Source organism: Alosa pseudoharengus, unplaced genomic scaffold, assembly GCF_046254945.1.
Source record: "Alosa pseudoharengus isolate Yale_2024_CS ecotype anadromous, Long Island Sound unplaced genomic scaffold, YU_APseudo_1.1 YU_APseudo_1.1_scf_3, whole genome shotgun sequence".
Classification (NCBI taxonomy): domain Eukaryota; kingdom Metazoa; phylum Chordata; class Actinopteri; order Clupeiformes; family Clupeidae; genus Alosa; species Alosa pseudoharengus.
In genome coordinates this window covers 12,883,967-12,956,055 of record NW_027468718.1, presented here as the reverse complement: position 1 = coordinate 12,956,055, position 72,089 = coordinate 12,883,967, and the positions used below count along the sequence as shown (strand labels likewise).

The window sequence follows — 72,089 nt, the reverse complement described above, 5'->3', positions numbered from 1 at the left end:
TGCTAAAAATGATTAGCTAAGTTAGCTAAGTCACATGGTTAGCATAGTTAGCATGCTAGCATAGTTAGCATGCTAACATGTTAGCATGCTAGTTAGCATAGTTAGCAAAACTGCTAAAAATGATTAGCTAGATTAGCTAAGTCACATGGTTAACATAGTTAGCATGTTAGCATTGCTAACTACTAAAAATGCATTAGCTAAGTTAACTAAGTTAAGTATTGTCCACCTATTTAACCGTTCAATCATTCCAACTTTATTAAACCTTATCTTCCAAGCAAATCATTTAACCATATAAACTATCCACCTATTTAACTGTTCAGTCACTCCAACTATATTAAACCTCATCTACCTAGCAACCAATATAGTTTGTTTTTACTCTGTATGATATTTTACATCATATTTTTTGCATTTTCATGCACTGTATTTCCTTCAGGAAATGCTTTTCTAGTTATTATTATTATTATTCTTCTTCTAACGCACTTAATGCAGCTTCAACCGTTTAACGTAGAAACTTCATTCAAACTATGTTACGTAGGTCTTACTTAGGACATGTGAGCTTTGTATTTTTCAACTTTGTAACTTTTATACTTTTTAAACTATTAATTAAAAACGAATCAAAATTTCCCCATTGACTTAACATTATGATTATGACATCACAATACGGCCGTTAAGCAATTAGAATCCTACGGCAGGTGTTCGGGCCACCTGTTTCAACTGCCAGTCTCAGGCTTTAAGCATACAAACTGGCCCTATTAAGACTACACATCCTGTCCAACTGCTTCCTCTGCCAAAAACCGTTTCAAAATAAAAGTCCTCACTACAATATTTCACTGTTAAACAATTTAACCCTTTAAACTACTGAACTTTTTAACTGTTCAGCCATTGTAACTGTTACTTGTCATCAACTATGACTCCTACCCACTGTAGCTAGTTAGCATGGTTAGCATAGTTAGCATGCTAGCATGCTAGCATGTTAGCATGCTAACATGTTAGCATGCTAGTTAGCATTTTTTACAAAACTGCTAAAAATGATTAGCTAAGTTAGCTAAGTCACATGGTTAGCATAGTTAGCATGCTAGCATGTTAGCATGCTAGTTAGCATTTTTTACAAAACTGCTAAAAATGATTAGCTAAGTTAGCTAAGTCACATGGTTAGCATAGTTAGCATGCTAGCATGTTAGCATGCTAGTTAGCATTTTTTACAAAACTGCTAAAAATGATTAGCTAAGTTAGCTAAGTCACATGGTTAGCATAGTTAGCATGCTAGCATGTTAGCATGCTAGTTAGCATTTTTTACAAAACTGCTAAAAATGATTAGCTAAGTTAGCTAAGTCACATGGTTAGCATAGTTAGCATGTTAACATGTTAACATGCTAGTTAGCATAGTTAGCAAAACTGCTAAAAATGATTAGCTAGATTAGCTAAGTCACATGGTTAACATAGTTAGCATGTTAGCATTGCTAACTACTAAAAATGCATTAGCTAAGTTAACTAAGTTAAGTATTGTCCACCTATTTAACCGTTCAATCATTCCAACTATATTAAACCTTATCTTCCAAGCAAATCATTTAACCATATAAACTATCCACCTATTTAACTGTTCAGTCACTCCAACTATATTAAACCTCATCTACCTAGCAACCAATATAGTTTGTATTTACTCTGTATGATATTTTACATCATATTTTTTGCATTTTCATGCACTGTATTTCCTTCAGGAAATGCTTTTCTAGTTATTATTATTCTTCTTCTAACGCACTTAATGCAGCTTCAACCGTTTAACGTAGAAACTTCATTCAAACTATGTGACGTAGGTCTTAATTAGGACATGTGAGCTTTGTATTTTTCAACTTTGTAACTTTTATACTTTTTAAACTATTAATTAAAAACTAATCAAAATTTCCCCATTGACTTAACATTATGATTATGACATCACAATACGGCCGTTAAGCAATTAGAATCCTATGGCAGGTGTTCGGGCCACCTGTTTCAACTGCCAGTCTCAGGCTTTAAGCATACAAACTGGCCCTATTAAGACTACACATCCTGTCCAACTGCTTCCTCTGCCAAAAACCGTTTCAAAATAAAAGTCCTCACTACAATATTTCACTGTTAAACAATTTAACCCTTTAAACTACTGAACTTTTTAACTGTTCAGCCATTGTAACTGTTACTTGTCATCAACTATGACTCCTACCCACTGTAGCTAGTTAGCATGGTTAGCATAGTTAGCATGCTAGCATGCTAGCATGTTAGCATGCTAGTTAGCATTTTTTACAAAACTGCTAAAAATGATTAGCTAAGTTAGCTAAGTCACATGGTTAGCATAGTTAGCATGCTAACATGTTAGCATGCTAGTTAGCATTTTTTACAAAACTGCTAAAAATGATTAGCTAAGTTAGCTAAGTCACATGGTTAGCATAGTTAGCATGCTAGCATGTTAGCATGCTAGTTAGCATTTTTTTACAAAACTGCTAAAAATGATTAGCTAAGTTAGCTAAGTCACATGGTTAGCATAGTTAGCATGCTAGCATGTTAGCATGCTAGTTAGCATTTTTTACAAAACTGCTAAAAATGATTAGCTAAGTTAGCTAAGTCACATGGTTAGCATAGTTAGCATGCTAGTTAGCATTTTTAACAAAACTGCTAAAAATGATTAGCTAAGTTAGCTAAGTCACATGGTTAGCATAGTTAGCATGTTAGCATGCTAGTTAGCATAGTTAGCAAAACTGCTAAAAATGATTAGCTAGATTAGCTAAGTCACATGGTTAACATAGTTAACATGTTAGCATTGCTAACTACTAAAAATGCATTAGCTAAGTTAACTAAGTTAAGTATTGTCCACCTATTTAACCGTTCAATCATTCCAACTATATTAAACCTTATCTTCCAAGCAAATCATTTAACCATATAAACTATCCACCTATTTAACTGTTCAGTCACTCCAACTATATTAAACCTCATCTACCTAGCAACCAATATAGTTTGTTTTTACTCTGTATGATATTTTACATCATATTTTTTGCATTTTCATGCACTGTATTTCCTTCAGGAAATGCTTTTCTAGTTCTTATTCTTCTTCTTCTTCTAACGCGCTTAATACAGCTTCAACCGTTTAACGTAGAAACTTCATTCAAACTGCGTTGCGTAGGTCTTACTTATGACATGGGTGCTATGTATTTTTCATCTTTGTAACTTTTATACTTTTTAAACTATTAATTAAAAACTAATCAAATTTTCCCCATTGACTTAACATTATGATTATGACATCACAATACGGCCGTTAAGCAATTAGAATCCTATGGCAGGTGTTCGGGCCACCTGTTTCAACTGCCAGTCTCAGGCTTTAAGCATATAAACTGGCCCTATTAAGACTACACATCCTGTTCAACTGCTTCCTCTGCCAAAAACTGTTTCAAAATAAAAGTCCTCACTACAATATTTCACTGTTAAACAATTTAACCCTTTAAACTACTGAACTTTTTAACTGTTCAGCCATTGTTACTGTTACTTGTCATCAACTATGACTCCTACCCACTGTAGCTAGTTAGCATGGTTAGCATAGCTAGCATGCTAGCATGTTAGCATGCTAGCATGTTAGCATGCTAACATGTTAGCATGCTAGTTAGCATTTTTAGCAAAACTGCTAAAAATGATTAGCTAAGTTAGCTAAGTCACATGGTTAGCATAGTTAGCATGCTAGCATGTTAGCATGCTAGTTAGCATTTTTTACAAAACTGCTAAAAATGATTAGCTAAGTTAGCTAAGTCACATGGTTAGCATAGTTAACATGCTAGCATGTTAGCATGCTAGTTAGCATTTTTTGCAAAACTGCTAAAAATCATTAACTAAGTTAGCTAAGTCACATGGTTAGCATAGTTAGCATGCTAACATGTTAGCATGCTAGTTAGCATTACTGTTAAAAATTATTAGCAAAGTTAGCTAAGTCACATGGTTAACATAATTAGCATGTTAGCATGCTAATTAGCATAGTTATCATAACTAATAAAAATTATTAGCTAGGTTAGGTAAGTCATATGGTTAGCATAGTTAACATTTTAATATTGTTAGCATGCTAGTTAGCATAGTTACTTGGTTACCATTATTATCTTTAACATAGTTAGCATAACTACTAGCAAACATTGGAGCCATTCCAACTGTTAGTTATCGTCAACTATCTGCCTAAATAATTTAACCATTTCAATTATCAACCTATTTAACTGTTCAGTCATTCCAACTATAGTAAACCTTATCTACCAAGCAAATAATTTAACTATATAAACTATCCACCTATTTAACTGTTTAGTCATTCCAACTATATTAAACCTCATCTACCTAGCAACCAATATAGTTTGTTTTTACTCTGTATGATATTTTACATCATATTTTTTGCATTTTCATGCACTGTATTTCCTTCAGGAAATGCTTTTCTAGTTATTATTCTTCTTCTAACGCAGTTAATGCAGCTTCAACCGTTTAACGTAGAAACTTCATTCAAACTATGTTGCGTAGGTCTTACTTAGGACATGGGGGCTTTGTATATTTCATCTTTGTAACTTTTATACTTTTTAAACTATTAATAAAAAACTATTCAAAATTTCCCCATAGACTTAACATGGGCTGATGACATCACAATGGACTAATTAACTTGATTTGCACCTGTATCATCTTCCAGCTGCTCATCTAGGCCCCATCAAAGAATCAGTTCAACTGATTGCACCTGTATCAACTGCTTTCTACTGAACTAGACCAACTCTTTCTGTGTCTCTCCATTCTACAAGGATATAAGACACATTTCATCCAACTTTCTATCCATTCATCCTCTTCAAACCATTCACTCATCCACCCATTAAACTATCCATCAACATCCATTAAACAATCTGCCTATCAACATCCATTCAACTTTCTGTCTATCAACATCCATTACACTATCTACATTTAACTTTTAAACTATATACTCTGTCTCAGGCTTTAAGCATACAATATGGCTCTATTAAGACTGCTGTTAAGCAATTAGAATCCTAGGCCAGGTGGCCAGGCCACCTGCACCCTATCAGTTTCTCAGGCTAACCTTTTAAACTATCCAGCTATTTGACTGTTCAGTCAGTCCAACTATATTAAACCTCATCTACCTAGTTCAGACATTCCAACTATATTAAACCTCATCTACCTAGCAAATAATTTAACCTTTTACACTATCCACCTATTTAACCGTTCAGTCATTCCAACTATATTAAACCTCATCTACCTAGTTCAGTCATTCCTATATTAAACCTCATCTACCTAGTTCAGTCATTCCAACTATATTAAACCTCATCTACCTAGCAAATAATTTAACCATTTGAATCCTATGGCAGGTGTTCGGGCCAGCTGCATCAACTGCCAGTCTCAGGCTTTAAGCATACAAACTGGCCCTATTAAGACTACACATCCTGTTCAACTGCTTCCTCTGCCAAAAACTGTTTCAAAATAAAAGTCCTCACCACAATATTTCACTGTTAAACAATTTAACCCTTTAAACTACTGAACTTTTTAACTGTTCAGCCATTGTAACTGTTACTTGTCATCAACTATGACTCCTACCCACTGTAGCTAGTTAGCTAAGTTAGCTAAGTCACATGGTTAGCATAGTTAGCATGCTAGCATGTTATCATGTTAGTTAGCATTTTTAGCAAAACTGCTAAAAATGATTAGCTAAGTTCGCTAAGTCACATGGTTAGCATAGTTAGCATGCTAACATGTTAGCATGCTAGTTAGCATTTTTAGCAAAACTGCTAAAAATGATCAGCTAAGTTCGCTAAGTCACATGGTTAGCATAGTTAGCATGCTAACATGCTAGTTAGCATAGTTAGCATAACTACTAAAAATTAAGTCACATGGTTAGCATAATTAACATTTTAACATTGCTAGCGTGCTAGTTAGCATAGTAACTTGGTTAACATTATTATCTTTGATAACATAGTTAGGATAACTGCTAGCAAACATTAGAGCCATTCCAACTGTCAGTTATCGTCAACTATCTACCTAAATGATTTAACCATTTAAACTATCCACCTATTTAACTGTTCAGTCATTCCAACTATATTAAACCTCATCTACTTAGCAACCAGTATAGTTTGTTTTTACTCTGTATGATATTTTACATCATATTTTTTGCATTTTCATGCACTGTATTTCCTTCAGGAAATGCTTTTCTAGTTATTCTTCTTCTTCTAACGCAGTTAATGCAGCTTCAACCGTTTAACGTAGAAACTTCATTCAAACTGCGTTGCGTAGGTCTTACTTATGACATGTGGGCTTTGTATTTTTCATCTTTGTAACTTTTATACTTTTTAAACTATTAATTAAAAACTACTCAAAATTTCCCCATAGACTTAACATGGGCTGATGACATCACAATGGACTAATTAACTTGATTTGCACCTGGTATCATCTTCCAGCTGCTCATCTAGGCCCCATCAAAGAATCAGTTCAACTGATTGCACCTGTATCAACTGCTTTCTACTGAACTAGACCAACTCTCTCTGTCTCTCCATTCTACAAGGATATAAGACACATTTCATCCAACTTTCTATCCATTCATCCTCTTCAAACCATTCACTCATCCACCCATTAAACTATTCATCAACATCCATTAAACAATCTGCCTATCAACATCCATTCAACTTTCTGTCTATCAACATCCATTACACTATCTACATTTAACTTTTAAACTATATACTCTGTCTGAGGCTTTAAGCATACAATAAATATGGCTCTATTAAGACTGCCGTTAAGCAATTAGAATCCTAGGCCAGGTGGCCAGGCCACCAGCATCAACTGCCAGTCTCAGGCTTTAAGCATACAAACTGGCCCTATTAAGACTACACATCCTGTTCAACTGCTTCCTCTGCCAAAAACTGTTTCAAAATAAAAGTCCTCACTACAATATTTCACTGTTAAACAATTTAACCCTTTAAACTACTGAACTTTTTAACTGTTCAGCCATTGTAACTGTTACTTGTCATCAACTATGACTCCTCCCCACTGTAGCTAGTTAGCATGGTTAGCATAGTTTAGCATACTAGCATGTTAGCATGCTAACATGTTAGCATGCTAATTAGGGTAGGGCAGACACAGTTCTCTGTGAATATCTTGAGAACTGTAGGGACTAGGATGACCATTTTTTTCCGTATGTTTGCTTCCAGGGGTCATGTTAACCCATTTCATGTACACACATGTGCACAAACAGATACACACACACACACATACATTCACAGTAATCATACGTATGACACATACTCACACAGTAGACATATGTACGCTTGCACAGGCACATACGCAGGCATACACACAAGCGCACGCACACGCACGCACACGCGCACACACACACACACAACATAAACATGAACATGCACACATGCACACAATTCAAGAATTTCTCAGAATTATGAACAGGCAAGATGGAGGTGGGGTTGTATAAAATGAATTTTACATGTGAAATCTATGAACTAATCATGTTTTGGTACTTGTTGTCTAGCAGATATCAGTGAGAATTGAGTACGTGTGGATAATGCAATTTAGTGAGACAGTTAGAATCATATAGGCCTTTCAGCGTGATTTATTTTTGTGGAAAAAATGAGCTGGACTGGGCGGCGGTCATATTTTGTACCGCTCTGCGGTACATCTAGTTTCAACCATAACTGCATAGCAAAACTTATCATCCATCAGCCATCCATCAGCACCAAAGTTTGTTGACCAATTTTCAAAACCGCACCCGCCCACCATCCGTTGGTTGTTTTAATGTAGGCTATATGGGTGATGCAGCGCTGCTGACGTGAGGCTAGAAAGCCCTTGCCTGTTCTAGAAAGACTGATCTAATGCAGCAAATATATTAAAAGGCTAAAGTCGTACTATTCCCAGAATATCAGCAGCAAACTCAGTCTCTGTCGCGCAAAACAGTCTCCAAATAAAACACACATCGGCCTGTTGCCTATTCTGCCATGCAGCTTGTGACAATATATCGTCCAAAATGCTTGATTGCATTGCATTCTCCACATTTTTAGCTACATTTTCATGTACCACATCAGCATTTTTGTTCAGTGAATATTTTGTAAATTGCTTTAATAATTTAATAATTGCGTTAATAATATTACCACGCTAGGTCGAAGTACTCCCAAGTGCTATTGCGCCACACATTGTAGTTTTCCTGTTTATTCGCTTGGAAAATCGCCACGTTTCATGTTGTGTGACCTACACATTTTTATCAACTACTCGTGCAACTGTATTTAAGTAGGGAAAACGTGGAGGTGTTTGATTACTACTATGTTCCTCTCTCTACGGCCACGGCAGAGCCCGCTAGCATAGCAACATGCTAACACATTTGCGCCGCGCGACAGAGCGTTTGAGTGCACCTACCAGCGCGGGAGAGGTATGACTCAACTCGTGAAAGTTAAGGTAAGAACATATATTACTACTGATTTTGGGTGGCGTGTTCCTTTAAGACCAACATACATAAAAAAGGTGGACCTCCTAGATCATACATGGGCAACATACGGCCCGCGGGCCACATCCGGCCCGTGGGCTTTCCCTGACCGGCCCGCGTAGGTCCGTGAAAAAACAATAGTCAAGCATAGAGCATAGAGATAGAGATAATGCACAAAAAATCAATATCGTTGCTTTTATTTTGAAAGCGACTGCTAATTGTACGCCCATACATTTGTGCGTGGATGCATAGGCTACTCGTAAACACCCTCACTGATGTGCTGGTGAATATAATTTATGCTTCTGCGTCGACACAATGCAGCTGCCTTCACGTCGGCTTAAACCTTTCAAAGTTTTGTGTCTCTTATGTCTGCGTGGCTCACCACCGCAAAGGTTGTTAGAACGAACTCCTATACTAGGCCTACTGCTCGTTGGCGATACGAAGTGTTCATTTCAAAACGTTACTGGCAGATAGACCGTCATTGTAACCAAAATATGTCTGAGTTTATTCGCAAAGCTTATGTTAGCGAACTGGTATGATGCTATACCCACAGGTTGCTTGAAGCAGCCTGCGCAACACACAGGGCGAGTTGACCAATCACAGTTTTGTGCATAAGGTTAAAACAAAAACAAAGCCTACATTTTCGAAATAGTTTTATTTGTGCATGTTGATTAACTAATGACAGCCTACTATTGTCTGCTCCACATTTTCATAGTCTAATTCGGCATAGAGTTAATTTAATGATGGTAATGATTTAATGATGAAATATTGCTGATGAAATGGTGGCACAGGCCTGGTTGTACTGACTCCTTTACATTAGGCCTAGCCTAATTATATAGATATTGTAGTACTTTTTAATATCAGTCTTTGAAAACTGAAAAAAAATGTCAAATTTTTTTTTTCGAGAATGAGGATTAAATACTGGACATAGATTAAATATTGCTGTTTTTCCTTTGTCTCCCTCACATTTTCATCTGTTCTTACGAGTAGTAAACAAAACCATATAATTTACTTAATGTTATACAAGAACAAAATAGAATTGAACAGAATTGAGTTCAGACTTGAGTTTGGTATTTTGGGTCCGGCCCTCCTCAACAGTCCCAGTTTGTCATGTGGCCCCTTGGGGAAATTAGTTGCCCACCCCTGTCCTAGATCCTATGGTTCTCGAGATATTCACAGAAAACTGTCTCCGGCCACCTACAGGCCAGTTGGTGTATAGTAACATAAATTAATTTATTGTGTGGCCCCCCATGAACGGAATTCCACGAAACTTGGCGTGCATACAGAGGGTGTCATAATGATCCTACACTTCCAATTTCGTGCAGTTTTGACTATGTTAGGTCACAGATACCTGCGATTACAACACCTCATTTTTACTTTTTTGTGTTTAACTAGGTGCCGCTATACATGAAATGAGTGGTTATGGAATGGGTTGACATGGCCCCTTGAGATCAACATACAAAAAAAAATGGTCCTCCTAAACCCTACGGTTCTCGAGATATTCACAGAAAACTGTGTCTGCCCTACCCTCCTTTCGGGGGGTCCAGTCCAGCGGGGGGGGGGGGCTACAGATCAAAACGAAAAACGATGGTTCCATGCTATCCATGTGGGGTTACATGCCCAACAAGTTTCGTGTACCCCGGTCTTTCAGTGTCCCGGGAATCCTTGACGGAAATTTGGGCATGCGAAAAAGAAAAAAAAAATCTGACTAAACCTATATGACCGCCGCTTCGCTGCGCGGCGGTCATAATAACGGAGCGATCACTGATCTGAACCTAACTGATGTATTTACTAGTGTAATACACCGGGCCACTAGAGGCGCACTCCACATAAGCATGAATATGTTACAATGTTGACACTAATAAAGATACGTTTATTAAGTAGGCTAACAAATGAAAAGTGTTTTCAGCTGAAATAGCATGAAGGCTATATGTGGACCGCCTGGACCTTTGAGCAAAACATCAGCAGACAGAGAAGCCCTCAGTGTAGCAATGCAGACTGCTCGGGGGAACCTGCTTATCCAACTGTGGGTCGCCAGTCGAACTGACAGGCTTATCATAAATTCGCATTTATTTCAATTTGGCTATAGGCTACGATTAAAGTTCCTATGATTAAACAACTCGCAATATGCTATCGACACTAGTTAACCACAATTTGTAGGCCTATTGGTCATGTTAAGCGTTACTTGCAATGTGAAAAATTATGTTTAAAGACAAGTCTTTAAACATAATTTTCTACTGTCTTAGATTTTAGACAAATAGACAAAATGCACCAAAAACAAAACCTCCGGAGAGGTAGCTACACATTTGTTGTTGCATGATAAAGCAATGAACGTTTGGCGTTTGACATCACGTTTGATGGATCGATCCACCGGTTGGTAGGAAGGTATAGCGAGGGAATGATGCCAACAACCTTCCTTCCTACCAACTGGTGGAGCCATCAAACGTGATGTCAAACGCCTACCAGCATGTTCATAGCTTGTCACTAATAACGACACAAATAGACTAATGAATGTTCATTTAATGAAGTTTCAACATTGTACAGTTTTCCTACATGTATTCATGTTCCAACACAAGCCTACATGTATCCATCATGTTCCAACAGAATAAGTACATGTTGCACCAATTCTGGGCACATGTTGGATACGTGTAGGTTCATGTAGGTATGTAGGCTGCTTATAAAAAGGCAATTATTCTGATACATGTAAGTAAGGCGGGTGGTATATGACGTTCGGTTGATCGATCAGTTGGTTGATCAGATGGACGGTCGGAAGGTTTTAGGCACGATTCCCGCGCCATATGCTTCAAACCATTAACTACAATTCCATTTGAACCACTGCTCCGAAGGTTGCAAAAATCACGTGACATATGACGTCCGAAGCAGAAACAGCTTCATTCTCTGAATTAATCACCTGAGTGGTTCCAGTGCCACAGCCTCGCGAACCGATCGTGCTACTGCAATTTGGCACGGCCTCGTTTCTAGTCTGAATTATAGCACGCTCAAAGCATAAACACTTTAGGATAATGCACAACATTGCGTTTGGTTCGTAGCCTCTACTGTGACAAGCATAGTTTGTTCGCAGAGATGGATTACTGCACGGGCCTACTGGGACCAGGCCCAGGGGCCCAAGGGGTCAGGGGGCCCTGAAGCCCAAGCCTTTGCATGGAATCACTGCCTCAATATCAACAAATTAGGATGTAGGCTATGAATCTGATTGAATTAAAGTATTGGCCATCCCCAAAATGCACCAGAATACAGGAAATCACATCAAACAAATTTTAAAAAATAATTAATTAATTAATACAACAAATTAAAAAAAATAATACATCTGGGCCCAGGGGCCCGAAAGTTCATAATCCGTCCATGTTTGTTCGTATTGATTTATTTTTATTACAATGTAAGAGAGACGTGGGAAAACTTCATTCTGATGGCTCCTGATCAATCTTTATTTGTAAAAAGAATGATATCCCATTCTTATTCATGTGCACTACGTATGTGTGGGGGTGGGGTGGTTAGGTGCGTGCACTAGATTTATTTCACTAGTAAAGCTTCCTGTCCACTATCTAGCCGGGATAATTTAGATGCAGTCTTGGCTTTTCACCAGGAGAGGTCGCTGTTACTGAAGCTTTAAGTAATGAACCCATTTTTGAATCAACTGTTCAAAGTGGTTCAGTGCTAGCCTAGAAATCTAGACCCTAGCGGCAGCAAATTACATTTGCTTCCAGGGCTAGTCTAGCAACTATGGCAAGCCATTTTAACATTTAACCGCTAGACTGGATATGTATTGCAGATATCTGTAATTCAGTTTTGCCTAGTCAAAACAAACATTTTAGATATCCGCAACTGAATTCTTCCTATCCATAATTGTCATTTCAGATATCCACAAATACATTCTTCCTAGGACAAATGACACCACATTTGCCATTCATTTCTATGGGGTTTATCATTACGGATATCTACAATTCAGTTGCAGATATCCACTATGTGTATTACGGATATCTACTGTATCTGCAATTGAATTGTAGATATCTGTAATTCCAGTTAGAGATATCTACAATTTGATTCTGACAAGTCATAAAGATATCTTTAATTCACCTCAATTCAAGATATCTACAGCTCCGTTTCAGATATCTTGCATTAACTTTTGACAAAAAGACATTGTATGACATTGTAGATATCTGTAACAGGAATTATAGCCAAAATGACGTTGTAGATATCTCAAACTGGATTGTAGATATCTATTATCAAGTTATAGATATGAATGAGTTGAATGAGTTTTGATTAGAGATATCTGAAATTGGAGATATCTATAACTTTCATTCTGCTTAGTCAAAATGTAATTATGGATCTCTTGAATTACAGTAAAGTTTTGACTAAGCGAAATGACGTTAGAGATATCTGTATTGCTATGCAAATTAGGCCCGCATCCCACTTTAGACGGGAGCAGAGCGTGTTGTTCAAATCATCAAATCACATAGCACCTGTTAACTGTTAACTTGTAATTAGCACTAATTAGCACCATGTGAGAGCAGCCAGAGGGCAAAGGAGTTTTTTTTAATGCTGCAGCCCATGCAAGACAGGAGCTGGCAGCAAGAATTGATGATTCAATGTTGCTTTGATTTTTTCGATTACAGCCAACACCATTATGAATGGAGTTTCCTGTAGATGGTGCTAGTGCATTTAGTAGGCCTACTAATCTATGTAGGCTACGAAACAGAGATCAAGCCAGTTATGTGAGAGTCTAATAAACCACACGGTGTCCCTGAGTTTTAGTTATTTTAGATGTCAACAAGACGTTACAGCCATGACTGCTTCTTCTTCTTCCATTCATATAAATAAGGAAATAAGCCCACTTCTTCTTCGATTATGTTGGGGAGGGGAAATTAGCCTACGGATCTAAAGAGCAACGTCTTGCACAATAATTTGCACTAGTCATAATGACGTTTGAGATATCTTCAACTTTCATTCTACCTAGTCAAAACTGAATTAAAGATATCTGCAATTGTCATTTAAGATGTGTGACGAGTTGAATGTTGTTTTCAATGATGTGATGACAGATATCTGTAATTCAGTTTTGCCTATATCTCTATCTGACGTTTCGACTAGTCACAATTACGTTACAGATATCTTGAATGACAATTCCAACTATCAAAAATGTAATTGCGACTAGTCAGAAAGACGTTGTCGATATCTACAATGTTAATTCCGGATAGTCAAACTTAGCGGTTAAATGTTAAAATGGCTTGCCATGAGCAACTCTCCGTTGGCTTGTGAGCTCGAAAAATTAAACTTCTATCAGGCCAATCAAATCGTGTCGTTAGGCGGGCTTAACATAATGATTGATGGCAGAATTGCAACGGTTTGACTTGAATTCCCTGCTACTTGAAAACAAAGAATATGGATGTTGCTGTTGGCGAACAGTGTGACACGAATTAAGCTTTTTTTAAGTTGGCAAAAGTTTAAACCAGCCCACTAGCTCCGCTGGAAAACGCATGGGACTCATAGCGCTGTCCTATTGCGTGCAGAAGGAATTTAAAAGACAACCGATTATCCCGCCCCTCGGACTGAGCACTGCGAACTGTGAGTGCCCAGACCCTACATTTTATGTGGGTCTGGCTCGTCAGGCTAGTTCAGTGCTTCACCAAAGCTTCATTTGCCCATCACTAGCAGAAACCGTCACTCCCGTCGCGTTTACTGTAGAAAGACAAGTGGGTTAGCAAGGTTCTCTGGGTGCAGCCCATGTGTTTTGTCCATCCTCTCTTCCTGTCCTAACCCCTCCTTCTAATTATTGTTGCGATGGAAACGAGGAAGGAACGATAGGGGAGTGAATGAATGAGAGACTGATATGAAAAATGAGGTGTCCTCTGTCTATTTAGTGGAGAACTTTCACTCTCAGGAAACTTCCAGTTTCTGAACTGGTTGGAGTTCCAGTTCTGGGTCCACGTGAGGTCGCTCGCGGGCAGAATAAATGGAGGTCTATGAGCTGTAGCCTACCCCTCAAAATCTACTTTTCTCAGGATATAATTTTTTGTTTAGTAATTTGAATGTTGTATTCAAAAGGGGATGCAAAGACAATATACACTGCTGAGTATGTATTTTTTAATTTGTTCTATAAAGCCTTTCAAAAATGTCAATGATGTCATTAATTAGCAGTATACTAGCTTGTTATGGGCAACAACAACCCAAGCTGTAAGAAATCGAAAGGACATACACAGCATGATGTGAGCTTCAGGGTACCCAGATTATAAACTACCAGTCAAAAGTTTGGGGGCACTTAGAAATTATTTAAGCACATTGGGCCTAATGTAATCCGAAAACTGCTGCCCTTAAAAATCAATGCAACGATCTCAGCTGTGGGGTATATAGGCCTACGAATCTCGATTAGTGGGTTAGCGAGTAGTGGTAGATTTTATCGTTCGTTCTCATGACACAGTTCGCGAAGATGATTCGTTCTGAATCGTTCGTTCGTTCGTTCAGTCGCATTTCCGGTACAACGTAGTTCAGCGGTGAATCATGGAATGCGGGTTCTCAGCTCCTCGTTTGTGCAAACGGTCAACACAACACTGATTGTAGTGGCAAATATATAGCTGCAACTTCATGATTATGTGTACTTTTAGACAAAGCAGCAGTAGCTAATGTGTTCATTTACCTTGACATTAAATTGACATATTGAAGGTAAATTTAGAGTAGACTATGGCTAGATAGCTTATTTCTTTTTTTAAAATGTGTTCATTCATAAAGGAACAAAGACCCAGTAGACTATGCCAACAAACATGTTTAAAGGGACACCAGGCAAGCCTGATGCTTTTTCTCTACGAAACTCCCCCTCGCTCGGTCTGAGGCTCTTTTCCTTTTCTTTGCGTCTTCTGTCAAGGGTTTTCGCTGCTTCTTCACCGGCTCTGCCATTATACACATGTTTGCAACAATCTCTAGCGTTTGGTTAGCCTGCCTCTGTGCTGTAAACTGATCCTGCTTCGGTTGTGGGTAGGATACACCAAACTTGCAAGTGGGATATTCTTCCTACAGGCAGTAGGGGCGGGCAAGAGAGCCTTCATTCGCCCCTGAATGAGTCATTTAACCATATACCGACTTACGAAGATGATTAATTAACACGAAAACGCATTTACCATTAGACAGAAATTTAAATGTAAATGGCAATGTTAAAATGTAAAATGGAATTGTTAATGTAAACCATTATCATTATTTTTTATTGTATGCTCTCCCACTAGTCTCACTAGCCTATTTGGGTTTTTTTTTCATGGAAACGGTTGCTATGCTTTCACGCCCCTCATTGGCTAATTCGATGAGAACGTTTTAGAAACATTACAGACAACAGCATACGATTGGTTTGGCTTTTGCCTTAGGAAGCTGGGCCATAGGCATTCACAGCAGCACTAGGTCAGTGCGTGATTCAGCGACGAACGAAAGAACGAACAAGAACTGGAAAGGCATCAGTTCAGGTCGTTCATTTTAAGGACCCGTTCGAACGAACTGACTGTTCGCGGCCGACCCACCTCTATAGACCTCTGAAGTTTGCCTAAAAAAAAGGTGCCATCTTTGACATCCGGTATCTGCCGATTTTTCCTATGGGAAAAGTAAGTCCCTAAGTCACTAAGTCCCGCCCCCATTCATTTCATTGGCCCATGCTAGGCTAGCTACTTAAGCCAAAAAAGTTTGAAATTGACCGCAGCCATCTTTACGAAAATGGCGTTTCATGGGTGTTCGTTTCCGGCACCAGATAGAATTAGCCTATTGAATTCCATGTTACAGACGGAGACAATGTAAGGTACAACGGTATGTCGTTGATGAAGATTGGACATTCCCTCAGAGGAAAAGAAGTTGTTCGGGAACGCGCTTCACTTCACCTCGTTATAAGCTCAAATTTATTTCATTGGTTGGGATAACATTTTGGGAATGTTGGTAGAAGTTTGCCCTGTCTCTGAAGTTCTAGGTTATTTCATGTGATGTTCATATGTGATAATAAACAATGCGATTCAATATTAAGTCACTACACACATATTGATTCAAATGCTATATTTGAACAGGTTATAGGCCTATTACGCAAGCTATTCAACGGAAATTACTATAATTAAGCAGACATGGGATGTAAGAAACTTGTGGATAGCTGGGATTTTTGCTGCACCCAGAGTGAATTTGCAGCTTGTTAAACCTAGGCTACATTTGCAGGCAGACGAAATGAAGCCAGCACAAGTCAAACTTAGAAGCGCACATCCCTTGGGTATTGTGGTTCGAGCAGGCAAAGAGTCTGCAACTGTTGTTGGATATTTGGCTTTTGCCTCGACTGGCAGCCTGGCCATTTAAATCAAATGCATAGTCTAATCATGTCAGTGTTGCAAGAAAGCAAACTAAATAAGTCATTGACATTTGTTTAGTTTTAAATCACTTGGGGAGACATACAGTAGGTTACATGATCCAGACGTTGCGTTGTCATGGACTACAGCTAGGAACTACAGCCTATGCGTTATAAAATAGTTTTCATACACAAAGCAATGAGTAGGCTAATAATTGGATATAGGTCATTGCTATGCATCTGCTAAAATGTATGGTCATAGTCAGTTACCTTGTCAACCCACACATAAGGCAAATAATAGCCTAATATGACATAGACATTACAACACAATAGACAATACAACATTTACATTTTTCTTTTATTTACCACAAAGTCCGGTATAATACAGACTAAACCATGTAGGCATTAAGTCAAGTATCAGTAGCTTAATCCGAGTAGTTAGTTGTTTTATTTGTCGTCTTCCAGAAATGCAAACCAACATTGACGCGCGAGGACGCTCGTGCCCAACACTAAACTCGTGCATGAGCTGTCATCTACCAATCAGCATGTGCAAACTGGTGCCGGAAGTTGCAACCATCTAACGCCATATTTAAAAAAAAAAAAAAGTGGCTGAATCCTGACCCCCTGCCGAAACCGTTGCAACTCTGCCATCAATCATTATGTTAAGCCCGCCTACCCACTCTATACACGATGTGATTGGCCTTATCGAAGTTTCATTTTTCCAGCTCGCAGGCCAACAGAGAGTTGCTAGACTACCCTGGTAGCAAATTACATTTGCTGCCGCTAGGATGCGTCTAGATTTTTATGCTAGTGTAATGGACATTTAGTGACCCCAACATTTGACCTGTAGTGTATGTACTCGTTCATTCAACTTTAGACCTATAATCTATATTGAACTTGCAGAAACTACAATAAAATCATCCCCTCTGGGGCTCTCTACGCAATGGTAGCACAACCGCACACCACTATCTGAAATAGGGGAGGAGTTGCACCACTTTCTGTTTGCCAGTGGGACAGCGTGAACCTCTTCTTCAGGTTGGCTACTGTTTTAATGAGCTTACTTTTTTACAACATACATATAACCAACACATTTTAGATGTATGTTATGCTTGTTGTGATGTTAAAGACACAGTTGCGTTGCTGGCAGGCCTTTCCCGACAAAGTTTAACAAACATCTTAGCAAACAAATGACTAACAGCACAACTGTGCACATAACATACAGAACAAAGAAGATATCAACTCAGACAGCTTATTCCATATCATGTTGTAATTATGCCTGCAAACACTCACCCACACCTCAAAGTCAGAGTCAGGTCAAGTCAGAGTCATGGTTAGGATGAGACCTTGGCTGTGGGTGGCTGTTTGCAGGCTGCCCAGGGCAAAGGGCAGCTCTAGAAGTCAGCCTAGGGGTCCGACGGCAGCCTAGGCCTCACCCAGGGACTATAGTATCCAAATTAGTTTTGAGTGATATGAACCAATTAGGGGTTTGCACGGACGTCACGTTCTGGGCGGTAACCATGGTAACCCAGCACGCGCAGCCATATTGGCGATACTCAGTGAATGAAGTACAATGGAGTATTACGCACTTTGGATATCTTACGTGATTGTAGCCGTGTCTAAACAACAGAAAAGCTCATCAAAATGCGTCTAAGATGCAAAGGCATATAGGGCAGGACTTGGACCACAAGAAAAGGCGCGATATTTCGAGAAATTACGGATTATTGGCAGCGCAGATCCATATGAGTTGGGTGAGGGAGACGAAGTACCAAGTTCAACCACAAGCCCCCCCCCCCCCTTCCTCTGATAACTTCTGGCATTATTCTCCTTTCTCCCTGGTTTTTAAATAACTTTTGGAAGTCGATACCTACACCAGATGTTTTTCTCAGACTCTGACCTATTGGTACAACCTGAAACGCGGCACTAATTAACCATTTTCCTTGACGATGTTAGGGATATACTTCAGTACCTAATGCTTTCTAATGAGGCGAGAATCTCCAATATGGCGACGTCCAGATCTGATGACACGCCGTGCAAACCCCTAATTTCAGTACTGAAAGGCTTCATAATTTGAAGTGAAATATCTACTGATTTATTTCATAAAAGACATAATTCACCAAATGATTCGACAATGGAGTCACCACAAGAAAGTATAAAGAGACTATATTAGCTATAACTTATATAGTTATAAGTGTGAAGAGTGACCGTTCATTTGCTGCTGCTTGGCTGGTGAATGCATGTCATCTCGGAAATGCGGTCAACACTGCTCCCTGGCGGTAGAAAATTGCAACATTTAAGGTGGAATCGAAACTTAACTCCACGACATTTGTATTCGGGTTCCAACTCCTGAAGTAAGAACACTCTCGTTAAGAAAAGACCACACTGTTAATTAAACGCACGGGCAGATAGTAACTTGCTGCCGACACCGACGGTTCACGTAGGCTAGCTTTGGTCACACGCCACGACACACTTGTGCGTCGAAGCCTACTGGGACGTCAGTTTCGAGCGTCCATACAACTTTGGCCTCATCCCGTGAAGCAGAACCGATTGATAAAGCTAGACAATCTTTGGTTGAAGCGTTAATTAGTTAGTTGCTTAATCAAGGATGTTTGCTAGTTCGTCGGTTGATCTATATATCACCCGCGTTGATACCAGTCCCTATTCCCCTCGAAATCCAGGCAGCCAACTTCCATGCAACTTTCGCACGACGTGGGAAAAGCATAAGCGCCTATCAGGAAGAGCCACCTCGCTCATACTGTAGTTGCGTTATCATGTGGAAACCTACATGATGAAATGTGTTGATGTCTTGTCATCATTACAACAGTAAGGCATCAAGGCTATTAAGATTTAGAAAAGAAGGGAACATTGTGTGTGCCATCTCAAAGGATCACCATGGGTAGACAAGCAACCGTTCTACTAATTTTTCTGCAAATCGCTACTAGTCAACCGCAGACGGTATGTGGTCCAATTCATCGATAGTAAATTGGGGAGACTAATAAGTTGTTATAGGCCTACTAAAAATTAGTTGGTTTAGTACTTTAAAAACTAGACGATGCTTGCTTTAGCCTACAATTATTACAACAACAGATAGCACGAAATTATTTGCATAAAAACCTCAAGAAATGTCAACAAATTTAGGTTATCAACATTTCTACATCAAAGAGGAAGAGATTTTGCGATTCTGAAATGTGAGATTATTGTGTTTACCATTATTATTCTGTTCTGTTGTTCTGTTATAGAATTACCATTTTGATGTCTGAAAGTGCCAGAATTGATTTTAGCGTCCTCTAAAACCTCTTAAACCAGGAGGCAGGAGAAATTAGAAACTGAATCACACAGTGCAAAATCTACACTGTAAGAAAATGTCCCGTTAAAAAACAGGAAACTGGCAGCAGAGCTTCCAGGAATTTCTGGTTATTTAAAGGTGCCCTGTTTTAACACTAAGTTAATGTAAAATAATAACATTAACTTCCAGTGAACTAACAGAAAACAACTGGCAGGATTTCCAGGATCTTCCCGTTATTTAACAGTGGACTACAATAACATTCATTCCCTGTTAAAGGAATATCCCACCATTTGGGGAAATACACTCATTTTCCACCTCCCATCGAGTTAAACTGTTGAGTTTTACCTTTCCCCAGTTCATTCAGCCGTTCTGACAGTAACACTTTTAGCTCCAGCTCATTGATTCAGATTAGACCGTTAGCTTATAGCAGAGATGCTGTAAGACAATGTTGTAAGACAATGTGGTAGAAACATAACCTCACTGAGTTGTGCATGTTTGGAGAAGAGTGATCCATGATCAGCATCCAAGATGACCAAGTGATCCATTTTGAGATGGAGTCAAAATTTCAACCACCAAAACACCATCCACAATGTGGAGAATAGCTATAGAAATGTATTAGTTTTGGGTGTTTTTTTAGACAATGGAACCTCGTGAACCTAAACGGTTACACTAAAACAAGGGGCTACATTGAGATTTTTGGTGGAAAAGATCAGGCTGTCTGCCGAGATACCTGCCCCAATGGGCATCATTGGACCACTAAACCACACTGATAAAACATGCAGCCAAACAAGGCAAGAAATGGCTAACTGAGAACAATATCAACATTTTAGAGTGGCAGAGCCAGAGTCCAGACCTCAATCCGTCGAAAAAAAAAAATGAGCACAAGGCCAGAGTGATGGCAAATAATCGTTCCTGACTGAAAACCCGGATTGCTGATAAAAAGGTGTGGTCTAGAATCATTGTGGAGACATAGAGAGGCTTGGTAGATATTATAAGAACCATTTTGAGAGTTGTTAAAGCAAATAAAGATGTTTCCATTGATTATTTAAAAAGGGTATGAATAATTTTGGACTTGCCATTTTTCATAAAAATGCTAAAAAAAGATAAAAACGATTATTATTTTGATTCCATGTGTCTACCACATTATCTTACAACTTTTTGGCATGTGGCAGTGTCATTTTCAGTCAAACATATTGGTCAAGGGAAAATCAACATTACATCAATATTTGCCAGGGGTTTGAATAATTTTGTTCTTAACTGTATATTATAAAACATATTTTTTTTATTTTATATCACATAAAGCCTTACTTAAATTTGATCTTGAAATAAAATACAACTAAGTGACAGTGGCACTAAAGGCTATACTGTTGTCATGTTGTAATGTAATTGTTTATTGGTGTCACAAACCATCAAGTCGATGACCATCCACAACACAACATCTGCATCAGTAGACCATCCACAACATCTTAATCCTGTGCATAGAGCTTAACCCTTTTGTAGATCACATGCTCTAATGTCAGCACTCTGGTACTGATGATGTGTAGTCTGCACTGAATTGTGAGTTACATTACATAAGTTACATTGTGAATGTAAACTTCCTTATTACAATTACTAGTCCAGTTACTACTGCTTTAAAATGGGGGGTTAGTACTAAAGGCCCAACATTGACAGGGGGCTGCAGTTGAAGTTACACACTTGCCACAGAGTAGAGAACCTGTCCACAATTTCAGAGAATATAAATGGCATATGCTTATTTTTTATGATTATGAGGGGGTCCTTGGAATATTTTCTCCACAACAGGGGGTCAATGGAACCAAAATATTTGGTTCGATGCACTCCAGCCACTGATTATTTAAGTTGATTATTGCTGTTTTTGATACTCAGCAGAGGGGTGATTGGGATATCCAACGTTTCCATGTCAACACAACTGTTACCTGTCGCTATGCCATCACAGTCATCACCAGCCATGTGTTTAATCGCCATGACGACTCAACCGAGATCGACTTCCATGTCAAGATCCCGAAAAATGCCTTCATCAGCAAATTCAGAATGTGGGTGTGGTATAATACATTGTCAAGTAAATGGGTGGATGTATTATGATAAAGCAGTTGTTTGCATGGTCAGTATTGTAATATACTGTACACTAATTATAGGCCTGTACATTATTTGTCTTTTTTGTCATTTTGTCATGTTTTCCCTTTGCCCTTCATTAGGACTATTGATGGGAAGATTTATGACGGAGTGGTCAAGCCAAAGGAAGAGGCCAGGCAGCAGTACATTACTGCTGTATCACGAGGCCAAAGTGGGGGGCTGGTCAGGTAGGCCCTTAAAACCAACACACCAACAATTATCTACGTATATCTGACAACACTTTTGTGGTGATGCTAAAATCACCATTTAAAACAAAAGGGGAGAAGATTTTGTGTGTGTGTGTGTGGAAAGAATGAACAGAGATCTATGTGAATCACCAGAGTTTTCCATTAAAGCTTCTTATAGACTTTATTTCTTTAATTATCTTTGGTATTACAAGACATGTGGCTGTGATTATAAGGTTGTCACTGTCCCTCTCACCCCCAGTGCTGTAGGCAGGACTTTAGAGGACTTCAAAACATCAGTGTCTGTTGCTGCTTACAGCAAGGTGACCTTTGAGCTCACCTATGAGGAACTGCTGCAGCGTCGTCTTGGCAAATATGAGCTTCTGATCAATGCCCAACCTGGCCAACCTGTTAAAGACTTCAAGGTGTGTGTGTGTGTGTGTGTGTGTGTGTGTGTGTGTGTGTGTGTGTGTGTGTGTTTGTGTCTGTGTGAACAATACCACTTGAAGTAGGTATTGTTCACAGAGACACACAGACACACACACACACTTGCATTTGTTAACTTTAGGTTTGTATACTGTAAAATGCACTGTTTGAATTTTCCTCCTTATGCCGTTTCACCAGATTGATGTCAGTTTGTACGAGAAGCCTGGAATAAGCTTTCTAAAGGTAGAGGGTTCTTTGGCTTCTAATGACCTGGCCAGTGCTATCACAAAATCACATGCAGATGAAAAGGTAATGCCATTTCCCATTCAAGCCTTCTCATGGCTTCACCACACATGCAACTGAACCGGAGAATTGCTCCTTCTTATTGTTGATTTGCTAAATTAGTGTTGAGATTTTCTAAGTATAGACCTACAGTTAGGGACAAAATTATTTATACCCCTGTCCAATATTAGTTAATGTTGCTTTTCTCTTGACCAATATGTTTGTTCTGACTGAAAATGACACTGCCACATGCCAGCAGCATCACATTTAATTTTATGTTGTCAAAAGTTATGGGGGTAATATGGCAAAACCCTCAGCTATGCATGTCAAAGCTTTTGAAAATCACGCAGTCGTTCCCATGTGTTAGGCTACTCCTCATGCCCAGTGTTGCACGTCACGCTTCATTTTGCTATTTGGTCCCGCCTCCTGGCTCTTCAATATGCTGACTTGTATGTAAACACTCGCGGTACGAAGTACCAGGCCGGCAATGTTTCGCCTCGTTTTTAGACACACGATGGGGCATAAAGACGTCTCCTCTTCCCGTAAATGTTGCGCGATCTCAATCAAAAAACAGCTAGTTGTCTTACCACCTTTTGGCATGTGCCAGAGCCATTTTCAGTTTGAACAAACATATTGACCAAGAAAAAACCAACATTAAATTATTTTCCAGTTTATGAATAATGTTGTCCCTAACTGTATGAAGTCTTACGATCTTATTATTTATAAATATACATTTTCTGTAACAAAGTCACATGTGGATGAGAAGGTATACTGTATCAACAATTGTTTTTTTTTTATGTAGGCATGGGTGAACTTCTACCCCACACACGACCAGCAGATCACATGTGATGGCTGTGCAGAGAATGGACTTAGTGGTGACCTTAAAATTATCTTTGATGTTGAGAGGCCACATTCTAAGGGAGATATAAGAGTATGACAATCAACACATTTTAGAATGCATGAAATCTGCTCTACTGTATATGCTATCATAGAATATACAGCACAGGTGTGGGCAAACTGCGGCCACGGTGTTGTTGTGCGGCCCGCCGGCCAATTTTCAAAACCCAATGTGGCCCTTGAGCCAAAAAGTTTGCCCACCCCTGATATAGCAGCATGGGCAGCAGTTACATCATAATCTTCATATTATAATGGTTTGAAGAATGGTAGTACACTGCATTCTCATTGTTTGTTTGTTGATTGTTTGTTGTTTATCTCTCCTTAAGGAGTATGGTGGGTTTTTTGTCCATTATTTTGCCCCTACTGGTCTTCCACGCATTCCCAAAAATGTGGTCTTCATTATTGACCAAAGTGGATCTATGGCTGGCAAGAAAATAGAGCAGGTATATGAACCCAATGGCTGTGGCCGTTAATGTATGTGTGTGAAGGAGTTCCATCTGAAATTGTGAAAGTGCAATGCTACAGGCTTTTGAAGAGCAGACACACTCCTACAATAATATTATTTCCTCATGTTACTGCACATGCACATTGCCGTAAATTCTTTACTGTTGTACTTACGAATTTGGATATTATTATAGACTCGAACAGCTTTACTGAAGATTTTGGGAGATCTGGATGGAGATGACCATTTTGGCCTGATATGTTTTGATGATCAAATATCACCATGGAAACGAGAACTCCTCAGGGCAACCCAACAGAACCTGGACAACGCAAAAGAATTCGTCAGAACAATAACAGACCGAGGAAGTAAGATGGGCTCCAACATGCAACAAAACATGGCAGAATAAATTAGTAAAACATTAGTATTTTCAGAGTGCAATTTCACATATCTAAAAGAGAGATATGTTCCATCCTCTTCAGGTACAGATATAAATGCTGCCGTGTTGGAAGGTGTGAATATTTTCAAAAATTCTCACAAAGAAGGTTCAGCGTCCATCCTCATATTGCTAACAGATGGCGATCCCACTTCAGGTCTTGACACACAAACACCTCCTGAGGCCAATAAGTCAATGTATCATTAAATTGAGTTTAAAGCCATTATTTAAAGCTTAAAAAAAACTACATAGTGTTGCTTTAAGGTCAACAACTGAAAATTGGAGCACCTTATGTTGATGGTGTATCTTTGTTATGACAGGTGAGACAAGACCAGAAAGAATCCAGTCCAATGTGAGGGAGGCCATTGGGAAGAGGTTTCCTCTGTACTGCCTGGGTTTTGGGTTTGATGTGAACTTTGAGTTCCTCCAGAAGATGGCCCAAGAGAACAGTGGAGTGGCACGTAGGATCTACCAAGACTCGGACGCGGCTCTTCAGCTGAAGGTACAAACAAGTCCTGCATCAACAGCGGCGCTCGTGGAGCAGTGAGGGGTTAGGTGCCTTGCTCAAGGGCACTTCAGCCGTGCCTACTGGTCGGGGTTCGAACCGGCAACCCTCCGGTTACAGGTCCGGAGGGTTGCTAACCAGTAGGCCACGGCTGCCCCCTTTATAAAGCACTTTAAAAACAACATCAGTTGTTAAGCCACATATAAAGTGCCAATAAATATATTGCTGCCTATTTCTTTTTCAAGCCTATAGGCTACATGTTGCATAGGATTTAAACAACCTTGACAGATTGACAGGTTGACCTTGACCTTTTAATTTTTTTCCTAGAATTGCTTTAAAAAGCCTAAAATGTTTACCATGTTGTAAGTCGCTTTGGTTAAAAAGCATCAGCCAAATGTAATGTAATGTAAAAAGCAACATGTTGCGTTGCGTAGCCTTAAGCCACGTAAATTGCCAATAAATATGTTGCCGCAGAGATTAAATATCTAGTTTAAAGTTGAATGTAATATTTTTCAATAAAGTAATTTATTGAGGGATGTATTAGGGTTGCTCTGTGTATGTCATCATAATGCGTGTGGTGATGGGGGGCAGGCGGGTGACATCCGGGTTTAATGAATCATCGATTATTGTTCATTAAAGTTAGCGAAGGTCGATTAAGAAAAATGTGCAATATTTTGTAAATTTGCAACCCTAGTAGCAGGGTAGGAATTTCACGGCGGCCACGACGGCCATGGCCTGACCATGTAGGGTCTGGACACTCACCGTTCGCAGTGCTCAGTCCGAGGGGCGGGATAATCAGTTGTCTTTCAAATTCCCTCTGCACACAATAGGACAGCGGCAGCGCTATGAGTCCCATGCGTTTCCCACCAGCGGAGCTAGTTGGCTAGTTTAAACGTTTGCCAACATAATAAAAGCTTAACTCGTGTCACACTGTTCGCCAGCAGCAACATCCATCTTATTTGTTTTCAAGTAGCAGGGAATTCAAGCCAAACCGTTGCAACTCTGCCATCAATCATTATGTTAAGCCCACCTAACGACTCTATACACGATTTCATTGGCCTGAATAAGTTTCGATTTCTGGAGCTCACAAGCCAACGGAGAGTTGCTAGGGGCACGTCTAGATTTCTAGGCTAAGTTGAACTACTCGCGAAATAGCCTACTCATCATCACACAGACATCACAAGTATCACATGAAAGAGCTTTTTCTCAGCTTTTAAACGATGTTAGCCGATAATTGCTGTGTTGAACGGTTCGCGAGAAAAGTAAATAATATAATTAAATTTAATCATACATTCTACTGAAGGTTTTGCGTCCATGATCTCCCTACCCATTCATCTCGGTGGAATACTTCACGAACCCTTCTTTTAACACATGACAAACCATATATCAGAATAAACAGCAGACATGCATGGATGTCTCCAAATTTGGGCTTTAAGTTTTACAATGTGTTTAAATTGTTCCACATGATTTCATAATGGGCCAAATACAAAATAAATGTTACAAATATCGCCTAGATATTGGTAAATCAGAGGAGAGCTGACTAAGAGTTTGTGAAAGTAGCCTTAATGATCACAAAATGCTAAGCATGCATCTAGGCTATTTGAGTTTCTTAAAGCTGAGCTGTGCTTAAATTGTTCAATACATGATTTCATAGCAGGCCAAATATAAAATAAATGTTATATATAGCCTAGATATCTGTAATTATTAGATGATCAGATGATTTACAGTTCTATGTAATATGTCATGTTTCATGTTTTTGTAATGTTTCGTACAGTGATGCAGGTCTACTGCAGGCTAAACACAACTTTGATCATTTTTATATGCTACTGTATAGTTAACTTTGGCCTTGGTGCCCTGACATGTGGCCTTTGTGCCCCCCACCAAATATGCCCAACTGAAGGCCAAGTGGCCTTGCCCCCAGAATGGTGAAATTCCAAGCCTGCCTAGTAGTAAGCGTGAAATCCCCAAACTGTGCTAAATGTATAGGTCTATTGGCACACTGCTGAGGCCTAATGTAGTACATTCACACATAGATGTAAACATGGAATTACATAGAAATGCATTGAATAGATTGGCTCACCTGGTGTTTGTAAGTAGCCTGGCAAAAAGCAAGACTCATTCATGAAGTGAATAGAGTCTGGTCACTCATGATTGGGTTTCGTTTTGGCAAATTAGCATGGTAACTGGTGTAGATATACCGTTAACTTTGAAATCACTGGCCCAGATTAACCAATCACATTGATCAGAGATTCCTAACCTTATTGTCTGAGTGAAACACTAGTGAACTATCCTGTTCTAGACCAGTATCTCCCTGAATGAAGATCTAGGATGGGCGGGGCCAGGCTGAATTCACAATTTAGGTTGTATGTTTTTAGGTTGGTGCTGACCAGTGACGAGAAGGAGGCAGTGAAGAAGGAGGCCCTTGATCTCTCTCTCAAGTACAGTTTTGTGACCCCACTCACCTCGATGGTGGTCACCAAACCTGAGGGCGAGGACTCTCATGTGGCCAACAAACCCAAAGAGGGAGACACGTCTGGTGATGATGCTGGTGCTTGACTATTCATTGAAAGATTGTAGAGATCAGAGCTTTAGATTAATTGTATAATTACTGATGGATGCTTTGGTGTTTGTAGGCTATGCATAATTTATGGCATTTTTTAATTCTCGTTTTGTTTTGCTCTAGGACAAACACACACACACACACACACACTGAACCCTATATCCAAATCCATTTGTAAGAATGTGGATTACATGCACTTTAACTTCTCACTTTCCTTGACCATTATTTAACCCCTGCCCCTCTCACTTTCCTTGACCATTATTTAACCCCTTGCCCCTCCTCTCACACCGTCTTCCTTTTTCTACAGGACATCCTCACGATTCAGGACACAGAAGCCATTTTGATGGTAAATTAACTTGCAATAGGGGAATCGTTCACCTAGCATTGCCATACAGCACAGCTGTAGCGAGTTGCTAACGAGAAAACCAGCCATGCAACTTGAAAGTATAGAGGCCCGAAGACATCTGGCGAGAATCATGAAACATTATCTACTAGTGCACAGTCCTGTTGGAACAGGAGAGGGCCATCCCCAAACTGTTCCCACAAAGTTGGGAGCATGGAATGGTCCAAAATCTCTTGGTTAATGCTGAAACATTCCGAGTTCAAGCCTAGCTCGGGGATGGCCCCTTCCTGTTCCAACATGACTGTACACCAGTGCACAAAGCAAGGTCCATAAAGACATGGATGACAGAGTTTGGTGTGGATGAACTTGACTGGCCTGCACAGAGTCCTGACCTCAACCCAATAGAACACCTTTGGGAGGAATTAGACCGGAGGCTGAGAGCCAGTCTCCTCGTCCAACATCAGCGTGTGACCTCACAAATGTGCTTCTGGAAGAATGGTCAAAAATTCTCATAAACACACTCCTAAACCTTGTGGAAAGCTTTCGCAGAAGAGTTGAAGCTGTTATAGCTGCAAAGGGTGGACCGACGTCATATTAAACCCTATGGATTAAGAATGGGATGTCACTTAGGTTCATATATGAGTCAAGGCAGGTGAACAATACTTTTGGCAATATAGTGTGCGCATTGCGCAGACTACTAAGCCACAGTGTGAACATGTACTTTAAACTCTCACTTTCTCTTTCCATGTGTTAATCCCACTGCCTCCTCTCAGATGTTCCCCTTTTTTTGTCCTGATTGGGGCTTTTTAGAGCGGGACGAAGATGATGGTAAAAAAATAATTTGAGCTTTCCATGTGTGGAGGTTTTTTCCAGGTCTATGTATGATTTTAATTGCCGGACTTTACACACAGGGAACCAGGAAAAGTCCTGGTAGCATTATTTGTTATTATGCCAAATGAATAGTTGAATAAGTATTACCAATGAATAGTTAAGGTTTTCATTTGGCATAATAATGGTATATCTAAAGTTTGTCTATATTTTCCTTTTTCTCCAGATGAGGAGGACATGGAAGTGAGGGAAGAGGACGAAGAAGGTTATGGTAAAAAAGTGGGCCAGGCAGGAAAACTACTAGGTTTTCGCGGGTCACCCAAAATATGGTGTTGCTAAAATGACACTATTGTGGCTATAAGAAACATGCGTTCATGAGTATCCAGCTACATTTAATAAGTTCAGTTAAATATACTCACTGGGTGTGGTGGACATTATTCGGAGATGCATCAATAGGCTTTCAACACAATTCCAAACAGACATAAGGTGCTTATAGAGCAGGTCCAAATTATTTGTCAAATGAACCAGTAAAACAGTGTCATGGGACGGAATAACATTCATACCCAACTTCTGTCATAGATCATATTTTTAAAGGACACCAGTGAAACTGTATCCTGACAAATTAGCAGAATTTTAATGCCCAAATCAAGTGATGGGCTAACTATCATTAACATCCAACTTGTGTCATATTTAATATTTAAATATGTAAAACGTACTGACAAACAATAAGCAGCATTGTAATGCCTCTATCAGGTGATAGTTATATCATACACATTTTTTGTAAAAGAGCCTTGGTAAAAGGTCTCTTGCGTCGGGAGACGGGCAGGCTAATGTCCAGGCTACGAAGGGATGTTATCATAGCTCTCTCTTGTTCCGTACAAAAGTGACCGAGGGCTAGGCTACTTTACTCCTTTGACTAGTAGTGCCATTTAACAGTAAATTCCTTCATTACCGAAATGCATTCATTGCACAGTAAATACTTTGGTTTATTACTTGATGTTGACAGCAATGCCTAAACAACAGGCTACTTGTGAGTCCACTCCGACTGGAACTGCTGATTTTCATCATCAATTTTGTGTTTCAGAGACAGAGACATTTTTAACATTAGGCTTTAACATTGGGATTACTGGTGCAGGTTATTGGTGCGTTCATAAATGTCCACTCCGAGCACTCTGAGTAGCTTATATTGAAACTTTTAAACCGTGTGTTATTCTATTTTCAGAGTGTCAGGTTGAATTTACAAACGCACCCTGACAGCCAGTGACAGATTAAACAAATATGGGCCCCTGTGCACAATATCAAAAAAGGCCCCCCCTCCCCCTGACCACGACGCGCGCGGGCGCGTTTGCGCGTGCAAGTGACGTGCGCGTGCAGCCAGCGCTTCTCTCTTTGCTGTCGCTGTGCAGGCTGGTGCACAATTTCACACAATGAAAATGTAGTACATTATGTCATATATTATAACTCAGGCCCACACAGAAATGAATTCCAGCAACTGTTTTTATTATAAGGCTGTAATCTCCCTTTGCTGTCCAAACAGTCTACAGCAAAATTTTTCACTAAACGGACCGGACAACAGTTGTCATATTTCTGACGGACCGGTAGCAGGGACGTTGATAGTATTTTGTGAGAGGTGGTGCTGATCATATTACGGGGGGTTCGGGGGTGTCTCCCCCGGGAAAATTTTGAAATTCTGGCTGTTAAATATACCCTTTTAACGCAGTTTGGAAGGGGCATACAAACTTTAACAGAGCAAGCAGGGCCCGTTTTCTGTCTGACTCAGGTGACGTGAACATTGGGTACCTGCATGATAAGGTTTTCACTTCACTGCTGCTTGACACTACCTTGCATGGAGACATATTTCACGTTAACAGTGGAGATGTTAGCAAAACTATAGCGTTTGGTAAATGGAGATGCAAATCATCACCCTAATTAATTTATTTGCGCAGCAGCCCACATTATGCGCTCACTCCAGCGAGACGAGTGAAATAAGTGTAGGCCTATCTGTCATCAGCATCGCCATAGGCTATTTGCTACGATATAAGCTACTGTTAGGCCTACAACAAGTCGCGATTTATTAGGCTATCCAATCGCTATGCTGTTTTCATGAACATTGCAGGAATCCACTTCATTCACCTACCCACGAGTGGGTCAGTTTCACTTTCGCAAACACGCATACACATTGAATGAGCACTCATAGCCTACCACTTCCACCTAATGTTATGCCTCTATATTTTATGAATTAAGAAGTATTTATTGATCAGGAAAACATTTAGTTTATTTTTCTTTCGGTCCGCGGTTCCATAACACCATTCAGTTGTACCGCAAATTAACAGACAGAAGCACCGGGCATAATCTATCCTAAATTCATGGCAATTTTTTTTTTAATCCGAGGGCCCCCATTGGCTGAGGGCCCCTGTGCACGTGCACACTTGGCACAAGCCATGATCCGTCCCTGCTGACAGCCAGTGTGACAGGCGTGAGCCACGCAACATTTTTTACTTTTCGTAAGAGATAACTTATAACCATGATGTGGCAACTTGCTCTTCTAAGTTAAGTTTACTTTTCGTAAGGGATAACTTATACCATGATGTGAGGACTTGCTCTTCTAAGTTGAGTTTACTCAAAATCCTGGCAGCTGGTTGGCTTACATTTTTAAGTTGTTCAAATCAGGTACGTCAACTACAGTGTCAAATGCACACAATAATTAATTAATGATTAATATATAATGGAAATAAGGATGAAGTGTTATTATGCCAAATGAAAGTATTACCAATGAATTGTTAAGGTTTTCATTTGGCATAATAATGGTATATCTAAAGTTTGTCTATATTTTCCTTTTTCTCCAGATGAGGAGGACATGGAAGTGGAGGAAGAGGACGAAGAAGGTTATGGTAAAAAAGTGGGCCAGGCAGGAAAACTACTAGGTTTTCGCGGGTCACCCAAAATATGGTGTTGCTAAAATGACACTATTGTGGCTATAAGAAACATGCGTTCATGAGTATCCAGCTACATTTAATAAGTTCAGTTAAATATACTCACTGGGTGTGGTGGACATTATTCGGAGATGCATCAATAGGCTTTCAACACAATTCCAAACAGACATAAGGTGCTTATAGAGCAGGTCCAAATTATTTGTCAAATGAACCAGTAAAACAGTGTCATGGGACGGAATAACATTCATACCCAACTTCTGTCATAGATCATATTTTTAAAGGACACCAGTGAAACTGTATCCTGACAAATTAGCAGAATTTTAATGCCCAAATCAAGTGATGGGCTAACTATCATTAACATCCAACTTGTGTCATATTTAATATTTAAATATGTAAAACGTACTGACAAACAATAAGCAGCATTGTAATGCCTCAATCAGGTGATAGTTATATCATACACATTTTTTGTAAAAGAGCCTTGGTAAAAGGTCTCTTGCGTCGGGAGACGGGCAGGCTAATGTCCAGGCTACGAAGGGATGTTATCATAGCTCTCTCTTGTTCCGTACAAAAGTGACCGAGGGCTAGGCTACTTTACTCCTTTGACTAGTAGTGCCATTTAACAGTAAATTCCTTCATTACCGAAATGCATTCATTGCACAGTAAATACTTTGGTTTATTACTTGATGTTGACAGCAATGCTTAAACAACAGGCTACTTGTGAGTCCACTCCGACTGGAACTGCTGATTTTCATCATCAATTTTGTGTTTCAGAGACAGAGACATTTTTAACATTAGGCTTTAACATTGGGATTACTGGTGCAGGTTATTGGTGCGTTCATAAATGTCCACTCCGAGCACTCTGAGTAGCTTATATTGAAACTTTTAAACCGTGTGTTATTCTATTTTCAGAGTGTCAGGTTGAATTTACAAACGCACCCTGACAGCCAGTGACAGATTAAACAAATATGGGCCCCTGTGCACAATATCAAAAAAAGCCCCCCCTCCCCCTGACCACGACGCGCGCGGGCGCGTTTGCGCGTGCAAGTGACGTGCGCGTGCAGCCAGCGCTTCTCTCTTGGCTGTCGCTGTGCAGGCTGGTGCACAATTTCACACAATGAAAATGTAGTACATTATGTCATATATTATAACTCAGGCCCACACAGAAATGAATTCCAGCAACTGTTTTTATTATAAGGCTGTAATCTCCCTTTGCTGTCCAAACAGTCTACAGCAAAATTTTTCACTAAACGGACCGGACAACAGTTGTCATATTTCTGACGGACCGGTAGCAGGGACGTTGATAGTATTTTGTGAGAGGTGGTGCTGATCATATTACGGGGGGTTCGGGGGTGTCTCCCCCGGGAAAATTTTGAAATTCTGGCTGTTAAATATACCCTTTTAACGCAGTTTGGAAGGGGCATACAAACTTTAACAGAGCAAGCAGGGCCCGTTTTCTGTCTGACTCAGGTGACGTGAACATTGGGTACCTGCATGATAAGGTTTTCACTTCACTGCTGCTTGACACTACCTTGCATGGAGACATATTTCACGTTAACAGTGGAGATGTTAGCAAAACTATAGCGTTTGGTAAATGGAGATGCAAATCATCACCCTAATTAATTTATTTGCGCAGCAGCCCACATTATGCGCTCACTCCAGCGAGACGAGTGAAATAAGTGTAGGCCTATCTGTCATCAGCATCGCCATAGGCTATTTGCTACGATATAAGCTACTGTTAGGCCTACAACAAGTCGCGATTTATTAGGCTATCCAATCGCTATGCTGTTTTCATGAACATTGCAGGAATCCACTTCATTCACCTACCCACGAGTGGGTCAGTTTCACTTTCGCAAACACGCATACACATTGAATGAGCACTCATAGCCTACCACTTCCACCTAATGTTATGCCTCTATATTTTATGAATTAAGAAGTATTTATTGATCAGGAAAACATTTAGTTTATTTTTCTTTCGGTCTGCGGTTCCATAACACCATTCAGTTGTACCGCAAATTAACAGACAGAAGCACCGGGCATAATCTATCCTAAATTCATGGCAATTTTTTTTTTAATCCGAGGGCCCCCATTGGCTGAGGGCCCCTGTGCACGTGCACACTTGGCACAAGCCATGATCCGTCCCTGCTGACAGCCAGTGTGACAGGCGTGAGCCACGCAACATTTTTTACTTTTCGTAAGAGATAACTTATAACCATGATGTGTCAACTTGCTCTTCTAAGTTAAGTTTACTTTTCGTAAGGGATAACTTATACCATGATGTGAGGACTTGCTCTTCTAAGTTGAGTTTACTCAAAATCCTGGCAGCTGGTTGGCTTACATTTTTAAGTTGTTTTGACAAAACAAAACAAAAAAAATACAGGGCGGGTAAAGGACATAAGCTCTCCGTACCGACATCTCCAGCTGAAGCCTCGTTGGCACTGCTGACATATTTTGGGTTCATTGGATAAAGGCATTCCCCATTCCCAGGAGGCTTTGCCCCATTCTACTTTAATTTAAGAACAAACAAACAAATTAAATCGTCGTTTTTTTATTTGTGACCTTGAAAGCTCTGTAACGCCTGATTAAGAAGAATTAAATTAAGATTGGCTACACAAAAATTAGTAGATTGATGGGAGAGATGAGTGTGCAGGGTAACCATAACTGAGATATAGAGAGTGAGCGAGTGGTATAAATATTGGTTGGACTTATATTTTAACCAATAATTAAATGTCAGTCATTTCGATAAACCCAAAGGCTGGTCATAGCCTATGTCTCACAGCCACTCTGAGTAATCTAGAGAGTCGTCGGCCGGCTGATGGGAAAACTGTAGATTAATTGCCATAATGTATGTTCTTGTCCATTGAGGTATATGATCTCATATAATTGTACATATATATTTACATATATACAATGCCTCTTCCAATATATAATTTCATATAATGTGGGATATATTTCAGTATACATAACAATATATTAAATAGTATAATAATATGTATTTATTCAATATATGAAAACGGCAATAATTCCAGTATTTTCCCATATATTGCAATATATTAGAAAATATAAGTATTAAATTCCATATATGGGAATATATTGCCTAATATATCACATGATATTTTCCAATATACAGCAATATATTTTTGTTCCGTAAGGGATGGAAGACGTGTTTGAAGGTTATGGTAAAAAAAATAATTTGTGCTTTCCATGTGTGGAGGTTTTTTCCAGGTCTATGTATGATTTTAATTGCCGGACTTTACACACAGGGAACCAGGAAAAGTCCTGGTAGCATTATTTGTTAAATTGTCATGATCTATGCATTGGTTCTATCAGTTTTTTGTATATCTAAAGTTTGTCTATATTTTCCATAGATACAGCCGAAGCCTTTCAGAAATCAGGTACGTCAACTACAGTGTCAAATGCACACAATAATTAATGAATGATTAATATATAATGGAAATAAGGTTGAGGTGTTATATTATGCCAAATGAAAACCTTAACTATTCATTGAAGGATTGTAGAGATTAGTGCTTTAGATTAATTGTATAATTACTGATGGATGCTTAGATGTTTGCAGGCTATGTATGGCATTTTTGAATTCAATATATTAATGCCATTTTAATACATGCCTTATACAACCTTTTCTTTGCAGGTGATACGATTGGCAGTGCTTATGGGCAGTTGTTGAGTGTGCTGTTGGGGGTTGGAGTGTGTCTGTTCGTGGGACTCCTCATAGCCTCAATTCTTGGTTTCAGTAAGTTTGTCTAAGGGCAGCTTTACTTTCATTATGTTTGTCATTATGTTTTGCATAAATAATTGGTGAATGTGGTTAGTGAAGTGAATTTAAGTTGAAATATTTATTTGTCACTCTTTCACACAGAGGGACGTAAACACTCAAGGTAAGACAAAGCAGCACCACACATATCAAACTCACCAGGGCAGTATCACATATATCAAAGAGGCAGCACCACACATATCAAACTCCCCAAACTCCCCAAGAGGCAGCACCACACATATCAAACTCCCCAAGAGGCCGCACCACACATATCAAACTCACCAGGGCAGCACCACACATATCAAACTCCCCAAGAGGCAGCACCACACATATCAAACTCCCCAAGAGGCAGCACCACACATATCAAACTCACCAGGGCAGCATCACATATATCAAAGAGGCAGCACCACACATATCAAACTCCCCAAACTCCCCAAGAGGCAGCACCACACATATCAAACTCCCCAAGAGGCAGCACCACACATATCAAACTCCCCAAGAGGCAGCACCACACATATCAAACTCCCCAAGAGGCAGCACCACACATATCAAACTCACCAGGGCAGCACCACACATATCAAACTCCCCAAGAGGCAGCACCACACATATCAAACTCACCAAGAGGCAGCACCACACATATCAAACTCACCAGGGCAGCATCACATATATCAAACTCCCCAAGAGGCAGCACCACACATCAAACTCACCAAGAAGCAGCACCACACATATCACAAAGAGGCCCTGAAACTACTGCAAAATATCACATTCTTTTTTTCTTTCCATATCTCGCTCAGACCATCACATGCCAACCATGATAACGGTTAGTACATTTTCAAACTCTCCTCTCAAATCCTTTTCACTCTTCATTTATAGCCGATTCACTCTCATCACTTGCTCCATTTACAGGTGACTCTCCCAGTATCAATCCTGGAAGTTGTAAAAATGTAAGTATTAATGAATAGATTGCCTCCATTCAAAAATTAAGTGCCAAATGATACTGTACTGTTGCTACCCCCTTGCCCTTCCAGCGAAACAGATGTTTTCAAAGCATCGTTTTGCTTGCTTGAAGGCGACAGTGAGACTATTTAAGATGACAGCGTGGTTGTCGTGAGAGCACAATTCAGTGGCACCTGCATAGTGTACGGCGCACGCACTGTGTGTATCGACCTACCAGGCTACTCAGCTACGAGTAGAGAAAGAATTCCCCCTGTTTGTATATTCACTCCAAGTTGGCCTCCCACATCTCAACTTTGGCCAAAGTTTTCAGAAATAACCGTTTTCTGTAGAGATGCACCGACAGATCGGCTGGTGACCGGAATTGGCCGATTTTCACATGATCGGCCATGACCGGCACTTGCACTCATGCACCACAATTGTAACAACAGTCAGCTGAGTTTGCAAAGTTTGAAAAAGCTAGCAACCAGGCCAACACTCAGGCCTGGATGTTGGGCTCAGAGGCGCACCTTGTCAACAGGCAAGGCAAGCATCTGCTTGGAGCCCCGAGCCGCTAGGGGGCCCCCGACCTGGTCTCAGCGTGTTTGCGTTGGGTCAAGCGAGAATTTCGTCCATAGAGATTGAATGATGTATTTTGCGTGCTCCTGCCCTGTTGTACAAACAGTACATCTGTACATATGTAGGCCCTATGCTATGGCCTTATGAACAGCGGATCTGTGTTCAAAAAAGTTCAAAGAATCCGCACATATTTAGGCTACTGTGGTAAACGTCAATCGAGGGTGCAGTGATGACGGATCAACATCGGATTTTGGCATTTAGCCTACTCAATGAAGTTATAGTAGGCTAATGTTAATTGGCAGAAAGATTGAACATGGTTTGCTACATCTATGCGACAGTAAACTTCAGCTAGCTAGCGGCAGTTACAACTAGTTAAGCAAGGAAATGGTTAACGTTATGTTTGTAGGCTATTAGGGCTGTCAGCCATAACAAGCATACGCGTTAATTTGTTAGAACTCGATTGACGTAAAGTGCGTCAAACACACCCTTTCTTCTTTGTTACATTGCTCCGGAACTGTTCATTGCAGCAAGATAAACTTTCATTGCGTGACAGAGCAGAAGTGGGGCTTTCCAACGAGACTACGCACTTGTCTGTACGATCAAGTATGAAAAAAGAAAATCATGAAATTAAATCAAATTGCATCGTATACTTCTCTGCGTTCACCTGCGCACCCATTACTCTCGTTTGAATTACTCGCGAACCCGTGATCGCATAGATATGGCAAGCATATCAGATGAAAGAGGAGACACAGGGCTATCCAGTGGTACCATGAATATCGATCCTTCTGGCTTACAAAAACAGACGAAGTAACTGCAAAATAATAACGTCATGTACACAAACCAACGCTGCACACCCATTACTCTAGTTTGAATTACTCCCGGACCCGTGATCAGATAGATAGCCTATGCCACGCACGTCAGATGAAAGAGGAGACATAGAGTTATCATTTGATATCAAGTACATCCTTCTGGGTTATAAAACAGACGAAGTGACAGCAAAATAATAACTTCATATAGCTAGATTTACCCCACGTTTACACATTTTTGTCTGTTTTTGTGGCAAAGCATGTTTATAATCCAACGCTATCATGTGTTTCTCTATGGCAAAGCATGTTCATAATCCGGTTTTGAGATCCTAGCAAATTCCTGCATGGCATCCAATTCAAGGCTCACATTCAATCCCAATTTGTTCAACAAAGAAACCCCTTTTTTTCTACTTTGTTCATGGCAATGCAGTAAAAAGATGTTGTAGAGAATCATTATGAGTGCATACACCATGCACTCAAAATGATATTTTGTGAGATACATGTCAAAATATAAGAATTTTTATAATACGCTTTTTGTATTTTTATTATTTAACATAATAACCTAATGGTGATATAACATAATGGTGATAACACTTGTCGGTAGGGCCCCCTAGGAATTTTTGCTTAGGGCCCCCACAGACTCTAGAATCGCCTCTGGTTGGGCTACAAAAGCGCTAATAGGCTACTGAGTTTTTTCTATGCAGCTTTGCTTTGCCATACTGCGTGGAATTTACTAAGCTGTCACTTCATTAGGCTACGTAAACATCGCTCATCACTGCCCGTCACTGCCACCAATTGCGTGCCCACAGCTGAACCACAAGCACTGCTGAACGGAGATAACTGATTGCGACATTAAAAATAATCAAAGTTTAGCGATCATAGGCTACATGATAATAAGATGTCAACCAACAAGCAGCGACATATACATTAGTAGCCCTAGTAGTTCTACTCCACTTTAAAAAATACTTGAACCATTTACTGCACATAGACTAGGGCTATGCCTTAAAATACTCTAGTCTAGCTGATTGAGAAGTGGATGTCGTGAAAGTGAACAAACGATAGCGCATTAGAAAACGTTAAAGTTGCTTTTGACATAGTAGCCTACAATGAAGAAAACTGATGCTCTGAATACTGAATCAGCTGTCTTTGAAAGTTTCTATAGCCTAATTGATGCATTTAACCGGAATTTGGATTTAACTTTTTCACCGCAAAACAGAAGTGCACTGTTTTCATGCTGGAGCACCTAATCGCTATTAGCACTTCTCCTCCGCTGTGTTTGCGTGATAGCCTACTCCCACTTTTCCCTCGCCCTCCCATAAATTAATCAATGCATATGAAAATATGTTCTATGGTAGCATGTTCAAATGTATCATGAAAATTGTTCTTATATCTGTAGTTGGATATTGGATGTGAGAAGAAAAAAAATGGGTGTTCCATAATAGTGCATTTATATTAGTAGTCTGTCAAATGAATGTCCCACACTGGGAAGCATGATAATTTGATACTGCAGCTGAAGTTAGACTTGAAGAAGAATCTGTCTGCTCACCGGTTCCATTTTTTTAACAGCCATTTCATTATTGATAAGTTGATTACATTTCTATATTAACATGTTCTATTAAAGAAAAGATAGAAAATAACTATTTGTGTGTGTGTGCTGTAAAATGGTTAGAAGAAATGAAATCGGAATCGGCAGTATCGGCAGGTCAAACTCTATGAAAAACCTGTCCATCATCGTAAAGCCCGATTTGATTGGTCCGCCCGATCTAGGGCGAGCACACTTGCTCCACAATGGAGCAATGCCAGACCGAACTTCCCGACCTCAAATGTTGTGGGCGGGACTAAGTTCGGACTGGCACCCAGGCTAGTGCATTGGGGTCCTGTTTGCCCTATCGGAAGTTATTTTTTGATAAAGACCAGCGGTAGGCCCCAGCTGTGGCGCAACTGGCTGGGGCACCTGCACCGTACGCTGGCGACCCGGGTTCGATTCCGGCATTTGAGACTGGCATTCTTTACATTATCCCTTACATTTAAAGAAGTCAAAGTTACAGTACACAAAGGTTGCTTGTCCAATCCTTTAGCTACCTCAACTTGGTGATACCAAAGTTACCAAATACTTGATCACAGAGCTCTCTCTCTCTCTGCCTTTGAAATGAAATATCTGATCAGTGATCGGATAAAACCTATGTGTGTGTGTCTTTCTTCTAGCTGGGCGCAGAGGGTGTCACATATATGGATAACTCAGGTGAGAATAGCCTCTTTGACTTTTTGTGTGGTTTAAATATAGACCCAAATTACTTTATTTTATGGATCGAAAATGCCTGCTGTCTAACACACTGGGTGCGAGTTTGACAGTGTATTTTGCCGACTGTGCATGTCCAGACTGTGCAAGTCAGATGCACAAAGTTAACTGAGTCAGGCCGAAGTTAAGTAATAAAAAATTGATGGATAGATCAGAAGAGCAGAGGTCTCACCTATTTCATAGTCCCTGCCTTGAAGTAGCTTCCTGTTACCTATATCACTGCCAAACTCGGGCCCATTGTCTACTATTTCTATGATTTGTCATCTGTACGCAAGTTACAGGAACAGAGGTATCAAATAATAAGGACATTAAGAACTAGGTTAAGCTCTAACAGAAGAATCAATTCAAAAGGTTTGAGATCTAACAGAAACACAAGTGTCAAAGCAAAAGCACAAGGTTAAATTCCATCTCTTGTCATTTTCCTTCACACCAGCAGCCACTGTTGAAAGGACACACGGACAGTCGGACGCACAAGATATCAAAGAGATCGACAACCATCGTTGTTGCCAACGTAAAAAAGAAAATTAACACCTTTCTGTGATGTATTTAGTCTGGAGAATTAGGCTCTTTGTGAACTACATTCACTTTTTATAAATATATTCTTAGGCCCTGCTTGTTTCATAAAGTGTATGCAACTAATGTCTTTTAGGCCTGTGACAGACTCATTTTATTACAACGTCTGTGTGATGCCTGTGTGACCTGTATTGTGAAGAATAAAGTCTTCATCTTATGTATTCAGTTGTTGGCTATTCCGTCGCACGTAGCACGTAGATTATGTAGCCTGGAAATATCCATATGGCAGCTCTTGATTGGGAAACATTTGCAACACTTGCATTGCGATGGGCATTAACTTTGAAATCATTGGTCCAGCCTTCCCAATCACATTGATCAGAGATTCCTAATGTTACTTCCTACTTCGCCTAAACTTTACAAACTGACAATAAACAGCATCAACAGTCAGGAAACAATGTACAGTGGGGTATACTACGAATCTCGATTAGTGGGTTAGCGAGGTATGTTGCGCTCAAAGCCAGGGTATGCTGTGACACGAAAGTGGATCTGTTTTAGCATCGCTATATCACCATGGTATCTTATGCTCGTAACTAAACCTGGTCGGGAGGAGGTTATGTGCTAAGTTATAGCTCAAATAGACCTCTTAAGTTCGCCTACAAAAAAGCTGCCATCTTTGACATCCGGTATCTGGCAATTTTTACTATGGGAAAATAACATGGGGATTTTGATTTATCGCACCTGTTACACTCTCGCGGGGATGAAAAAGTCTGAAATGTAGACGTTTTCCTGAACACACTTTTGTCCTCTGCCTTCGAGTGGATACTGTGATCTCTGGTACGTGAAAGCGGCACACTTAGATTTTTGCTACCCCAGAGCTAACTTGCAATGCAACTTGCCATAGGTAGTTAGCTTCAATTAACAACCGGATCTCCTTATATGGGAAAAGATGGCCGTTTTGGTTCTTTTTTGTAGGCGAACTTCAGAGGTCTATTGTGTAATCTACCGCCCACTGACCAATCAATTGTCTTGAAAAACGAAGTTATCTCATGTGTAGGATTCTGTCCTATATCTTACAGGTGGAGCTTCGCCTCTACAAACGTTTTTGATCTCAAATGCGCTTTAATAGTGTTGTGCGTGCAAATATGCCACTATGGGTGTGCATACCATACAACATCTGATGACAATCGATTTATTGTATGTTATAGGCTAGACACTAAAAATGACCGCAGTGTAGATTACACTATCGCTCATAATGCGGAAGTAATTGTTTTTTAATATCTTGTGCGATTGGCAAACGTCATCCCAACACCGAGAACGTGCACAGATCTGAGCTGAAAGCCTAGTTTGACAAATATATCACATAACTGCTATCGTAGTATCACTTAACGTATACCCCTGAGTCAAGGCTTTGTGAAGCCTCGATATGTCGAACGTGCTTCGTAGTATACTCCACAGGTGGTCATATATTTAGAATATCATGAAAAAGTTGATTTATTATGACTGCCGCGCAGCGAAGCGGCGGTCATATAGGTTTAGTCAGATTTTTTTTCCTTTTTTTTTTTTTCTCGCATGCCCAAATTTCCGTCAATGATTCCCGGGACACTGAAAGACCGGGGTACACGAAACTTGGTGGGCATGTAACCCCACATGGATAGCATGGAACCGTCGTTTTTCGTTTTGATCTGTAGCCCCCCCGCTGGACTGGACCCCCCGAAAGGAGGGTAGGGCAGACACAGTTCTCTGTGAATATTTTGAGAACTGTAGGGACTAGGATGACCATTTTTTTCCGTATGTTTGCCTCCAGGGGTCATGTTAACCCATTTCATGTACACACATGTGCACAAACAGATACACACATGTGCACACATACATTCACAGTAATCACACATACTCACACAGTAGACATATGTACGCTTGCATGCACAGACACATACGCAGGCACACACACAAGCACACACACACACACACACATAACATAAACATTTACATGCACAAATGCACACAATTCAAGAATTTCTCAGAATTATGAACAGGCAAGATGGAGGTGGGGTTGTATAAAATGAATTTTACATGTGAAATCTATGAACTAATCATGTTTTGGTACTTGTTGTCTAGCAGATATCAGTGAGAATTGAGTGTGGATAATGCAATTTAGTGAGACAGTTAGAATCATATAGGCCTTTCAGCGTGATTTATTTTTGTGGAAAAAATTTGCTGGACTGGGCGGCGGTCATATTTTGTACCGCTCTGCGGTACATCTAGTTTCAGTAATTCCATTTAAAAAGTGAAACTTGTATAATGTATATATTCATTCCACACAGACTGATATATTTTCAAGTGTTTATTTCTTTTAACTTTGATGATTATAACTGACAACTACTGAAAATCCCAAATTCAGTATCTCAGAAAACTAGAATATTGTGAAAAGGTTCAATATTGAAGACACCTGGTGCCACACTCTATCAGCTAATTAACTCAAAACACCTGTCCTGCAAAGGCCTTTAAATGGTCTCTCAGTAGTTCTGTAGGCTACACATTCATGGGGAAGACTGCTGACATGACAGTTGTCCAAAAGACGACCATTGACGCCTTTCACAAGGAGGGCAAGACACTAAAGGTCATGAGTAAAGAGGCTGGCTGTTCACAGAGCTCTGTGTCCAAGCACATTAATAGAGAGGCAAAGGGAAGGAAAAGATGTGGTAGAAAAAAGTGTAAAAGCAATAGGGATAATTTCACCCTGGAGAAGATTGTGAAACAAAGCCCATTCAAAAATGTGGAGGAGATTCACAAAGAGTGGACTGCAGCTGGAGCCTTCCAGTCTTGCTTCAAGAGCCACCACGCACAGACGTATGCAAGACATGGATTTCAGCTGTCGCATTCCTTGTGTCAAGCCACTCTTGAACAAGAGACGGCATCAGAAGCGTCTCGCCTGGGCTAAAGACAAAAAGGACTGGACTGCTGCTGACTGGACCAAAGTTATGTTCTCTGATGAAAGTAAATTTTGTATTTCCCTTGGAAATCAAGGTCCCAGTCAAGACAAGTCACTTTATTTATATAGCACATTTATAAAAAAAGTGAATTGACTTGAGAGTCTGGAGGAAGAGAGGAGAGGCACAGAATCCACGTTGCTTAAAGTCCAGTATAAAGTTTCCACACAGTGATGGTTTGGGGTGCCATGTCATCTGCTGGTGTTGGTCAAGTGTGTTTTCTGAGGTCCAGGGTCAAACACAGCCGTTTATACAGTGTATGCTAATGCACTTTTTAACCCCTTCATGAATGGGTTGGCTGTAAACCTAATTGCCCCTTGGGCACTAATAAAGGTAACTGAACTGAACTATCTATTGCTTGCTTGAGGTCTGGGAATTGCACTAACTCAGTTTGGGAGGGCTAGTCTACCAGTGCCGCAGTTGTGACAAGTTACTGTATGTTGGTCATGCCAGTTTTTGGCTGTCAAACTTTTTTTGGGGCGGGGGGGCTTTTTATGACTTTAATGCGACAGGACGGAGGAGAATGACAGGAAGCGAGTGGGAGAGAGAGAGAGAGAAAGGACCACGGGGCGGGAATCGAACTCAGGTCGCCAGCGTACGGTGCAGGTGCCACGGCTGGGGCCAGGCTGTCATACTTTTATATGGTTTCACAAGAAGTACACAGAACATAACTTGTACTTCTGTCATCGTCTTTAACAACTTTTCCAAATAATTCCCATAGCCTATATCGCTTTTCCTGAAGGGGTGTCTTAATTATTTTAACTTCTCGCGTCTTCAGCTTCTTTACTGTCTCATCTCTACCATCTCCACCAAGTGGCAAGTATGCTTCAACCAATGATATCTTTGAAAACCAATTATGAGTTAAATATTGATGCTAGCCTTCTCATGATACTTCAAGTATTTTTAGAAAATATATATTTAATTCATTTTAACTGACCCGTCCGCAAATGACCCGAATATCATTAAAATATTTTTTTATGACTCATAACCGCAGGCGACCGCTTAATTTCAGGCAGACCGCGCAACACTGTAACCTACCCCTTTAAAAGGATAATAATCCACATGTGACCTTGATAACCTACCCCTTTACTTTAAAAAAATAATGAGAATGCGCTGCCCTTCTCAATGACTGCGCTGTAAAACATAATAGCTTTCCTTACTTAAAATGTTCTATTCAGTTTTTGTCTTTTGTTGAGATTACTTGCGTAAAATAAGTGTTACTTAATTTTGAGGTAGAAAAGTAAACAAACAAATGAATTCTTGAATTGCTGAAATTTGTGCTATCACTGTAAACATTTTTGTTAACCTTACTTAACCTGTTAGTTAAAGGATAATTCCGGTATTTAGCACTTTGAGTCCCTTTTCTGGTTTGTTTTGGATGAACTAGAGTGTTTTTTGACTCGTTTAGAATCGCCTCTGACTGCTTTAGAGTGGCTGGCTACAGGCATGCATGCACATCAATGTCCTTAAAACAACCCTTAACGTTCGTTTTCAAAACTGCAACTGAACCTTACTCTACTAAAGCTTCAATTACTGAAACATATTCTTGATATCACAAACCATGGTCTACCTGTCTACTGTCTTCTGCACATTATATCTGGGAAAACTTGCCTGCTGGATACCAATTATTAGTGTGCCAGTTTTACACACGTGGACACCAGTAATCTGCACCAGGACTTTCTTCCATTGGTTTTGTACATTAACGTCTTAAACATTATCATAAGACTGTTTGTTGCATAAAGCATTTGTAATGATTGTTTTATTCTGTTATGTAGGCCTTTGCCAGACAATGTGCATTGCAATCTCTTTGTGACCTTTGTGCAAGATCTGTAAATATACAACCTCTGTGACTGCGACTCTGTGATCTATCTATCTATCTATCTATGTGCCTTCTAGACATTACTTTGGAGACCAATATGATTTTTTATAGTTACCACAGGTTACTCTACACAACCACAGGTGGCACTGTGGTAACTATATAAAACATATTGAATATACAAAGATTTTTTTTATATTTTTCTTTATTCTCCATGATCCCTTCTTTTTAAAAACCCCAATTTGACTTGTCTTATGCAAATCTATCTTTATTATTTTCCACCCTGAACATGGGCAAAATGCACCATTGAGATCAATATGTTTTGTATAGAGTTACCACAGGTTCTACACAACCACAGCAGGTGGCACTGTGGTAACTATATAAAACATATTGATCTCAATGGTGCATTTTGCCCATGTTCTGGGTGGAAAATAAAGAAAGATTTGCGTAAGACAAGTCACATTGGTGTTTTATTTTTAAAGAAGGGATCATGGAAAAAAATATATAAAATATCTTTGTATATTTCCACAAGGTGTTTGGGTGCTCTGAAAATGAGAACCAAAATGATTTTTCAGCCTTGTGAGGTCTGCTGTTCAGACCCTGAAGGAATTCATTTTCGGTTCATTGCTTTTTGTGAGAATGTTTCTGCTTATCTCAATAAAAAAACTCAAGAGCCTATGTTGAGTACAAATATGTCTTCTGAAGGCTCCGCCAAAACTCCAATGTTGATCAACTTTGAGGGACAGCTATGACCATGCAGGATTTTTGTTTTGCTCTATTTCCTATTTATGTACCAGCATGTAAAATGTGAGCTCCTACATGGTTTAGTTCTTGCGCTGTGGGCTGCATAGGTACACCTGATAATTATTTCAGAATTTTTTGAGACCTAAGTGTGTGGGCCCTGGTTGAATTGACGTGGAATGACCCACATGCATTTGTGGATTTTGTGAAATTCCTAGTGTCTTGCCTGGATTGGCATGATAAAGATCTGAACGTCACCCCTAGTGTCCGGGTCTTATTGTGTGGTGTTAAACTTGCTGGATAACTAAGACATGCCATGAGGCCAGTACACAGACTGTAAAGAACTGTACCATGAACAATAAACAGATGCAGAGCAGAGCAGATGGAGATAACTAGCACAGAGATGCTGAAGGTAGCACCTCTTCTTTTAGATTTTTTTTTGTGCTTTTAGTTCCCGCATTGACAGGAGAGCAGAGAATAGACCCGAAATGAGTGGGACAGAGATTGGGTGTGTGGAGTGGAGAATGACCTCAGGCCAGACTGGGGCTCCTTGGGCACTGGTCCTTTACTGTAGTGGAGGATGCTGCTGCTTGGGGCTCAGTTCCCCCCAGAAGGTAACACTTTTGATCCTATTTTGAGCTCAAATCTCCCCAATCAGTTGGGATAAGACATAAAGAACCTTTAAATGTTCTTCAGTGGTTGCGGGAGAACATTTGGTGTAGTCTCTGGGCCTACTCTTAGTGTGATGCTGTCCAGGGCAATTTTTTGAATTTTTTTTTTCACAGTTTGAAAGGTTGCAATTAATCATTAATCAAACAGCTCGCAACTCTTTCCCACAATTAAGACTAGTATCTCGTAATTATGAGGTAGTATCCCATCATTTTGACTTTATATCTCATAATTTTAACTTAGTATCTGCAGTTTTTTTTTCCAAGTGGCGGAAACGGACTTCCATACAATGAAGCCTTAGAGCTGGCAGAGATCTGATAAACGGGTCTGTACCACACATAATAAGCAGACCCGTATTGCATAATGATAAGCAGATCCAGACCACGACTGTAATACAGAGCATCTTAAGGAGCTGGGCTAGTGTTAGCCTACCCTGGAAATCCAGAGTTCTCGCGAGACCACAATGGAATTGTCTCTGCGAGACACTCTGGCAAAGAGCAATGATGCACATTACTTTTTCCCCTTGCATTCCGGGGAACCAGCTAAACTGAAGAAGACATCGCTACAGTACACATTGGTCGTAGTGTTATCCGATTGCGTCGAAGTCCGAAATCATTCAGAGTAAACATGGTCTAGTGTTACCCAATTGCGTGCAGTCAGATTTCTAAATGCATGCTTGTTGCCGTCCCTCGAGTTGGGCCATTACATTGCTCTTTGCCAGACCCTTAATCTTTCTAGCAGAGGCGGACAGAGTACACAGCTTCATTACTTGAGTAAAAGTACAGATACCCTTTGCTAAATTTTACTCAAGTACAAGTAAAAGTACAACAGTCAGATGTCTACTGAAGTAAAAGTACTGAAGTACTTGTTTTTAAAAGCACTTGAGTATCAAGAGTAGCCTACATTTTCTAAATTTTGCATTACTACTGCCACAGTGCTTACATTTATGTACAGAAACGTCCTACATGGAGTAATGAAATATTTTAATGTTAATACCTTGGAGAATGTAAAAGGAATTGAAAGTAAAATCAAGTCATTTTCATCTTTTTACCATGTCGCCAGGGATGGGCAGTATTTCTAATACATGTATATAAAATACGTATTTCAAATACAAAATACTATTTTGTAATTGAAACACTTGAAGCGAAAACTATCATTAACTTGTTCAGAAAATTGAAATAGTCTGGCGAGGTGGGGCCACAGGTTGGCACATTCCCGGGATGGACCTGCTGCGTCTTTCTTCTATTGTTTCGTCCATGGTTTCGTCTCTTATCTAAATCTGACCATGGAGTTGACTTTGGCGGAAAGCTGAAGGTGATTGCTGATAGGCTGTCTCAATCAGTGGCGCCTGCACAATCCAATCACGTTTGAGAGGGTAACAACAAATTGAGGATATACGAGATTTTTCTTTTTTTTAGAAGAAGTAACGGGTACTCATGGTTATGGATAGAAATGTAGTGGAGTAAAGAGTACAATATTTGCCTCTCAAATGTACTTGAGTAAAGTATTGAGTACTCCCCAAAAATGATACTCGAGTAAAGTACAGATCCCTCAAAATTGTACTCAAGTACTGTACTCAAGTAAATGTACTCCGTTACTGTCCGGCTCTGCTTTCTAGATTATCAGGGTCTGGATTTTCCAGGCTAGTGTTAGCCCCTATTGGCACCAGATCCATCAGTCGGTCCATTAGGCAGATCCGTGCCAGATTATGTGGTAGGTGTGGCCCAGTTCCATTCCAGTGTCCAGTGTGAAATCTGGGATGTGATCATGTAAACCGTATTCAAACCAAAACAACTCTACTCTAGACTAATCCACTTCAAATGAATTTGTATTTTATACCACTCAATGCTGGCACTTTGGCTACAGCCTTGAGTAGCTGAGTGAGCTGACTTGAGTTAACAAGTCAAGTGCTCATTTAGGATTTATAATAGTATTAGAAGTATAATGGTACTGTGTAACTAATAGTATGATGGTTCTAGTAACTATTAAAAATCCTAAATGAGCTCTTGTTAACTCAAGTCAGCTCACTCAGCTATCACTCAAGGCTGAGGACCAAAGTTTTGGACAGGATTTTTTTTTTTTTACCAAAGACATCTTGCTTGTTCTTCCCTCATTTCATTGGCCTTCACTTTTTAACCTTTTACCTGACGCAATAAATCATGTTGCCTACCCAGGAATCTTGATGAACCTGATTTTCATATTAACCCTAGAGCAACCTTAGGGGTGACTTTGAGCGAAATTTACATTAATGTAATTTCTGTTTTATTATTTATCTATTTAATTACTTGTTTAGAGGGGTTACTTTTTAGTGTCAAGTAGTGGGAAGGCTTCTAATATAATAAAATACAGCTTTATCAACTGAAGTTGATTAATACATTGCTGGACTTCTGAAACGTACAATGTTCCTTTAACTTGCAGTAACAGGAAGTTACATTCCTTCCTTCCCACATACTGTATTTCATGCTCCACTCAAAAACAAATACTGTCACTCTTCTTATAGTCTGGTGTATGTGTGTGTCTGTATACCTGATGGAAAAATGGCCAGTGCTTCTGTATTTTACGATGAGTTCAGCTGTTCTATCTGTCTGGATCCGCTGAAGGACCCTGTGACTGTTCCCTGTGGACACAGTTTCTGTTTGAACTGCATTACGGGCTGCTGGGATCAAGAAGACCAGAAGGGTGTTTACAGCTGCCCCCAGTGCAGGGAGACCTTCACTCCAAGGCCTGTTCTACGCAGAAACACAATGCTGACTGATATGCTGGAGAAGCTGAAGAAGACTGAATTCCGATCTGATGTCACAGTTTCTTCTGATGTCAAACCAGACGATGTGGAGTGTGATTTCTGCACTGAGAGAAAACATAAAGCCATCAAGTCCTGTCTAACATGTCTGGTTTCCTATTGTGAGGTTCATATTCAGCCTCACTATGAAGTGCCTCGTCTAAGCAAGCACAAGCTGGTGAATGCCACCTCACAGCTACAGGAGAAGATCTGCTCACAGCACGGCAGGATCATTGAGGTGTTTTGTCGCAAAGATCAGAAGTTAATCTATATGCTCTGTTCCATGGATGACCACAATGGACATGAAACTGTTTTAACTGTAGCAGAACGGACCGAGAAGCAGGTTAGCCTCTCTTTCTGTCTCTGATGATGATGATGATGATTATTATGACCGCTGCGCAGCGAAGCGGCGGTCATATAGGTTTGGTCAGATTTTTTTTTTTTTTTTCGCATGTCCAAATTTCCGTCAAGGATTCCCGGGACACTGTAAGACCGGGGTACACGAAACTTGGTGGGCATGTAACCCCACATGGATAGCATGGAACCTCCTTTTTTCGTTTTGATCTGTAGCCCCCCCGCTGGACTGGACCCCCCGAAAGGAGGATAGGGCAGACAGTTTTCTGTAAAAATGAGGTGTTGTAATCGCAGGTATCTGTGACCTAACATAGTCAAAACTGTACGAAATTGGAAGTGTAGGATCATTATGACACCCTCTGAATGCACGCCAAGTTTCGTGGAATTCCGTTCATGGGGGGCCACACAATAAATTAATTTATGTTACTATACACCAACTGGCCTGTAGGTGGCCGGAGACAGTTTTCTGTGAATATCTCGAGAACTGTAGGGCCTAGGAGGTCCACCTTTTTTGTATGTTGGTCTTAAGGGGGCATGTCAACCTATCCCATTACCATTTATTTCATGTATAGCGCCACCTAGTTAAGAATTAAAAAGCAAAACATTAGGTGTTTTCATCACAATATCTCTGGCTGACATGGTCAAAACTGCACGAAACTGAAAGTGTAGGATCATTATTACACCCTCCGAATGCATGCCAAGTTTCGTGGACTTTCGTTCATGGGGGGCCTTACAATAAAATAATTTATGTGTACATTTAGTGACCGTACACCAACAAGGATTCCCGGGACACTGAAAGACCGGGGTACACGAAACTTGGTGGGCATGTAACCCCACATGGATAGCATGGAACCATCGCTTTTAGTTTTGATCTGTAGCCCCCCCGCTGGACTGAACCCCCATGAAAGGAGGGTAGGGCAGACACAGTTTTCTGTGAATATCTTGAGAACCGTAGGGTCTAGGATGACAATTTTTTTGCGTATGTTTGCCTCCAGGGGTCATGTAAACCCATTCCATATGCACACATGTGCATAAACAGATACACACGCACACACATACATTCACAGTAATCCTACGTACGACACATACTCACACAGTAGACATATATACGCATGCATGCACATGCACACACACAGGCACATAAACAGGCAAACACACAAGCACATGCATGCACACACACACACCCACACACACATAAACATGTACACGCACACATGCACACAATTCAAGAATTTCTCAGAATTATGAACAGGCAAGATGGGGGTGGGGTTGTATAAAATGTATATTACATGTGAAATCTATGAACTAATCATGTTTTGGTACTTGTTGTCTAGCAGATACCAGTGAGAATTGAGTGTGCATAATGTATTTCAGTGAGACAGTTAGAATCATATATGCCTTTCAGCGTGACTTATTTTTGTGGAAAACGTGCTGAACTGGGCGGCGGTCATATTTTGTACCGCTCTGCGGTACATCTAGTTATTTTAGTGTTATATATGCCCAAATGATAAACCAATATAACCAGATATGCAGTGCACTTGACACTAGCAACAGCATATTGTTCATTTGATTCTGTGTTTTCTATACATATGGAACTTTATGGTTGATGTCTCCAGACAGTTAACCATGACTCGAATGCTCACAATAGAATACGCTACATTGTTATTGGTCTGTACACATCTGTCCATAGAACAAGTTGGCAGAGATGAAGGTGGAGAACCAGACACAGATCCAGCAGAGAGAGAAGGAGCTGCATGAGGTCAACCAGGCCCTGCAAACTCTAAAGGTCATCACTGTTCAACATGGCTCATGTTTATTTACTGTTCAACATGGCTCATGTTTATTTACTGTTTAACATGGATCATGTTTATTTACATGGATTTACTGTTTGTTTATTTGTGGGTTAACAAGTTTAGTCATTTTACTTGGTTAATGCAATTAGATATTGACAAATAAAAACCAAGTCAAGCCTTTATCCTCCCAAAGATAAGAGGTTGGCTGGTATTGACCTTTATATCTCCCCAGGGGCGCAGGAGGCATGGGGGACGTGGGGGATATGTCCCACGCAGTGCTGAAGAGACGGCCGTCGTCCCCCTTACTTTTGATAAGGAAAAAAAGCCTTATATAGGCCTACGCTAAATAAATAATAACCTATAGGGTTTGCGCTAACTATGTAAAACTCCCCATTAACAGCATCACATCACTAACCACAGCCATCTACAGTACTGTAAGACTGCACAATCTCATATTCACTCTGTTGGATATCTGAAGCCAGTTTGTCTACTAACAACCATCATTAGAGATGCTTTTCATTTGGAGCAGCATACTGGTAGGCTATCAAATTTTCTGTGTGTTCTGGACTGGTAAATTGTTAAGCCAACATGTTCTAACATTGCATAAATATTAACTGCAGACACATAGTGGAGAGTTGATTTGGTTTATACCAGACAATTTAAGTACTGTATGCCTAACTAGGCTATTTGATCATGTAGTCTATGTTTGGATCATAGACATGATGATTCATTCATGGCTTCATAAAATATCAACATCATTTTGCTTTTAGAGTATTCTACCATTGGCCCAAGTAGTGTAAAATAAATCTAAAGTAGAATTGCACATAGCAAGAAGCTGGTCTGAGGGCAGATCTGGCGTTGTGCTCATCTCACAGTTTTGACAATTTTAATCAAAAAATATTTTGAAAACAATCAATGGTATTATCTTAATATTCTGGCAAGTTTAAAATATGATGGTCGCAAGTGGGCCAGAGGTGGCGATCCGATATCTGGAAATCTGATCTCACTATGGGTTTGTGTTCACAATTTGGTCCCCCTCACTTTCAAAATATTTCCTGCTCCCCTGTATCTCCCATCAGGCCTCTGCACAGGAAGCTGTTGATGACGCTGAGAGGATCTTCACTGAACTGATCAGCTTCATGGAGCAAAAGCGCTCTGAGGTGACCGAGTCGATCAGAGCTCAGGAGAGGGCAGAGGTGAGTCGAGCTGAAGGACTCCTGGAGCAGCTGGAGTTGGAGATCACTAAACTGAAGAGCAGAGATGCTGAGATGGAGAAACTTCTACAGAACGAGGATCCTGTTGATTTCATTCAGGTAAAGTCACCAACCCTGAAGTCATTTTGTAGGCGTTTCTAGGTAACATTACAATGTTAGGCTTATCAAGCTTAGCCTGGAAAAATCCAGACTCTTTCACAAAGTGAATAGTCTGGTGACTCTCGATTGGGAAACATTTGCAACACTTGCATCAGGCACTAACTTTGAAATCAGATTCCTAACGTTACTTCCTACTTCGCCTAAACTTTACAAACTGACAATAAACAGCATCAACAGTCAGGAAACAATGTACGTGGGTCTACCTTTGCTGTAAATGAATTTCTGCATTTTTCCAACTGCATTTTTTGACATTTGCAGGTGTTGCTGCTTCTGTTTATCACAATTTTCAGTTTTGTCTTCCCCTCTCGTCGCTGATTGGCCTTAAATTCTTCTTGTCTGATGGAAACGGTTATGAACTATGGTGTTCCAGACTAGATCCCCCTGAAAGAAGATCTAGGTGGGCGGGGCCAGGTTAGGTCGAGCTAGCTAGCTGCAGGAAATCATAATGATAAACTCTGTGACTGTAACATTACAATAAAAATTACTCAGTGTTCAAGTGTGACAATGTCCTGTATGGTCAGACAATTCTATACAAAATAATTAGTATGGTCTTGTGTGTAGTGCAGGGGAAAAAAGATTTATGGTGATCTCCCTCTTTAATATGGGCTATTTAATAGAACCCCTAGACTCCTTGTATAAATTGTCTTAATTAGAGAGTATGTAAACCTTTATAGAAACTGTGTGCATTAGTAAGTTGTTGATGTGTCTGTGTGTCTCCAATAGAGCTTTGATGCCTGTTGCACTTCACCTGCATCAAAGTATCTGTCCAGTATAACTTTCACTCCACATCTCCCGTCATCTGATATTAAGAGGCCGGCCCTTAAAGAAATAGAACAAATGGTGTTGAGGTTAAATTCAGGTGAGGTGTCTCCAGGTGGTCACTGTGTGAAACAGTTTTGTACTTCATATTTTAATACCTCAGCATTTTACAGTTTTGTCTTTTTTATTTTTTATTATGTTGCCAGTCTTTTCATGCCTACAAAATCGAGAACACTTGTCATCGAGACATGCTCCTTGTTGCATTACTGTATGTAAATAGATTTTTTTTTTCAATATAGTCATATATTTTCTCTTATTACTCACAGACCACAAAGCTACAAGCCATGACTCCCATCAGTCTTGTGAACGCACACGTCCCCAGCAAAAATGTGTTGTCCCAGAGAGAGGTTTGTACACCGTACAGCACTAAGGTAGTGACCTCCATTACTCTCCTTTACTACACCCACTGCCCTGAGCTGGACGCACAGCCTGGCTCCAAGGTGTGCTGGTGTTGTCCAATCAGAACGCTGAATCTGAGTCTAGAATAGATTAAAAAAATTACGTTAATTGGAGGAGTTTTGAGCTAGACCGCTGTTTGCTTTAGCAACAAAAAAGGTTTATAGCATGTTGCAACGGGCATACCCAATACAACAAAATAAATCGCTAGTTTCTAATCACTGACATAATTGAAAATAGCCTTACACCTTTCCTTACTTCTGTTCTGGTAGTGTCAAATCAGTGGGCGCATTGATTTGCGCATCAGATCAGACACCTTGCAGATCAGATCAGATCATGCAGTGCTGTGCATATAATGTAATGTATCGTAAGAGTCAGCCAGATCTGCGCAGTACTGCAGGTTTCGAACACGCTCACTGATTTGACCCGACCAGAACAGAATTACATTTTCTCTGTTCTCTTCATGTCATCTGTAAGAACCCTATGGACACTACCACCAAAGTGTAAGGCTATTTTATCTGTAAGAACCCTATGGACACTACCACCAAAGTGGCTATTTTATCTGTAAGAACCCTATGGACACTACCACCAAAGTGTAAGGCTATTTTATCTGTAAGAACCCTATGGACACTACCACCAAAGTGGCTATTTTATCTGTAAGAACCCTATGGACACTACCACCAAAGTGTAAGGCTATTTCATCTGTAAGAACCCTATGGACACTACAAAGTGTAAGGCTATTTCATCTGTAAGAACCCTATGGACACTACCACCAAAGTGTAAGGCTATTTTATCTGTAAGAACCATATGGACACTGTAAGGCTATTTCATCTGTAAGAACCCTATGGACACTACCACCAAAGTGGCTATTTCATCTGTAAGAACCCTATGGACACTACCACCAAAGTGTAAGGCTATTTTATCTGTAAGAACCCTATGGACACTACCACCAAAGTGTAAGGCTATTTTATCTGTAAGAACAAAGTGTAAGGCTATTTTATCTGTAAGAACCCTATTGACACTACCACCAAAGTGTAAGGCTATTTTATCTGTAAGAACCCTATGGACACTACCACCAAAGTGTAAGGCTATTTTATCTGTAAGAACCCTATGGACACTACCACCAAAGTGTGAGAACCCTATGGACACTACCACCAAAGTGGCTATTTTGAACTCTGTCAGTGCCAGTGATTTGAAAATAGTCGTTTATTTTGACGTGTGCGTGTATACTGTACCTGCTAAACCATTCCGTTGCTAAATCAAACAAAGGTCGAGCTCAAACTCTCTGATTAACATAATTTTGCTCCCAAACAAAAATTTGAACCGGTTATCAACCACAAATAGACCCCGGAATTTCCCATTTATAATTAAAGAAAAGAAATGTCTGTTTGACTGTTTTCTAATAATCCACTTTAATAATCATAATCTACTGTATAAAATCAACATGTGTACCAATTGTCCTTTACTTCAGAATTTTTTTTTTATACGTTTAACCATGGTAAAATTATAAATAATGAAGGATGATCATGTTTATCGATCAGCAGTTAAGCAGATATGTTTCTCTGAGCTGGCAGTGGTAACAACATCTGCTCCTTCTCCTGTCACAGGCTTCTGGGTTGGGGACAAAGTCCGAGTCAAGGCTTCTGTTAAAAGTCCAACATATGGCTGGAGAAAAATCACTCACAGTAGTGTGGGTGTGATAAAAAGTGAGGTCCTCATGGTGTTTAGATTTTAATAGATCTCAAGCATGACTGAGTATATGGTCATTATGAACTGCATGTAATGATGTTTAAACTGACTCAGTGTTCTCTCCTGTTCCTATAGGGCTCAACGGTCCGTTTAATTGCATGTTAGCTGACTTTCCTGAGTGCACTTCCTGGTGGGCAAACCCCTCAGATATGGAGCTGGTCCTCTGATGCATCACCTGGCCTGAGTTAGAGGTCATGACCTGACCTTTATGCCCTGACTTTATGAAGGTTGTGAACTTCAAGAGCAAAATGCTGCATGCACAATGGCCAACATGATGCAGTTTATTACTGTTTTTACACACCCATCATTTACATTAGCTGTCAAGGCTCTCAATTCAATAGCTAAGGAAGGAAACCACATTGTGGGAACATAACATCACATACCATTCCCAGTCCACATCAGCTCATTGGTGTTTCCAGCTTACTAATCTCCAGCACCTGTTGGTTCAGCTGCTGAAGTAGGTCCCCGCCTTCATGTCTGTGTGCAGGTAGCCTTGGTGCTGTTGATGCGGTTCTAATTGCCTTTGTATTAAACTTTACCGTTTCAGTTTGAAAGCAATTTGTAACTCAATAAACTGTCAATAAACAAAAGCTGCACTTGCATACAAGGTCGGTTAAATACAGATATTATTTCTCTCTTATTGTGTCATCTATCCACCCTCTGGCGCATAGCGGTCACTACAGTGGACAGCTGTTTAAAAGTCATTTTCTTCCTAAATGCAATTGTTTCTATGGTGGAATTCCATATCAGTTGTTAGAATGCTCTCTGCTGCCCCCCTTCATTAAGGTTTATTGAGTGGTAGGTTGTTAGAACTACAAGTAAACCTCCTCTAAATCCAAGATGGCCGACAGACAGCCACAAGGTCAGCCCCTGCTGGGATATCTTGTCAATCCTTCTATACCAGAAGAACCCTAGAGGTAAAAAAAATATGATGATATGCAGGAATATCTAAGGAACAATATAATTCTTTTAGTTTTGAAAATTTTATTTCAAATAAGTCTAAAATTGCGATTAACGATGTGTCCAATATAGTGGACCTCATGCATTTCTAAGTATATTTCCAATACATTTCACCAATCATTTTTGGTGTATTTATGTTAGTTTTAAAAATCTGTCAATTTTTGTGCAAATTAGATGTAGTTCATGTTAGTAAAAAAAAATATTTTATCATATTTTTAGAACACAAGTGCAGGAAAGAATAGGGAAGACTTTAGAATGGTCCAGGAAATTCCCTTGAAGAAGTATGGAGTATGTTTGTTCCTTTTAGAGATGTTTTGAAAGCTTAGATGGAAGCTTTACAGTTGTGAGCGCTGTTTGCTTTCTTATTTCGGCCTAAATAATAGGTCTATAGAACGTTGAAGTGTGTGAAAGTATTGTAACGTCGGCGCATAAAGACTGTGTTAGCGTTCTCCAGCGAAAGGCATGCTGGGACACGAGGGTGAACATTTGGGGGGTTTATGTCGTTATTCTCCTAAGTTATAAGTGTAATGTTAGCGTCTTTATTGTGACATGTTTCCCTTTTAGTTCTCCCTCGTGTGTGATCCTTTTTGTGTGGGAGGCTGCGTCCTCCCCTGTATGTGTAGTGTGTGTGCGTGCTTGACCTGCCCTGTTTGCATTGTGTTGGTCTTGGTCTATCTGTGTCCCGGCTCTCGTTCCCAGTGAATAAACCTTTTGATTGGACAACTGTGTGTGAGTCGCGATCAAATCGTTACATTGGTGTCAGAAGCGACTTTCGAACATGGCCTCCACTCAGCGGGAGCAGCTGGGAGCGGGAGACCTCATCACTGGGTGGAGGCCCACGTAAGAGGATGCAGAGAGAGCCCTTGTAAGGGCTACTAAAAAGCTCGGGGCCTTCTATCGCTACTGCCGACGGAGGAGAGGAGCTTTCGGTTGGAGCTGCCTGCGGCCATGGGAGAAGTTCTTGCCGGAAGGGGAGCCTGAAGAAGCGTTCGCGGAGAGGACGGCGATGGCCTGGGCGCTGACTCCACGGCGAGCCGCGACGCGTGAGCAGAGAGGGAGTGCGGCGAGGAAGAGGTTCCCAGACGATGGACGGTTGGCGGAGCCGCTGAGGGCAGCGAACTCACGACGGTGGGGCAGCTTCGACGGAAGGGCCCTCTAGTGTGTGACTGTTTTGGTGTGTGCTTTAACTTTTGGGTGCGTGTGAGGGGCACCTTGCAGTGCTAGGCGCTAGTTCTAGTTGGCCAGTTGGCCGGCGCCTTTTGAAAAAAGTTCGTTGTGTGGAGTTCGATAGCACAACCATCTCGGGGGTCGTGCCTTCGCCGAGGCCGCGAAGGAGTGGAACGGGCCGGGAACAGAGCAGTACGGCTCTGCGAGATGGCAACACGAGGAGGGACGCCGAAGACGGTAGCTGCAGCGGGAGAGCTCAGCGCGGTCCGGTTGCTGTGGAGTCGGTGCCTGTCTGTCCCGGTCGGCGACTCGACGGAGCGGAGTGGCGTTGGTGCAGCTTCATCTGGCCCCCCTCGAACCCCGGTGCTTGGTACAGTGTCGACGGTTGTAAGGCCACCTAGGGCCCCGTCTGGAGAGGAGGAGTGCCGTGGTGACACGCCGCGGAAAGTGCAGCCTGAGGGCGGCTGCTGAGAGGGAGTTGGTGACGAGCGGGTCGGCCACGTGGCTGCTAGCACGCCCGAACTGGATTGCTAGCAGCGTGGCGCCCCGTTGAGTGAGCTCCTGCGGCGCGTGCACCCCACGTGAGTTGGCGGAACTGTCGCACTGAACTGAGTGGCGGGCGACGCGCGCCGACGTTAGCATGTGGCTACCTCGTGGGCATTGCCGAGGACGGCAATGGCTTGTTCGGGGAGCTGTGTAACGTCGGCGCATAAAGACTGTGTTAGCGTTCTCCAGCGAAAGGCATGCTGGGACACGAGGGTGAACATTTGGGGGGTTTATGTCGTTATTCTCCTAAGTTATAAGTGTAATGTTAGCGTCTTTATTGTGACATGTTTCCCTTTTAGTTCTCCCTCGTGTGTGATCCTTTTTGTGTGGGAGGCTGCGTCCTCCCCTGTATGTGTAGTGTGTGTGCGTGCTTGACCTGCCCTGTTTGCATTGTGTTGGTCTTGGTCTATCTGTGTCCCGGCTCTCGTTCCCAGTGAATAAACCTTTTGATTGGACAACTGTGTGTGAGTCGCGATCAAATCGTTACAGTATAGTTAAATGCTTTTCAAAGCATAAAATGAAATAACTGTTCATGGATTTAAGATAAAATTCAATTTGATTCATTCTTCCATTAAGTTTATTCTGTTTATGTTGAGCGTTTAAGCGCATGTCCAGTGTAGTGGACATGTCTGTAACTTTCTGAAAGAATCATATTTTTGAAAAAAAAGTGAATATTTGTTTTTTTCATGCTCTAAGAAGAGTAAAAACACATTTTAAAAAAATTTGACTCAGGCTTTCATAATTCATGCATCAGAGGGTTTAAAGTGATCTTGAATAATATAAGGCTTGAGATAAATATCTACTAAATGGGTGATCTACAGAAAGATTTATACTCGAGGAACAGATGACCACTTTTGTTCTTTTCATCATTCATCAGTTTATGCATTAAAGGTTTATGAAGACCCAGGAAGATGCATTCATTCCCACAGATTTCTAGACATCTGTATGTCACACACTGGCACACATCATTTACATATTGATGTATGTGTCTAGCCTACTTGTGCAGCAGCAGGGTGTCTCATCATGTCCCAGTAGCTTTGGGCCAGACCTTAAGCTCTGTCATAGGGGCTAAACTGGGCCGGGGCTCAGCCCGGGCACATCATATATATATATATATATATATATAATAATAAAATAATAATAATAATCGCACAGCTCGCAACTCTTTCCCAGTGGTTAATGAAACTTTTCCCAGTGGTTAATGAAACTCTTTCACAGTGGTTAATGCAACTCTTTCACAGTAGTTAATCTTGTCACATCTATGATACTTATGTTTATGTCATCCCCCATGTGTGACAGACAGTGAAGAGCGACGGTGAACAGTGAGCTCACCTAACAGGAGTGCTATGCTTCTAAAGCACTAGGCATACTCACCAATGGCCCAATTAAGTGGCCCAACTTAAAGCAACATTTGGATTACTGAACGGAAGTTTGACTTTCAGAAATGATGTCACAAATCAAATTGCAATTGCAATATCTGTCAGGAAAATGAAATTTCCCCAAATTGTGCCATCCTAATGCTGTCCCACCACTGTAGGGTTGTGGGTCAAGTCTAATGTTGTCCCCTGTAGGGTCATGGGTATATATAAGTATAGTACAAGTATATATACTCTTTTGATCCCGTGAGGGAAATTTGGTCTCTGCATTTATCCCAATCCATGAATTAGTGAAACACACACAGCACACAGTGAGGTTAAGCTAGAAGATGAAGCTGTGGTGAAGCTGTGTGTGGCTAGATTACCATGGTTCCTTGTGCTGTCAAAACAACTACACCCTAGACTAATCTCTGACCCTTCAAATTAATTTGTATATAGGACATTTGGTACCCCAGATAGCAAGGGGCTGGCAGACCACTGTCGGCCCACTGGGGGCAGATCTGGAGGTTCGCTAGTGTTTTGCACATCGGTTTCCAGGCAGTCCTCTGGTGGGTTGCTGACAAATGCCCCAATATTTTGCCACTATTGGTCTAAACTGTTTTTCATTCATTCAGTTGTCTTTATATTCATAGTTCAAGTTAAATGTTAAAGTGATGGTGGTCCAATGGCGGACGAGAAATGGCGCTCCACCAGAGGCATGCTACCAGTGGTCCGCGCTATCTTCAGATCTGATTTTGCTATCTGGGCCCCCTCAATGTTGACTCCATGGCTACGGCCTTGAGTGATAGCTGAGCGATTTGACTTCAGTAAGCAAGTGCTCATTTAGGATTTATAACAATTCTGTAAGCATAATTGTACTGTAACTAATAGTATGATGGTTTAACTGTGAGACCAAAGTTCTTTACAGGAAAGACGCCTTACTTTTTTTCCCCGTATTGGCCTTCACTTTTGTACCTTGATTCTGGAACAGTATGTGCATACACAGGAATCCTGATAAACCTGATTTCCATATTACGGTAACCCTAGAGCGAGTGAGCAGTCATTTTGAAAGCGACTTAGAGCAAGATTTACGGAAGTAATTTCTGTTGTATTATTATTATTTCTTTAGTGGGATTGCTTTTTATTTTGTGGTAGAGGGAAGATATTATATTATGACAGTTGAAGTACAGTTTTCTGAAGTTGATTAGTACATTGCTAGACCTCTGAAACTGTACACTGTTCTTTTAATATGCAGAAACAGGAAGTTATATTCCTACATTCCCACACATTTCATGCTCCAGTCAAATCAAATGCTATAGCTCTCCTTACAGGCTGCTGGGATCAAGAAGACCAGAAGGGTGTTTACAGCTGCCCCCAGTGCAGAGACACCTTCACTCCAAGGCCTGTTCTACGCAGAAACACAATGTTGACTGACGTTATAGAGAAACTGAAGAAGACCAAACTGCAGTCTGATGCTAAGGCTCCTTCCTATGCCGGACCAGGCGATGTGGAGTGTGACTTTTGCACTGGGAGAAAACATAAAGCCACCAAGTCGTGTCTAACATGCATGGGATCTTACTGTGAGGTTCATATTCAGCCTCACTATGAAGTGCCTCGCTTTAGCAAGCACAAGCTGGTGAATGCTACCTCACAGCTACAGGAGAAGATCTGCTCTCAGCACGACAAGATCATTGAAATCTTTTGTCGCTTGGATCAGAAGTTAATCTGTCTGCAGTGTTCCATGGACAACCACAACGGACATGAAACTGTCTCAGCTGTAGCAGAACGGACCGAGAAGCAGGTTGGTGTCTCTCTCTCTCACCCCCCCTCTCAGAAACAGCAGAACAGGATGAAAAGCAGATGTACTTTATTCAGACAAAATCGCTTTGTATGTGAAATATTATTTTCATGTTATTGTTATTAATATTAGTGTTATTTACCCAAGTGACAAACCAATTTAAGCTTTCTTCAGGCACGCTTCCACGGAGACAAGAATTCTTATTAAAAGCCCTTTATTTAAAGTTGGGGCATACTATAAGTACAAAAAAATGCTGACTAGTTTCAGCCTTCTAGGCCTTTGTCAGGGTGTGGTTCATGGGGAATACCTGAGTGAATGGGGGGTAGTAGAAGTTCACATGGTCTGATTATGTTGACATAAAAACATTAGTCCAGTGTTGAAACGCATAGAAATTCAAAACACAACAATTATATGTATATAATCAGAAAATGAACACTGTAAACACATCAATATTACAGTTTGATTTACACATTGGAGAAATTCATATACATTTATGAAAGAAGGTCTGAAATCTATTGAAGCCCTGACAAGGGCCTATTGATTTTTTTATAATATGCCCCGACTTTAAATAATGGGCTTTTAATAACAATTAATCCTTGTCTCTGTGGAAGTGGGCCTGAAGACAGCCTTGTACACTTGACACTAGCAACAACATGATACTCAAATGTACCTTTAATTACCCCTGAAAACATAACAAACTCTTAATTTTACCTTAAAATGCCATTTTGTGACACCTTAATCTAAATGACAGGGGTTCCAATTATTTTTTGTGATTAAGGGGGTAATTAAGGTCAATTTAAGTATATCTTAATTTTATTTTAAGGTGTTAATTCAGCTAGTCAGATAATGCCCAGAATAGAATAAGCTACATCATGTTGGTCTGTGTGCATCTGTCCATAGAACAAGTTGGCAGAGATAAAGGTGGAGAACCAGACACAGATCCAGCAGAGAGAGAAGGAGCTGCAAGAGGTCAACCAGGCCCTGCAAACTCTAAAGGTCATAACTGTTTAACATGGCTCATGCTTATTTACATGGATTTACTGTTTGTTTATTTGTTTGCTAGCGCTGCTTATTTAACTTGGGTAATGTAATGAGATATGGACAAAAATAAATAAATCAGGCATTCATTATCCCAAAGATGAACTATGAGGTTGGAAATGTTGGAAATTAGCTAGTATGACCTTCATATCTCCCATCAGGCCTCTGCACAGGCAGCTGTTGAGGACGCTGAGAGGATGTTCACTGAGCTGATCAGCTTCATGGAGCAAAAGCGCTCTGAGGTGACTGAGCCGATCAGAGCCCAGGAGAGGGCAGAGGTGAGTCGAGCTGAAGGACTCCTGGAGCAGCTGGAGTTGGAGATCACTAAACTGAAGAGCAGAGATGCTGAGATGGAGGAACTTCTACAGAAGGAGGATCATATTGATTTCCTCCAGGTAATGCCACCAACACTGAAGTCATTTGTAGGCGTTTGTAGATAACATTACATTGCTTCACTGGTCGAGCTTACTAGCTGCAAGAAATCACAATGATAAACTCTGTAACTGTAACATTACATTGAAATGACTCCGTGTTCACGTCCAATAAAACTCACTACAAGTAGGGCTGCACGATATTAGGAAAACATGCGATATGCGATACCATTATTGAGTACTGCGATAACGATATAATTTGCGATATTTAAATATACTGCTCAATAAAGGTTTTCCACACATATTTTGAAACCTTCCACCCTTTTCTCCATTCTCAAACTACATTCACAGAATGTCTGACAGTTCTTGCAAAATAAAACACTCGCCTCAAAAGTTTTACTTGTGCTCAGAACCAAACAGTGACAGAGTGATTCAGTGTATGATTGAAGTGTTCCCTTAATTTTTTTGAGCAGTATATTTAATGTTTTTTTTTTTTCATTCTGCTTGCTGCAAACATACACTGTAGGGTTGGGGGGGGGGGGGTAAATGTATAATTACAGAAATAAATGTATAATTTTTAAATAATATAAAATATCATGTAGCCTATATGGCCTGATGAAAGTGGACAGCTAAGAGACCTACTGACTAGGCTATCGAAGTTGTGTGGAAGATCTGCTCCTAATCCTCATAAAAGACGGGTGGACAGCCAATCTGAACACTTGTGCACCAACCAGCGGAATATTCCACATTGCCAGCCTTCGATGGGCCTAGCAAAGAAGCTAGGCCTACTTAAGCTATATCGCGGCAATCATCTCAGTCTGTAACCTCATACAGTACGCTGCGCATCCCACGTTATTAGGCTACCGGCATGCCGACTACGAGGGCAGCGGAAAGTGAAAGTAATTGGGCTGCAATCGCACAGTCCAGAAGTAGGTTAAACAACTTTTACAAATAACGAATCCTGATTACCTCTGTGCTGCTGTCTGGGGCTTTTGCTAAATGCTAATCATGAAATACAAGTCTTACAGACAGTGAAAGACAACTTCTGATATAACGATAACGAAAGAAATTGTTTATTTTAACACGGTGGAGAAGGACGCATTTACGCTGTGTTTGTAACACGGCATCCTTCATAAAACCAAAATATTCCCATATAACAGACGTGCTTTTCCTTTTAGTCACTAATTCCTCTTCACCCAAGTGTAGCCTACCTCGCTCGACTCACTATTTTCAGCCATCACGACTTAGCTCCCGCTTTAACACCTAAAACACCACACACCTAAACTGGTAGGGGACGGGCTTCTTGGGCTGCATGACCGCATCAGTTTGGTAAAATATGTTGACATTCAGAATGTGAATACACCATAGACTGTATGGAATGCGCACGGCACAGAAAATTTATCGAATTTATCGAAAATTAAGTAATCTTTGCGGTATGTCCATCGCAAGTGTTGATATCGCGATAACGATAGATTTTAGATATATCGTGCAGCCCTAACTACAAGTACACTCTCCGCAAAGAAAGTACTGAATTGTACCTTTAGAGGTACAAAGGCTTGCTACAGGGGCAGTACCCTCAAGGGGTACGTTTTAAACAGGATACTGTATATATTTTTACCTCAGAATGCACAGCTAGCACTTGTAATGACATAATTTCTGAATGTGACAAAAAATGTCGGGGGTTTGAAATTGCGTATAATCGCTGACTGTACCTTTAATTCCTAATAGCATTAGGATAGAAGATGTACACTTTTATCAAAACGAAGTGCATTAGCATGTTGATGATATCTATGTGTCCCCAACAGAGCTTTGATGCCTGCTACACTTCACCTGTGTCAAAGATCCGTTCCAGTATAATTTTCACTCCACACCTCTCCTCAACTGATATTAAGAGGCCGGCCCTTAAAGAAATAGAACAAATGGTGTTGAGGTTAAATTCAGGTGAGGTGTCTCCAGGCGTCACATGATCTGTGTGAAACAGTTTTGAACTACATATTTTGGTAATACTTTAAAAGAAAGGAACTGTCTATGGTTTATAAATTCAGTTAGAATGGATGTGTTGATTAAGACACTATTACACCTATGTAGGCATGCCTTTATGAAATAATGAATAATGATTATTTATGGTGTGAATAGATATTTCATAAATCACTTCCTAAAACTATAATTCATGATTAACTCAGGAGTTGCAAGTGGTTAGTTAAGGATAGGAATAAGTGAGGACATTCTATGCCTTGCAACACATTTACAAATGAGTTGTAAAGGTTTACATTAATTCATTTTTTTTTTTTAAGTATATTTTTTTGGGCTTTTTTGCCTTTATTTGGACAGGACAGTAGAGAGTGACAGGAAGCAAGTGGGAGAGAGAGATGGGGTGGGATCGGGAAATGACCGCAGGTCGGATTCGACTGCTGCGCCACAGCGCCCCCTACATTAATTAATTTAGCAGACAATTTTAGCCATAGCAACTTACACATGTCAATAAATTAAAGGCCAATGGCAATGGCTCATCAGTGGAAGCCAGGAATTGAAGCCCCAACTTTTCAGGCTATACTGCATGCTAGCCCAGCTCCTTATTACTGTAGGTAAATCGAGAAAGCTTTCATTATGATCATATTTCTTCTTATTACACACAGACAACGAATCTACAAGCCATCAGCCTAGTGAAATCACACATCCCCATCCAAAATGTGTCGTCCCAGAGAGAGGTTTGTACACCGTCACTAAGGTAGTGACCTCCATTACTCTCCTTTATTACACCCACTGCCCTGAGCCGGACCCCCAGCCTGGCTCCAAGGTGTGCTGGTGTCGTCCAATCAGAGAGCTGAACCTGAGGCTGTGGGCCCACAAACCACAACACTGGGAGACATGGCAGCTGGTCATGTGACCTGTACATCCATGTGCAGCACGGGGAGGATGATTTAGAGGGTGTTCCCCACACCCACGATTCTCTTTTGTTGATAATACCATGACGCCTCTGATAATGTCTTTGCTATTTTAATCTTTTTATTTCAGTTTAGATTGACATAATTAGTACAGATAAAATTGAATTTAATAAATTGAACAATGTTGTATTATTGTATTTCTCTAATAATCCACTTTAATAATCATATTCTATCAAATCAACTTGTGTGGTATACCAATTATCCTTAATTTTAGAATAATATAATTTATAAGTTTAAACATGGTCAAATGATAAGTAATGAGTAGATGATCATGTTTATCGATCAGCATTTGAGCAGAGATAACAACTTCTGCTTCTCTTCCTGTCACAGAGTTCAGGTTGGGGGATAGAGTCCGAGTGAAGGCTTCTGTTGAAAATCCAAAGGAGAACTGGACGCTTCGTCAGTCACAGTAGTGTTGGTGTGATAATAGGTGAGGCCGTCATGGTGTTTAGATTTGTCTCTGAAGTCCTGCATGATTGAGTGTAATGCATGTTGAATCCTGGTATGGTTGCTATACGTTATTATGAACTAATGATGTTAAAACTGACTCAGTGTTCTCTCCTGTTCCCATAGGGCTCAAGAGTGCAGGGGATTGTATGTTAGTGAACTTTCCTGAGCACATTTGCTGGATGGCAGAACCCACAGAAATGGAGCTGGTCCTCTGATGCATCACGTGGCCTGATTTAGAGAATGACCTGTCCTAATGGCTTTATGAAGGTTGTGAAGTGCAAGAGCAAAGTGCTGCATGCTGATTAAGCAACATGATGGAGGTTCATTACTGTTTTTGACACACCCATCGTTTAGGCTCTCCAATCAGTAGATTTGTCCTGAGAAAGGAAACCAGAATGTGGGAACATTTGTTGTTTTTTGTAAGCAAGTCTAAACAGTACAGTTTTTGACCTTTTTAAAGATATTTATTATTATTAAGCTGTTTTCTGATAATATCCGACATCCCATTCCCAGTCAGCATCAGCTCATTTGTGTCACCTGTCAGCACCTGTTGGTTCACCTGCTAATAGCACACAGAGACTCATGACCTCACCTTTATATCCCCTACCTGTGTGCAGAGACTTATGACCTCACCTTTATATCCCCTACCTGAGAGACTCATGACCTCGCCTTTATATCCCTACTGTACCTGTGTGCAGAGACTTATGACCTCACCTTTATATCCCCTACCTGAGAGACTCATGACCTCACCTTTATATCTTTATATCCCCTACCTGTGTGCAGAGCCTTGGTGCTGTTGATGCGGTTCTAAATTTAAAACGGCACCACTGATGGTTTTAGTTTCAAAGGCATATCTTTGACTCTATTTCTTCGGGTCTCTTTTCGGGTGTTCTCGATTAATACAAGATTTAAGATATCAATATTTACAGGACAATGTGTGGATGGGTACTATGTGGTCAAAATATGTGGTCATGTTATTTATGAGGTGAATGTGATTTGGTGATGATATGTTTGGATTGCAGATAATTAAAGATTTATACTCGAGGAACAGGTGGCCACTTTCGTTCTTTTTAATGTTGATACATTTATACATTAAAGGTTGCAGACCCAGGAAGTTGCATTCCTATATTCCCACAGACTTCTAAGCCTCCATACATCACACACTGGCCCATGTCAATTCATATTTGGCTGTTTCAAATTAAGCCTACATTCATTTTGCATTTTAATATAGCTGTCAAATGATAAAAAAAATAACTATAAAATAACTATAATTCTGAAATTAATTAATATAGATTAATCGTGATTAGCCCCCTAAAGACTAAGGGCCCTATTATGACAGTCTAAAGCGCATCGTCACTAGTCAAAAGCTTATTCAAGTTTAGTAGGATGTCCAGTCCACATTGGGTGTTTTCGTTATCAAACCTTGAGCACATGGCGCAACAAGGTGTTCCTAGGTTTCTTAATCAGTCATGGGTGTGTTTGGGGCGTAACATCATTTAAACCTGCTTTACTAAAACCAAGCATAGCCTTTACGCGCTTGCACTAGTCTATTATTTGAACTCATTGGCAAAGTGAAACTAACTTCACCATGGTGTCAGTCAACGTCAAGCCAGTTATACGCAGTAAGTTACTTTCACTATTGACTGACTTTGGGTTACCATTGAAAACATACAGTAGGCTGGAAAAAGCATCACTTATCCTAATATTTTTCGAATGACTGAATAAATCAACGTTTAAAACAACGTTTATCCTTGCAGAGGAGTTGCTTATATCTTGTGATAGTTCGTAATTATAATTACGTCCGAAGCGCCACGTAAGCTTGTCCATGTTGTCGTTTTCGGGTCAAATGGCCTTTTGAATGGGAATCGTAGGGGCACTACTATTTATGACCGCCACGCATGTCCAAATTTCCGTCAAGGATTCCCGGGACACTGTAAGACCGGGGTACACGAAACTTGGTGGGCATGTAACCCCACATGGATAGCATGGAACCATCTTTTTTCGTTTTGATCTGTAGCCCCCCCGCTGGACTGGACCCCCCGAAAGGAGGGTAGGGTAGACACAGTTTTCTGTGAATATCTTGAGAACCGTAGGGCCTATGATGACAAATTTTTTGAGTATGTTTGCCTCCAGGGTTCATGTAAACCCATTCCATATGCACACATGTGCATAAACAGATACACACGCACACACATACATTCACAGTAATCCTATGTATGACACATACTCACACAGTAGACATATATACTGTACACATGCATGCACATGCACACACACAGGCACATAAACAGGCAAACACACAAGCACACATGCACATGCACATGCACGCACACACACACACCCACACACACACACACATAAACATAAACATGTACATGCACACAATTCAAGAATTTCTCAGAATTATGAACAGGCAAGATGGGGGTGGGGTTGTATAAAATGTATTTTACATGTGAAATCTATGAACTAATCATGTTTTGGTACTTGTTGTCTAGCAGATACCAGTGAGAATTGAGTGTGCATAATGCAATTCAATGAGACAGTTAGAATCATATATGCCTTTCAGCGTGACTTATTTTTGTGGAAAACATGTGCTGGACTGGGCGGCGGTCATATTTTTAAAACACTAAGAAGGCTCGAAACAACATGAAACTTTGATCGAAGTATCATCAGTGTCTCTACACAGCAGAGGTGCTCCTATCTGGGCCTCTCTCCCCAGCAGAGGTGCTCCTATCTGGGCCTCTCTCTGCAGCTCTGTTCCCTGGTATGGATGAGGAGCCTCTGCTGGGCCTGAGAGGATTGTATGTGAGAAAGAGAGATTAAAAAAAATCAGACTCATAAAGTTGCATCATTGTATTTCTTCAAAACATGTATGTTGTATTCTTGTAATGTCTGGCGGAGGGATCAACACACACAAACACCAGAGGTGGTTAGTGGGAAGAGAGTTATGTGGTTTTAAATGGAAGAGGAAGTCTCTTTAGTGAGAGGATGTGAGCCTTGTGGTTGACGGAATGGGTCAAACATACCAAGCAAACATGAAAACATGCCAAGCAATATTGAAATGAGGTCAGAGAAACAGAAAACACACACACACACACAGGGACCATGTACAGAACTAATTCTATACCAAAGTTAGCAAAGTTGATTTTTTAGTGCATATTGTATGGAGTGCTAACTGTCAGTGTTATCTCTACATTAGATCTGGTAGGGTGAAGGCTCCGGAAGTAACACATGCACACACACACACACACAGACCAGTTCTGGTTGATAGAAAGGCAGGATGAGCCTGGCAGAGCTCTCGGGCAGCCTGGTAGCAGCAGAGTGACACAAGCAGACTAGACTTTGACACAAAGCACAGAACTCAGAATGGAGACTGCAGTGTGTGTGAGTGCATTTCTCCTGCTGATTTTTATCACTGGCGCCCACCTCAGTCCAGATCCTGGAGTTGTGTTTGGGTATGAGGGAGGGGATGTTGAATTTAATCCCAGGTTCACCAGGGTGGATGACTATGTGCTCTACAGGGTTAGTGAAGATGGAGACGTGCTTCTGGTTAACTGCTCACAGCCAGAGAGACCACAGCCAGACGGATACGAGGTGAAGTGTTGGAACTCTTCTAAATTCTACTTCAAAATGTACAACCTCAATATGTCCCAGAGTCTAGACTACAGGGCTGAAGGCTGGAAAGGAGGAAACATCACAGAACACAGAAGCTTCCGTCTCACCGTCTGTGTAAAAGGTGATAAAAATACATCTGTGGAAAAGGTCAGGTATGGGGACACTGTTAAACTGTGTACGCTGAATTCCTGTCTGGGTAACGGCAGCAGCCTAAAGCTATACCAAGATTACCAAGACTGGTATGGATACATGTATGACTGGTCTGAATATGACTGGTTTGACTTGACTTTGGTCCTGGACACCAACTTCTCACTAGAGCCACTTGTGGAGGATCTGAGGGGCAGACTGCAGGTGGATCTCAACTCGTCTCTGGTCATGCTGTCGGGGGTTACAGCATATTACTCTAAGTTTTGTTTTACAGTATGGAGAGGAGCTCAATGTCAAAGTTATAGCTACAGGGTTCTACATGCACTTCCTAAAGATATCTTTGCTTATGAAGAGCAGAATATGATTCTTCCTTGCATTCTGAAAGGAGAGCTTCCCAGCCAAGTGCACTGGACCATTTACAATGGGTCTTTCCAGGTCAGCTTTAATCAGACCCACCAACAGGAAGTGATGCACATGCTAAATGGCAGCCAGTCTGGGAACTACTCCCTCATCATTCCCTCTGTGTCAGTACAACACTCTGGGAGGTATAGATGTAAGTGGAATGATGCCCATACTGTAGGATTTGATATCTTTGTTTGCCTTAAATTCCCTCTCTTGGATGTGATGTTTTCTCACGGTGAAAGTGTCCTTCTGGATATTACTGAACACTTGAATGAGTCTTGGACTTTCTATAGGATCCAGATGTACCGTCAGAAAGTTCTCCAACCACAGGTTCTGATTGTAGACTTCCGCAGTCTATACGAAAAAGAACCCGTGCCTCTGCCTGAAGATCTGAGGGGCAGAGTGACTGTGTCCAAATCTCATTTGAATTCCTCTCTGATAATCTTCAACCTCACAGCAGAGGACAGTGGGCTGTACACATGGAGAGTCTATGGAAAGGTTCGGGGGACATTAGTGAAAACAAGGTATGTTTGTTCTGACAGCACCTTCCGCCTTGTCTACAGGGATCCGTTTGGGGTGCACTCACCTTTCTACAGGGCGTACGCTCCACTGTTAGGCTGTGTGCTGCTGGGTCAGGTCGCTGCTGTGATCTGGTTCAACCTGAGGAGCAGAAGAGGAGAGCAGACCTCTGGACGTCAGAGCAGAGAGGGGCAGCAGAGTGGAGCAGAAGACCTCTATGATGAAGTGGAGATGTATGAACACAGCACCTGAACTCAAGACGCTTCTCTCTCCCAGGGGCGGTTTCTCATACGTACTGTATGGGCAGCCACTCAGGATGGCATTATTCTCGGGGGCGGCACAAGCTATTTTTCAGCTTTTCATTTGCGCTAATCAGTTT

General features: G+C 40.6%; 2 protein-coding genes across 4 annotated transcripts; both read left to right on the top strand.

Annotated features, from left to right (window-relative positions):
* The first annotated feature begins 19,018 nt into the window (after positions 1 to 19,018).
* LOC143099839 (inter-alpha-trypsin inhibitor heavy chain H3-like) lies at positions 19,019 to 52,037 on the top strand. Its single transcript, XM_076262751.1, has 21 exons — positions 19,019 to 19,727; positions 21,943 to 22,109; positions 22,272 to 22,376; positions 22,636 to 22,798; positions 22,998 to 23,108; positions 23,884 to 24,012; positions 24,305 to 24,421; positions 24,617 to 24,785; positions 24,900 to 25,010; positions 25,174 to 25,384; positions 27,734 to 27,906; positions 28,226 to 28,264; positions 31,936 to 31,980; positions 35,388 to 35,414; positions 35,669 to 35,770; positions 35,897 to 35,915; positions 36,586 to 36,611; positions 36,698 to 36,735; positions 40,315 to 40,351; positions 40,842 to 40,919; positions 51,958 to 52,037. The coding sequence occupies exons 1-21, from the start codon at positions 19,665 to 19,667 to the stop codon at positions 52,023 to 52,025; spliced, it is 1,998 nt and encodes a 665-aa protein (XP_076118866.1). The 5' UTR covers positions 19,019 to 19,664; the 3' UTR covers positions 52,026 to 52,037.
* Positions 52,038 to 61,474: 9,437 nt separating this feature from the next.
* Positions 61,475 to 68,075, top strand: LOC143100225 (tripartite motif-containing protein 29-like). 3 transcript variants are annotated; one of them, XM_076263201.1, is made up of 8 exons: positions 61,475 to 61,521; positions 61,757 to 62,226; positions 63,124 to 63,219; positions 63,423 to 63,656; positions 65,438 to 65,573; positions 66,269 to 66,340; positions 66,908 to 67,007; positions 67,151 to 68,075. In XM_076263201.1, exons 2-7 carry the CDS (start codon positions 61,849 to 61,851, stop codon positions 66,988 to 66,990), a joined length of 999 nt encoding a protein of 332 aa, XP_076119316.1. In that variant the 5' UTR covers positions 61,475 to 61,521; positions 61,757 to 61,848; the 3' UTR covers positions 66,991 to 67,007; positions 67,151 to 68,075. The 3 variants fall into 3 exon arrangements, with proteins under 3 accessions (XP_076119316.1, XP_076119314.1, XP_076119313.1); XM_076263199.1 differs by having other exon boundaries at positions 61,478 to 62,226; positions 63,423 to 63,539; XM_076263198.1 differs by having other exon boundaries at positions 61,478 to 62,226.
* The last annotated feature ends 4,014 nt before the right edge of the window (positions 68,076 to 72,089 follow it).

Coding starts and splice junctions, on each gene's coding strand:
- LOC143100225 (XM_076263198.1), top strand. CDS start 61,675: ATGCAGAAACAGGAAGTTATATTCCTACATTCCCACACATTTCATGCT. Junction 63,220..63,422: donor AGGCCCTGCAAACTCTAAAG/GTCATAACTGTT, acceptor ATCTCCCATCAG/GCCTCTGCACAGGCAGCTGT. Junction 63,657..65,437: donor ATCATATTGATTTCCTCCAG/GTAATGCCACCA, acceptor TGTCCCCAACAG/AGCTTTGATGCCTGCTACAC.
- LOC143099839 (XM_076262751.1), top strand. CDS start 19,665: ATGGGTAGACAAGCAACCGTTCTACTAATTTTTCTGCAAATCGCTACT. Junction 24,422..24,616: donor CTGGCAAGAAAATAGAGCAG/GTATATGAACCC, acceptor ATATTATTATAG/ACTCGAACAGCTTTACTGAA. Junction 28,265..31,935: donor ACACAGAAGCCATTTTGATG/GTAAATTAACTT, acceptor CTTTTTCTCCAG/ATGAGGAGGACATGGAAGTG.